Source organism: Bradysia coprophila, unplaced genomic scaffold, assembly GCF_014529535.1.
Source record: "Bradysia coprophila strain Holo2 unplaced genomic scaffold, BU_Bcop_v1 contig_350, whole genome shotgun sequence".
Lineage (NCBI taxonomy): Eukaryota > Metazoa > Arthropoda > Insecta > Diptera > Sciaridae > Bradysia > Bradysia coprophila.
Window position 1 is genome coordinate 10400674 of NW_023503608.1, and position 71339 is coordinate 10472012.

At 35.1% G+C, this 71339-nt stretch overlaps 7 protein-coding genes and 1 long non-coding RNA gene across 10 annotated transcripts; 5 read left to right on the forward strand and 3 right to left on the reverse strand.

Annotated features, from left to right (window-relative positions):
* Positions 1 to 424: 424 nt before the first annotated feature.
* Positions 425 to 7086, reverse strand: LOC119080927. Its single transcript, XR_005088403.1, has 3 exons — positions 6903 to 7086; positions 3731 to 3735; positions 425 to 435 (listed from the first exon to the last, which is right to left on the reverse strand). It is a non-coding gene; the product is annotated as an uncharacterized LOC119080927 (long non-coding RNA).
* A 1171-nt stretch (positions 7087 to 8257) lies between these two features.
* Positions 8258 to 38437, forward strand: LOC119080931. Of its 2 annotated transcripts, none has more exons than XM_037189549.1 (5): positions 8258 to 8835; positions 32641 to 32950; positions 33872 to 34003; positions 34835 to 35014; positions 37281 to 38437. In XM_037189549.1, exons 2-5 carry the CDS (start codon positions 32641 to 32643, stop codon positions 37301 to 37303), a joined length of 645 nt encoding a protein of 214 aa, XP_037045444.1. In that variant the 5' UTR covers positions 8258 to 8835; the 3' UTR covers positions 37304 to 38437. The 2 variants fall into 2 exon arrangements, with proteins under 2 accessions (XP_037045444.1, XP_037045445.1); XM_037189550.1 differs by having other exon boundaries at positions 8272 to 8835; positions 32641 to 32869.
* On the forward strand, positions 21971 to 23942 carry LOC119080928 (peptide transporter family 1-like). 2 transcript variants are annotated; one of them, XM_037189546.1, is made up of 6 exons: positions 21971 to 22096; positions 22131 to 22251; positions 22323 to 22551; positions 22611 to 22788; positions 22899 to 23078; positions 23146 to 23942. In XM_037189546.1, the coding sequence occupies exons 1-6, from the start codon at positions 22091 to 22093 to the stop codon at positions 23881 to 23883; spliced, it is 1452 nt and encodes a 483-aa protein (XP_037045441.1). In that variant the 5' UTR covers positions 21971 to 22090; the 3' UTR covers positions 23884 to 23942. The 2 variants fall into 2 exon arrangements, with proteins under 2 accessions (XP_037045441.1, XP_037045442.1); XM_037189547.1 differs by having other exon boundaries at positions 21972 to 22251.
* On the reverse strand, positions 35636 to 37045 carry LOC119080930 (transmembrane emp24 domain-containing protein 6-like). Its single transcript, XM_037189548.1, has 3 exons — positions 36789 to 37045; positions 35967 to 36224; positions 35636 to 35896 (listed from the first exon to the last, which is right to left on the reverse strand). The coding sequence occupies exons 1-3, from the start codon at positions 37005 to 37007 to the stop codon at positions 35669 to 35671; spliced, it is 705 nt and encodes a 234-aa protein (XP_037045443.1). The 5' UTR covers positions 37008 to 37045; the 3' UTR covers positions 35636 to 35668.
* Positions 38438 to 43248: 4811 nt separating the features above from the next.
* LOC119080932 lies at positions 43249 to 44801 on the forward strand. Its single transcript, XM_037189551.1, has 2 exons — positions 43249 to 43418; positions 43478 to 44801. The coding sequence occupies exons 1-2, from the start codon at positions 43377 to 43379 to the stop codon at positions 44432 to 44434; spliced, it is 999 nt and encodes a 332-aa protein (XP_037045446.1). The 5' UTR covers positions 43249 to 43376; the 3' UTR covers positions 44435 to 44801.
* A 5942-nt stretch (positions 44802 to 50743) lies between these two features.
* LOC119080933 lies at positions 50744 to 52411 on the reverse strand. The gene is made up of 5 exons (XM_037189553.1): positions 52273 to 52411; positions 52052 to 52096; positions 51716 to 51986; positions 51546 to 51645; positions 50744 to 50926 (listed from the first exon to the last, which is right to left on the reverse strand). The coding sequence occupies exons 1-5, from the start codon at positions 52274 to 52276 to the stop codon at positions 50813 to 50815; spliced, it is 534 nt and encodes a 177-aa protein (XP_037045448.1). The 5' UTR covers positions 52277 to 52411; the 3' UTR covers positions 50744 to 50812.
* Positions 52412 to 54635: 2224 nt separating this feature from the next.
* On the forward strand, positions 54636 to 66337 carry LOC119080934 (staphylococcal nuclease domain-containing protein 1). Its single transcript, XM_037189554.1, has 12 exons — positions 54636 to 54839; positions 57832 to 57953; positions 58136 to 58610; positions 58674 to 58920; positions 59395 to 59617; positions 59688 to 59891; positions 60419 to 60848; positions 61181 to 61625; positions 61690 to 61805; positions 62235 to 62416; positions 62481 to 62604; positions 65839 to 66337. Exons 1-12 carry the CDS (start codon positions 54789 to 54791, stop codon positions 65935 to 65937), a joined length of 2718 nt encoding a protein of 905 aa, XP_037045449.1. The 5' UTR covers positions 54636 to 54788; the 3' UTR covers positions 65938 to 66337.
* Positions 66338 to 68190: 1853 nt separating this feature from the next.
* Positions 68191 to 70174, forward strand: LOC119080935 (carboxypeptidase N subunit 2-like). Its single transcript, XM_037189555.1, has 3 exons — positions 68191 to 69535; positions 69596 to 69959; positions 70027 to 70174. Exons 1-3 carry the CDS (start codon positions 68218 to 68220, stop codon positions 70067 to 70069), a joined length of 1725 nt encoding a protein of 574 aa, XP_037045450.1. The 5' UTR covers positions 68191 to 68217; the 3' UTR covers positions 70070 to 70174.
* The last annotated feature ends 1165 nt before the right edge of the window (positions 70175 to 71339 follow it).

The following is a 71339-nucleotide window of genomic DNA, read 5'->3' on the forward strand; positions in this document are numbered from 1 at the left end:
ATTCAAGCCAATTTGTCATAAATTGTCCATAGACACAAAATTGAAATATGTTCAAAGCAATATATACAACCATATATGAACCTAATGGGACACATTTCGTATACATAATACATGTATACATCAGGTTACCGTGCATATATAGCTGGAAACTAGCATAGTTAAATCGACTCCAACAAATTCGATGTAAATGCTGAGTGAAACGCTTTACGATCTTTCAATTCTTGATGGAAAGATTTCCGGATTTATATATATCTATGCACCGAGTTATACGATGCATATGCTTCGCTTATACCACCAGTATGCAAGACTACACACACTGCATGTTACTTCACATATCGATGCACTCTACAAATCGTCCATTGCGCATTTGTTAGTTAAAATAACAGCCCAACTGTGTGTACCATTACACGAATATCTGGCAAAAATGACTCTTTCCTCACATTTACACCCTCGGCTCGAAAATGTTGTCTGTGTGTTACTAGTTGTATCCATTCCATAAATTCACTAAAAGACGTGGAGCTAAGCGAGCATGCACCTGGGTTGATTTAAATTAAATTTTGAATTTAGGGTTTTTGGCCGTATTCATATTTACACATGGAATATGTGTGGTCGGTGCACATTATTCCAAGTATATGCATTCATTCATTCATAACCACCGTGATATCTACGGATATAATATGAGCTTGGAACTATTATTTGAAATTTAGTAAAACGTAAGTTTTCACATATCGATATTATGTAGGGGATGGCGATGAATATATCTCCATTTAGCAATGATGAATACTCAATGTAATACATTTTTGAAATTGTAAAAGTTAATTTTGTAATGCTTCGTGTGTTGCATCTAATAGAAACCAATCGTATAGCCATATGGTTTGCTACTACATATCCATGAGACAGACGTAATTGACGTATAATTTGAGGTTCTCTCAGAACCGTTGTGTAACACAGCCAAGAGATAAATTTAGTTCCGAATGATCTCACCTCATGCCGGATAATTGGATTTGTAGAAGGTAAAGGTTAGACATTGCTGACAATTTTCTGGCAACGACACTGGAAAGGGATTTATTAAGTTTTATTTCGATATTACGTGATGAGCTTTTATATGAAACAGTTCTGTACAATTATGCTTGGTATGACCATAGCTACTCCTTCATTTCTTGATAGAGTTTTCTTTTTTGTGGTTTTCCTTGTTAGTAACTTAAAAATGGAAAGAAAAATCAACAAAAAAAACATCGCACTACGAAAGTTTACCGTATAAATAACATCGTAGACACGCTCACTGCTTGTCCACTATCCATATTACATTGTTGGAAACTCCTATGTCTGGTTTTCTTTTTTAGGCCCGTACAAAGTGCACTTATAAAGTGTCGCGACGTACTTCTCTGTTTTACCACTCCGTTGAGAAATTTAAACTAAAAATTTCGATAACCTCACAAGAAGTGGTTTTTTAACATTGGGAATCGGATATCTGCAACGCACTCCAAGAACAAGCACGAGAACAGAATTAAATAAGAGGCATTCACGACGCAGTGGTCTAAAATTCTTATATAAATTCAGTTTTTTTGGTATAGGCCACTGCGTTACAGACGTTCTCTACAAAAATGACCGGTAACAAAATTTGTTTCTTGTGCCTGTTATTGGAGTGCGTTGATATCTGGATATTCACAATATGGAAAATTTAATCAGGAAGCAGTGAAAAAGTGTGTTGAAAAACCGTTAGTGCTGTAGGTGCTATGGCTGTCGTCACTCTTCTTTTTTAGTTATGAGTTAATTGTGTTGGCTAAATTGTATTGTGTCAACGACGCGAAACTGCAAGGTAAGTCTATATCAGTGGTTAGTGTTTTACAGTCTACAGTACGTACGAGTCGCCATACGCCTGCAAAGCTCATTTTTTGTGTATAAATTTAAATTTATACATTAACTTTCCCAAACTATTACAATGCGAATCTGTACGAAATGTAAATTTCAATGGGGGTAACATTGCACATGATGTATTTAATGAATTCACTTAATAACCTCAATTTCGACCTTTGCATTCGGAAACCGAGGAAAATGGAGAATCGCGAACATATTTTTCTTTTCGAAATCCCCGAGGTACTTATGGAATGAAATATGTATTCGTTAAACGATGACTTGGAGAATATGAGATTTTTCCCGTCGTCTTTTATGTAATCGATGCATATGGATGTTGGATACATGTATGTAGCATAATATTATATCGTATGGCTGTGCATACGAAATAATGCTTATTTTCGGTGTTCTGTTCATGTTGTGGATGAATGGTGTAGCCTGATTTTTATGCTAAATAACTAAAAGACAATCTTTTCCTGGGAAAAGAATATTTGCATATTTTATTATGTTTAAAAGGAATTTATTGCATGTTTTGGGTGAACTTTTTGAGCTTCAATTTTATCTTAATACATTGAACGTAGTACATAGTATATAGTACATCAAGTTCTCTACTTATGCTTCTGGTGTATAAATAATGTGATAGAGCTTTCATGCAAGAATGGAGTCAGGACAGCGTTTTTTTCCTCAATAATTCATACCGTCTATGTTGTTCTTTCAATCTCTTCCTTTTTAACGGAATGAATTTTCATGCCTATACTATCAGTGATTGTTGAACTCTGGTCTGATAAGTTATTACCTTTATAAGATACATCGTGACCTATAAATTCTTGCTGTTTTTATATCTAGTAAGTTTGGTATAGTGTGGCGTGCATACTAAACAAACTTTCTTTTAATGTGGTTTTGTAGTTTATAGCTTTTGCCAGCCAAACGAAAAAGAAACTATGGTGTTCAATAAATATTTAAGAGGAAAAGAGTAGAAAACTATATAGCATTAAGGGTGGTATATGAGTTTTAGTGTCGCGTTGGTTACATGGTTACTTTTAATGAGAGAAAATGTAGTAAAAAGAAAACATTTTTTCTATTTTAAAATGTACCAATATTGGATGATAGTAACGTTTTTACTGGCTTCGAAATTGAAAATGTCGCCCGATTCAATTAATAGACTGAAAACAGTGCTAAAAAGACAGTAAAATTTTTAAATGAATCATCAGTACACAGGTAAATGATGAGCAATTGGATGGAATGGCGCTGGTCAGCACCAGATGCAATGCGTGTGTCGACGATATCTACGGAAGCAACGCACTTCAAGCATGAGAGGTAATCTAAATAAAGTACTGAAACCGGACAATGTGTTAAAGAAATTTTGGTAATGTAAAAAATTGTAAAAATTTTTCATACAAAATAGTACTCCATTTGGCAGCTGTCACTCAAAACACTTTTGCATGAAGTGCGTTGACGGAAGACGAAAAATGTGGTTTTGTCGTAGGAGTCGCTTAGACTTGGAAACAAACAAAAAATTATTAATTTTTTACTCGACGGATTTGAGTGAAACGAAAATGCCCGTGGGCTCATGATGACGAATTTACTTCGAAGTAATTAATTTTTCAATCGGTCCTATATACCCTTAATGCGCCGTTTTACATAGATGTGATGTAATAGCAGATATTGTTCCGATTGGAAAACTTATTACTTATGTTCTTGAATTTTGTTTTTTTTTTTTTATTTTAATAATTATTTTTCTCAACACAGGAACGAAAAGTAAAATTTTCGTTGGCTTTTTTGCGAAAAACGTTGTTGGTATGCATCTCGGTGATAAATGCTTTTTATGAACCAGATGTGTTTGCGACCTCGAATACAATTGTATTAATACACATACAGTGCCTCTAAAAATCATTTATCACCGAAGTGCATGCTCACAACAATTTCCTCGAAAAAGACAACAAAAGTTTCTCATTTCGTCACTGAGTTGAGAAATAGTATGTTGTGTTACAAGTATTGTAATGTTGATTTTTTCAGCACTAGACCCAAGTTTTCCTTACGAGCGGAGCGAGTAAGGAAAATTGGGTCGTGTGCTGAAAAAATCTCATTACAATACGTGTAACACATCATGCTTTGTGCCAACCGAGAATTGAAATAGACAAATGAACAAAAAATCATAATTTTCATGGTAAACAATCACTCTTCAAATTTGATCGATCACATTGCTTTGCATTTTCTAAAACGAATGTTGTAATAACTCATACAAATTCCATAACAACACTGCTTTGAGTGTTGAAACATCCCATCAAACGGGTGCTGAAATAAGTCACTTTACAACACTAAAATTAGTGCTGAAAAGAGTCGTATTTCAATTCTCGTGGCACAAAATCCATTTAAAATCAGGTCGACCAAAAACGTTATATTCTCTTATCAGATAGAGAGCCAAAACAGTTTCTCCCGTTTTTTTGTCCCAATTGTATCAATTTTTCTTCGGAATGATGATGATGATGATGCGCCGGAATATAAAGTAGCATGTATTACTCGGACCAGAAGGGTGTAATTTTTGATCACGGTGGTAAATACCTGGGTCAAACATACACCTTTTTGATCCTAGTGACATAATATACTATTTTATGCACGTCATGTGAATTGTCAACATCGGCCTGACAATCACATATAGTGTGTAAAAAGCACCTATTACTCTGGTACAGTTACATCATTTGTTAATGGAAACTGCGTCAAAAATTAATAATGAGCTTTACTTTACGTCATCTTTTGCAAAAAGATTTCAATTGTATAACAAATGAAGCGAAAGATTTTATTTCAATTTGTCGAAAATACTTAGACCAGTAATAGATTCGATAACTTATGATATTCTCACTGCATATGCATGCATACCCAGACCCAGGTGGTAGAGTCATCCAGATTAGTTCTCGGTTAAGTGAGAATTTTTTGCGTGTTACCAGAAGTAGACAATTTTTATGACTTCGCTATCCCACAGCACTTTGATTTTTATTTATATTTTAAATTTTAAATGTTCGAAATAAAGTTGTACAAGAAATCAAGAACAACGAATAATTTTAGTTTGTACATCTAAAGTATTTTGTTGTTGCGAATATCACACGATTTCGGTTCAGTATTATTTTATCATTTAAATTTCAAATATGTTGTGGTTTTGTTTTTGTTTCAAATAATTCTTTTTCTGCATCAAAAAACCATTTTTGGTTCGGTTGTAAAACAACAACCAAAAATGTTTAAATTTCAGCAAGATCTTTGTGGTTTCAATACAAAAAGCTCTGCCAACTGGAGTCTACTCTTATTGATAAATCGATTTGGAACACAAGGTTCCGAAGATCTCCGTATATATATACCAAAATCTTCATTGCTGTAGACACATCAAAAGTAAAAGAACCTACATGCTGGACGAGAGCGTGTGTGATATATTATAACATATAAGTTAGCTCATATATACCTAAATAGCTCGCCATAAATTGGTTATTTTAATATATGCTTCGCGTGCTGGATATACTTCTGATCACCATGGTTTATAATCGTAAAATGAATACCTTTGACGTGCAAAATTACGATAATTATATACTCTTTGCTTTTGCGTTCTTTGTAACATATAAAATAATTTCGCCCGCAGGTAACAACAAGATTCAAACGATGAACGTTTCATCCATTCATCCATTAATTTCACAAAATAAAAATCTGCAATAATAGACTATTGTACCACAAAGGCCTAAAAGATTCGATTTCTGTTTGAGATGCGGAATGAAAAATGTGCGATACGCTCAGCATTTTTCTTTTTCTTTTGCTTTTTTTTTTCTTCTTGCTAAGCATCACTATACAGTAAGTGGAAAACCCTCCTCCGTTCATTTCTTTATTTGGTGTTTACAGCCACAACATGGCATTCAATTTGAGATTTAATTGATGTAATCATCATAAAAATTAGTATAATTTAATGCTATATGCGAAATCGTGGGGTTGTTTGCAAATACATCGGAAATAAACTCTTTGTTGGATGGCTAAATAGTATCGGCATACTCATATATATTCGCATTTGTACATATAGTTGTTGTACGCATATATATGATGCCTGTATGCCGTATACGTATACATATATGTAATGATTGGGAGATGTGAAATTTCTCAAAATGTTCATTACGACTTTGGAGCGCATGTTCAGAAAGTGGCTCGCCCTTTTACATTTGCAGTTTTCAACCCCCGTCGAAAAATGGGAGTCTTAAAAGAATCTGAAAATTTTTAATTGCGTTTTTGAAATTCTAATATTCAATTGGAAGGCCAAACTCTGTTAGAAAGACGTAGGCTTAACTTTTTTTTATCGTTTTTCCTTCTATTTTGCTGAATACGTATTTCTTCTGTATTTCAACTTCCATTTCTTAGAACATCTCGAGAAAAAAAACATTATTGTTATGCACATACGAGACCTTTTTTTGTGAACAATTATGGTTTACCTACTATGAATTTGAAACCTGTTTTGAGAAATTTGTTTACAATTTTTTTTATTTTTATTTTATTTTATTTATTTCTTACGTGTGTACAACAATGAACTATCGAGTATGGTATAATACTAAGAAAAGCCATTGAATAACGCAGGTACTGCAACTGTATTATAGTAATGAATATGGGGACCTCTAAAAATCACGATCACCAGCATTTTCCAGTGCTGTATTGGCGTACGATAACAGAGTGTTGCGTTTTCACTTCTCTCACTTGTCTTTGTAGAAGCTTCTTATTTAATTGACAAGTTTGCGTTTACACAATGAAATTTGTTACAGTTTACTGATCTTAGTGGTGGCTCGCGGAAGCTTGGAGGTCGCTATTCTAGCTAGTAGAAACCAAACAATATGACATTTTAATTAAAGAGTAAGTTAGATGACATCATATGTCATCTGTTACTTACAGCGATGAGAAAAATGAGCGGTTAGCTCTGGCAAAACGTATCTTACATCTAATGAAGTACAAGATTCGTCAAAAACACATAGAGAAAGTAGCAGATTTGATTATTATATTTGCAGGTTCGGCAGCTGCGAGGTTTCATCTACACTGACAAAAAAGTTTCGAAAAACTCACCTGTAGCAGGTAACTTTTTCTCCAGGTAATCCACATTATCTGCCACAGCTGTATTGTTTGTATGGGGCACTACAGCTGTGGCAGCTATTGTAGATTACCTTGAGACAAAGTAACCTGCAACAGCTGAGTTTTTCTAAACTTTTTTGTCAGTGTAGAATTTATGGGTGAAGTGCGTTAGATTGTCAAGGTAAACTTGATGATCAATCTCAAGACCTGCTTCACTTAAGCGTTTTCTGAACTTGATTAGAACTCGAGGAAGTGACCAAAAGAAGGAAATACCCAATGGAAGTAGGTGGGGTAGGTAAATACAATTGACCTGTCACATACGGCTAAACATCTGTTATCGATAACCACGACAAAAATAATGACAACCTCTGGGTAACATGGTCCTTTATATAATAAAATGTATGTTAAAAAAATTGAAACTGAAAAAATTGCTTGGAACATTTCAGGTCAACCTGAAGCAGATCTAGTTATTTATGTTGAATATGAACCTGATCTGACTAATTTGATCTTATCATATTTGTTAATGTTTTTAGATCGCTCCCCAAAAGTCTCCACACTCCATGTACTTCCAACTAACAAGGCATTCCACATCGCATTGTTTTGTTTTCTATCAGACCTTTCTTCTTCTTCAGTAACTTCTCTTGTCTACATGTCTTGAATATAAATATTTATAAAAAAGAAACTTTTTTTGATGGTCAAATTAAGTTAATTGCACTCTCCTATTTTTACGCAGACGTTAATTTATCGAATAAAAACTGAAATAAATTACGTCTTTAACGAAAGAGACATAAAAAAAACGTTTGCCATTGATGCTGTTCAACAATTTTTCTTTCTTTAGGGGACGTCTCAATAATATTTTCTTAATCTTTCGACTTAATGTGGGATCCAATTTATTTACTTGTTTACTTTATAGTACATTTAAGACGCAACTGAATAATTTTGAAGGAAATAAAGAAATACTAAGCAAAAGTATACATACAGCTTTCATTTAATGCTCTGCATATTATTCCAAATTTAGTTTGAAAATATACAAACACCAAATTTTTAAAATAAACACATTTCTTGCTCCAACAAAAACAAATTGTAATGGCGATAAATATTATCAAATTTATATGGAACATTGCACATCATGAAATTTAAAATTCCAGATGTGATTTTCTCAAATAAGAAAAAATGAAACAAAAGATACGGAAAACGCAACCACTACAACCAAAGCATAACATACAAATAAACGAATTTGAACAGAAAAAAAATGTTCTTTCGATTTCTTTGAATATCCCCATGCTTGGTACATACATCTTTCGACTATCGTTTTTGTGTAGTTCCATCCATTCCACATTCGTACGGTGTGTACCCATTGTCGAATCCTCTGAGATTTCATCGTTCGTTTCAGTTCAGTTTACATTTGATATCATCTCCCGCAAGGCTCTCTACGTGTACGGTGCACAAATATTCGTTCATATACACAGCGTCGCAGTGTTGTTTAATAAAAAGAATATTTTTTTTGATGTAAATTCAAATATTATTGAGAAAAATCTGTTGTTTCTACGTTGCTTTTAAGGAAAGCTGGGAAAATTAATTGAATTTATTGTAGAAAAATTAAAAAAAGAAAGGGAAAAACAAACATAGACGAGTTTTCAACGGAGCAGTTGTGACAAAGTTGTGTTTAAATAGAATATTTGTTCCGTGTTTTCATTTGAATTTGGTCGATTTGTAAGAGAAAAACCATATAAATTGTGTGTTGAGCGAAAAATCCATACACATAACTCTGTGAAAATACACATATTGAACGTGTAGTACACTCGGTTTATGTTACCAGTTTTTTTGTTATAAAAAAAAAATCGTTCGACGCATTTTTACATAATATTTGGATTTTACCATAAAGATACATTTTGCAAGGTAATTCGTTTTTTCCTATTATTTATTTTACTATCCAAATGTACATTCAAATGATGGGTACTTATGTGCATAAGCAAACTAAACATTTGTTCATTTCAATAATAATTTTTGGATCCATGATTTACACAAACATTTCCACGAAAAATTTATCCAATTTATGATCATTTTTCTCGCGGAAAAAGATTTTTTTTTTAGCGAAATGCGATAAAAAGGCAAATTTCTTGAATATAATATGACAGACGGGGAGATGGTTTCACTTTACGCTTTTACTAAAATGAACAGAGATAAAAAGACTGGAGATATTTTCGCATATTTAAGCATTTATTTTCTTTTGCTTGATTTAAATGTGATAATGTGAATACATATACTCTCAGTCGTACATATCGTTGAACTCAGGAAAACAGCGAACATGCCGCGCGATAAGGAAACATGATGTTTTTGTTATTCGAATCTCTTTTTTTTCCCTTTTGCAAAATCATTTTTAAGAAAATTAAGATGGATAGGAAATTTACATACCAAGCCAGTCTGTAAATAAAAATGAGAATAAATGCCAGGAATAATCGCACTAACAATCTCAACATTAATATACAAGACAACTTTGTTGTTCAATTGAATGAATTCACAAATATTTTGGTTGATTTTTGGTCGATTCTATTCCCTGATATGTGTTGTCTATATATTGTATATGATGCGGACTCTAATGTTGACTTTTGTTGAATAAGACAAATTAATGAAATAAATCAATCTAAATTAAAATTAATAGATTGGCATCGTGCTATCGTTTCGTACGATTACACCAGTCATTCCGACCATATATCTGTTAATTTTTCATTAATATTAGTCGAATTAAATAGTCAGAGATTTATGTTCGAAAATGAATGTTGCCAGTTGCCATGTACTCGGATGATAATAAATTAATTGACATAGTTAAGCTGCGCCCGTTAGTTGTTATCAATGGCTAAACATGATATAAAGATGAGCGGATTTTCGGTATTTTTACAGACTGATAGTGTCCTGTGATGTTGTTATCGGCGAAAATCTATTACATCTAATGTTTCGTTATTTAAAACAAAACATTTGATGTAATAGATTTTCGCCGATAACAACATCGCAGTGCGATTTGACGACTAGCCGTATCTGACGCTCAATCGATTTGGTTCTGGTAAATACACAGACGATACAACTGTCTCACGGCAATACCGCTGCTCTTGTATGGGGTTAATATTGAAGAAATCCCGTAAAAGAAACCATATCAACAAAGTTCACTCTCTTTTTTCATTTTTTCACCCCCGGGGTATTAAACAGATCTATTGAATGTATTAACAAAAACCTCTGGTCTATTCCTTCATGAATAGTTATTTGGATCACAAGGGACGAAAGTAAAGAAATTCAGCCGTGTGCGAGAGTTGCTGCCCGCGCCGAAGGCAAGGGCCGCAATCGCATAGGTTGCATAGGTCGTAAAAACAACAACAATATCCTTTGAATTATTCGTCATCAACTTTGTATGTTAACATTAATCAGAGCACTGGCGCACGGTTTGTTCAATATTGATCAAAGTAAACAACTTGACAAGATTTGACTTTCGCATTATGTACATCGACTTTCGCATTATGTACATAGACTTTCGTATTATGTATTAACCGATTTCGATACATAACTTGCATTTTTTTACTTTCGCTTCCCGTTTGGGAACCGAAAATTACAATTTTCGTAGTTCGTGTGATGAAAAGAATATTTCATGCTTCGGGGCCGAAAATGAGGGCAATTTTTCGAATTTTCTCGGGTTTCCGGCCCTCTGCATGAAAACTCACATGTGCACCTGTTTGGGACGGTTGATTTAAGGCACTTTCGCTTGTAGACCTCACTTCGTTCGGCCTACAATCCGCGAAATTGCCTAAAATCAATCGTCCAAAACAGGTACACAAATGACTAACACCGTTATGGTTCAATTGAAATTATGTATTCACATTAATGCCAAACATCCTGTCAGCTTAGCAATTGAATAAATTTTCACGCACAAAACAGTTACATGAAATGACGTTGCCGAAAAGGATGTTAGAATAACCGGAGAAAGCTTTAAATCCCCAGAACGATTTCTCATAGTTATTAACACTGTTGTCGGTTGAAAACTTACGCAATTTAACTTACGGTAATATTGAATAAAGAGAAAAAAAAAGATTTCGAATTCGGTTGATCGCATTCACCAGATTTATTTTAACCATAAAATGGGTGTACTGTCTCAAGTGGATATCTTCTACGTTTTGCATTAAATTAATGGTTTTAATAATGGTTTGAGAACGTAAATTTTCCAAATGAAGTTTTTGGTGTAATAAATTGAGCATTTAATTTGATTTTTGAATTTATGTGGTCAAATATTCAAATTTTCTCGACTTTACGTATAAATTCTGAATTTTAAAAACCTTTCAGCAAGCATATCAGCCGTTTTACCATCTGATCTATTACCTCACTTTATCTAAATATTTTCAAGACTTTCATTTCAAATCTTTTACTTCGGCATTAGTTAGAGCTTGTCATACATTCCTGATAACAGATGATAACCGTCCATAACAGATTAATTCACGTTGTTCAAAAACGTATTTAACTTATACCTCCACCAAAACTACAAAATTCATAATGACTTTTTGATAATTCAAACTCAAACAGAATCAATCCAAGAAGTTTAATCCACACTAATTTCACTGATGTAATTTTAAACCTTGTTGAGGGCAAATCACCCATAACTAATGTATACATAAAGAACTATATACATAGCATAACAACGCTACTATATAACACTACACTCGATTATATAGGTGATTTACCCAGCAAGTTTTTAGGATATTTATTGCATTAACAGAATTTGTAGTTTCATTCTATTCAATCGGTCAAATTCTCTTACTATGTCTCTCTGCAGCGTGTGCGAATGCAGCGTTTGTAACGTAGTACACATCTGTTATCAGACCACAGATATAATATAGGAAATCAGCCGTGACTAGCCTTGCTTTTATAGCAAAATATGTATTAGAACTAAAGAAGTATAAGATTTCCATATCCAAACACTAACAAAAGAAGTGACAGATTTCATTTTATATTTTTACGCGCATGTCGTTTATGTATAAGGTTAATTTAAAGTTCAAACATAATTCGATTGCTCACCACTAACAATAAAATTTAAAGGCGAATTTTTGTGCAGAAAAATTGTACAAATTGAATCGACCGCTGGCAATAAAAATATAAAGAAAATATATCGCCCTGATGGCTCAATGCACATTCCAGCTGATTAAGCTCGAAGCAAACATTTTATTGGAAGTCTTTATATTTAATGTAGGTATATATGCGAGTAACATATGTTATTTTGGCTTCTCAATCGAACCGACAACCATACTTTTCTTCCGTATTAAATTTTTCGGATGAAATAAATTATTATTTTTGATATTTTTATTTGACTCCCGATTCAATTGCTGTCAAAGACAACTAGAACAAAGGTTTTTTTTCAATATTTCTCTTGGCTTTATTGGGAAAAGTAATTTATTAAAATGTCCAGATGTTTTTGAGTGTACTTGAATTCGGTTCGAATAATTATACAAATTTTTCGCTGATTTTTTTTTGTGTACACCGGTGGAGTTATAAGATCCGCCAATTTCAACCCAATTCAAATCATTCCACATGCGGTATCTGCGTGTCCAGTCCATACATACAAATATACGTACGTATCGTGATGTTGTATTCATAGGCATTGGTAACATGCATGTAGAATAAAAATAGAATTATTCCAATAGAAATTGTTGGAACTTATAATTCCCTCTCAGTAAACTGAATCAATTTTCCCTGAAGACTTTTAATAAAATGATTCGAACAATTTAATTCATTTAATCCATTCTTTCAATTCAATTAAAATTTATCACAACAAAATTCAGCTCAATAACAAGCAGTGAATGTTTTCAGTTTAGTAAAGTTTATGAATTGTTCTTTTTGCATTTAGTTATGAATGAAGCTATGTATAAAAATACACTGCAAGTTTATGATAGATTTGTATATTAAATGGCATTTATCTATTGAATATTGCATGAATGCAGAAACTTTTGTACCACTATTCCGAAGATAGATTATATAGTATTCCAAAGCAAGCTGCATTACACTGATAGAAATTGACCCAATTTGTTAATTTTACTTCATTACAAATGTTGAAAAGATAACGTCTATCAGCAACGTTTGCTTCGAATTCCAGAAGCTGAATCTGTACATGCTTGTGAATTATTCGAAGTGTTTACGTGTACATTAGAAAATGTAATTTAGCAAATGAATAGCCTTTCGACAAAATATTATCGGCATTGGTATTTGGTCAAGTGGAAAGGAGCTTTCACACAATAATAATGTTTATTAAGATGGAAATGCTGCTTTGAGTAATTCGCTTTTAAGTTTGATGAATAGCTCGACGAATTCAAAACTATTGATGGATTTCCAGTGAAGAAAATTGAAAGATTTTACCGAGAAGGGTATACAATTCACAAAATGGATGTGAATATTATGTGTGTTAGTGGTACAGAGCTTTCGAGAAATCAAGAGATAGAGATTTGAACAAATTTCACGTGGATGTGGATGTGATTATTCTATCAAGTTGTAAAATAAGTAAAGCAACTAAGTTGAACGAATAAGTAAATAAGATGCTTAGTTTACATAAATAACTAGAAACAGAAATTTTGCCAATGGCTGCTGGAAGCTTTTAGTGCTTACAGTTTTTAAAATATGCGTTTACACGTAATATTGAAATTAAATTTCGTAGTTTACATTGTTTTCTGCTGAGATGCCATCTTACGAGATACTAACAGGTTCTGCAAATACAGCGTAAACATTTAAGAAATTTCGGATGAAATTATTTCCTCACGTTGTCTTTCTTCTCTAAGAGCTGAATTTGTTCATTTCCTTCGATTTTGTGCGGAGGAGTGTATATACGAGAAAATTAAATTTTACCGTATTAGTTATTCCAAATAATTTAATTGCGTTATGCCAGGGTAATGCCATTAACTCTGGATTGTTTGTCGTGCATAACAAACAAAGTGAGCCTGAACAGCAAGTTCCGATGTAAACCGGAGATAATTTTTCTATTTACACGAAAGAAAATTGAAATTTGGATATTTATTCAGAATTTCGTTTTCTATTCTTTTCGTTTTGCGAAAAGGTGAGAAATGTTGTTCAATATATCAACTTGCGGACGTTACGAATGAATAATTTCATTTTCGTGCATAAAATAGCAAAAATAAAGAAGACTTGGAAGGATATCCGCAACGATTCTTAAGATTTGGGATGTTGTCTGTTTTCTGCTATTTATGGTCTATCAAAAATGTAAATCTAATTTTGCTGTTCTTAATGAACGTTACCTTGGTAACCATTACGTATTTCATTGATTATAATTCACAACAACTCAGATCAAATACAATCAAAGCACCAAGCATAGAAGAAAATGGAGTGGTAAGTCAGAACATTTTTATACTGTCGCAAGGTCACGCGATCGACAAAAAATAAGATCTGCAGGCTAGTGTAACTTTAACTCATGACTTTTAAATTTATCATGGCTTTCGGGAAGCGAGTTTATACCTTTGGAATCTTTTCAACATTCAAAAATTATGTGGAAATGTATAATGAATGTGTTACTACGACTTCATTTCTGGTGCCTCAAAAAAAATCTTTCATGAAATATCGGCTTGAAGCTATGACCTCGATAACAAGAAAATTTGCTCAACAAGATAAGTTATTTTCGAAGATATTCCACATTTTTTTATAAATGGCTTTTCCGGCCGTAAAAACTATTTTCCAGTTCCGGGAAAAAAATTGTTAGTGACGTTTTCATGCATGTTGTGAAAGTTAAAAATCATCTGTAAATTTTCCATTTACGTTTTACGTCAACTTATAAGTGAAAATTGCAATCTTCCTAGTAAAATCTTGTCCGCTTGGAGTCGTAGTTTAAAAAAAAACGCATCAGACAGAGTCATGGTGGAAAATTAGTTTTGTGGGTGGGAACATCCTCTTCGAAATGTAAAATGAAAATATTAAATCCAACACTGACCACCTGCTGACGACTGGAACTGACATTTATTACAAAGCTAAAATATATCTTTTGGGTAAAAGCTGAAACATTACTTTTAGAATTCCATTTCTTTTCATATTTTTTTTTGCCCCAACATGGCCCATAAGTCATTCAGTATATTAATTCTGAATTATTTCACGTATTGTTCCGACCAGAAGCTACAACAACAGAAAGTTTTCTATTACAGCCTTGGCGTAGATGCCACCGAAATGCCACTATAAACTTGTGACACACAAAAATATACCTCGTATACGTTTGAACTGAAGTAGGTATTTCTCGCGAAACGTAAAAAAAACAACAGAATATTGATTAATGGATCTGAGTCTGTACTACCATTTGTTATAATTCTTTTTCCTTTTGTTTTCCAACTTTTTTTTCTATCTGCAATCACAAAGTCTTCACAAACGAAAATTTTGCTGGAAAATAGAGCCATAACATACTTACACGAGGAATGTGTACGAAAAATGCGAAATGCTATTTGTCACTCTCGCATACACCGGGATTATTTGTTGTATGAGCGGATTTTCGCTATAAATTTCGTATTAAAGTTAAGCTTAAGAAACCATAAGCATTTTATACGGCGATATACGAAATCATGTTCCGATTCCCATTGTTGTCTTAAGGCACTGAAGAAAATAGCTAGTGATGGCATAACCGGAAAATGATAAATGGATTGTATTCCTATTGTCACGTCGAATATGTAGTGTATTTATCATGCTGTCGAGATATTTTAGCTCATTGCACTAGGATGGTAGGATTAAGTAATTGAGTATTTGAAGTATTATGGCCTTAGACTAGTTTAGGCGCGAGTCGAGACACTGTATTATACTATTGGTAATAGATTTACGAAAAAACAAGCATTGTCATCATAAGCATTATATCATTTAATCCTAAATGGTCTCTGTCTAGCGGGAAAATAATGTTTCGCAAATTTTTCATTGCGAATGTTTGTCTGTCCTCAAAAGTATACAGCACAAAGGATCAAATTTATCACGCCGTAAATTCGTTAAATTGAATCGGTCTGATGAATATTGTGAAATAAGTTAATGAAATGAAGATACAGAAAACGTTGTCGATAGAAATTGTTTACGAGACCTCATCAACTGATTTATTGCTACACGAAATTGCAGAGAATTTCCACCTCTATTTGAACGAATAAACTTTGGCGCCGATTAGGTGAATAAAAAACCGATTTCGTTTCTTTATGAACGCATATTGCGTGAGATGGATAGTCTACTAAAGTTCGTGCCACATTGGCCACAGAGGACGTCAGTGAAATTTAGACATGAGTTGGCTTCAGATGTTTTTCAGCTCGTCCACTGGTGTATAGTTATGGTGATAAAACTGTATAAAGACCTCGATAAAGACGTATAGGACGTTTGTATAGATAGACCAGCTGAAAAACAGCTGTAGCTAAGTCATGTCTAAATTTTACTGACGTCCCCTGCAGTGAGATTGAATATTGAATTAAATATTGAAGTAAAAGCTAGTCATCTATTATCGACAAGGACGTCAAAAATAAGCGCAGACGTTCGTAAACATTTATGTTATTTCAACGGAAGAAAACGATTTTCTATCAAGCACTAGCCAATGAAGCTGCAAATGCTATAAACTATACAGAAAAGGTCTTTCTATGCCATAATCATCACTGACCATTTCTTATACACTTAAAATTTGATGAAAATTTAATTACAAAATTACACCGAAAAGCAACAAGGGTTTTGCAATCCAAAATTATTGCTTTGCGAATCCTTTCGTGATTTGTAGAGGTCCGCAAAATAATCCCTCAATTTATCGTATTTACATTTTCCCAAACCTACGAGTCATTAATAATTTTCCGAAATTTTCAAATATCAATTAGACTAAAAGATCATATAATTATTGCTGCCACTTTCTTACACTCCTTTTTACCTTTACCGCGATTAAATCATCGAAATATTGTGTGAGAAGCAGCTCTGGATGAAACGATATTTTCTGAATTCAATTCGAAAGTGCTTCGTACCCGAACGGAAACCATTGTTCTATCCATTACCCCGAAAATAAAGGTGTTTGTATAAATGTGCCATCTATACATTTATCTTTCGTCACCATATATAAATGGCGCGCACATCATATCTTTTATCCCAAAAATAATAATTCATTTATCTCAAATATTCAAATTTTAATCCATTAAAACTTTCTGGGATTTCATTTAATGCATGTTAGGCTGTGCTTTATACGTATAGATACGACGCTCATATATAGCTGTATAAACCGAAACCCAGGTAATCTTTTAAAAATCTATGAATATTGAATGAGCATTAAGGCAATTCTATTCTGCGTATCGACTCGGTAGTTTAGATAAAGTGTATCCTGAATGGGTACATTTTCAGCAACATTATTATCTCTTTAAGGTGTGCGGATGGTGGAATATGTATGGAAAGCTCACATTTCAATTCCATGACAATGAGATAAAAAATGATCTAATATTATTTTGTGCAGCAGTTTTGAATTGCATCTTATACAGTTGTGTCGTTTTTTCCAGAACAGTCTAATGCCAGCTAAGTCATCTGTCATCTGTATAGACAACGACTATAAAAATAAATGTCAGCTCTGACTAAGGTGGTCTTTTATACAAAAAGTGCATGTCGAAACTAATGAAGTAAAAGATTTGGTTTCAATCTTGTCAAAAAGTAATAGATTCGAAAATATTACTGGTGTCCGCGAAAGGTCAAACAAAGTAGATTGGTTTAACGACAAAAACCGACCATCCGGTCTAATGAGGATAATGATAATTTTTTTTTGCACAACCGTTCAAAAAGCACATGAATGAAAGACTAAATGAAGCTGATTGGATAGAGAGCATTTCCAGCAAATTTATCTGCACAATTTACCACAAACAACGTAGTATCCGATATTAATCTATAATAACGATGGAAATAATGTTGCTGTACACACACAACATTAAATAGCTGAAGCTCAGTTGTACCATTACGGTATTGTTCGATATTCCACAACAGCATAACATACAAAATACCTTAACCTTTGAACCATTCTCATTATAACCCAGATAAACTGTTTAATTAAACATAAAGCATCCACTGTAAACCAAAAATATAAATTCAATTCGCTGTAAACAGCACAACCATGATATGAACCATATTAGAGTATATTTTGCCTGTGGTTGTTGAACAATTGTTTTAGAAATAGTAATTATAAAGGAATATAAACTGCTCGGATTAATCAGTCTGAAGATAGGCTTGCATGATATACTAGTTTTATGTGTATTTGGATATGGTTCATATTTTCAACCGCAAAACCATTTCAGAGACGATTTCAGAGAAGCAATGATCACAAATTAAAATCGAAACAGTTGACAGTGAGTAGACGGAATATGTTTGTGAGGCTGCGAGGTTAGACAAGTAAATCTTCTTCTATGACCAATACTTCTGTGAGAAAGAAAAAGTAGCTTCACAATTTAAGACTTACAGCTTTGGAGCTTAATATTTGAACATCAAACGACATTACTGTACAGTTCACACTAAGCGACTGTATACCAGATTGTAGATACGCTTCCATATCGCAGGTTGTTACATTGTCAGCTTTTTCAATTTTCGAATTATTACAGTCCATTTGTCAGCTGTGAATTTTACAAATTGAATAAAAAAATAACTGAAATTGCCAACTGAAGGTTTTATACGGTCGGATGACTTCTAACAGTTTTGTAAGATTCACGACTCACTGATCTATAAGCGATAAAGATGTTAAAATGAACCATTTTTCGTTCACCCTGGCAGGGTTGTTCATTAAAACCATCTAATACATAACTCAGTATCAACACAACCGAAAAACCATTTTTGGATGCCATTTTGCTGCAAATGAAATGGCTGCCTTTACCTTATCTTCGTAGAGAGAAAATGAGATTTTAATTAGTATTTAATATTTTAATAATTTTCCAAGCTATAGTTATGGGTTTGGGTGCTGTTGTTGGGGTGTATATACAGAATTTAAACATATATATCGATTCAACCGCAGTACCTTGCTTTAGGTATTGTGGTCTCGTTTTAATGTGTAAATAATGCGAAGAGTATTTTCCAAATAACACAGAGTTAACATTAATGATGAGTTATGAACTAATTTCGTATTTATCGTAATTGAATTTGTTGTTTCTCATTTTAGCAACATTTAGCAGCATTTATAACAGCGAAATCCATTTTATAGTTGACTTGTTTATCATGTATCTCATTATTTTGGTGATGACACAAATTGAATTCGATTGAGAGGAAAATCCGAGGTTTGATTGAAGTATTTTGGGAAATAAATACCAGTAACCAATGATTTGGCTGCAATCTATTTCTACCACTCGTCGACTTTTTTTTAAATAATCTTTTTGGAACTTGATGATTGTACAGGAGATCCACTAATGTGGACAACAGTTGATTCTAGAAGATTTTGATCTAGGACGTCTGGATCAGGAGCTAGACCTATTTTAACTTAATTGGGAATTCAACTGGTGTGAGCGAGACAAATAACCTAGAACCGGGTCTATCTCCTGATCCAGACGTCCTAGAAATTTGTTTTACTGGATTTGGAATAAGGAATCGAAGGGCCTACAATACTCCTATTGCGTCCGGTTACAATCTTTTATCACGTTTCTTCAAGCATACCATTGGGACCATTATTGATTGAATCTACTACTTCATTTGATTTAACTATTTTTGAGAGACTCAAATAAAATCTTTAACTTCATTCGTTTTATCAATACATTTTGCTATAAGACGACGATAGCTAGAGCTCTTTCTGTCGTTATTGACAACAGATATTTAGACGCCCGTTGAAGGTGTTTGAATGACGAAAAATTTTGAATCTAATCATAATTAATACTTATGGATTTCCCCTCGGACTAAGCCAAAAAATTTTATTATCCATCACAATATCAAATTAAACTTTTTTAATTTTAAATTTTCGGCTTATAATTTCTCGTAAATTCATTAAAATAACAATTTAGATTTTGATATATCCATAAAAAAAATGCAGCCAAGTGGTCGTCTGCTATATCTGGAACCGCATATATTTTACATTATAAATTGGTTAGGATGTGAAGCTTCATTAAAACTTTCCGAAAGTCCAATAAAGTTTTGGTGTAAAGTTTTCAGAGAGAAGACAGTCCCAAAAATTTGTTGTCAGTTAAATTTTGCCTTAAATTATTTTGGAAATTGCTCTGCAATAAAGTTGAATACAAAATAAACAACAGAAATGAACAATAAGACCAAATTTCTGTGATATCTATACATATATATGGGTTCTATGCTGGATATATGATTATTTAATGCAGAAGTCACGCCAATATGTAACAATGTCACAGTCAGACTTTCAAAAAGTTTTGCTTCTAAATAAATAAAAAAATGAAAGAGTTGGATTTTAAATGTAAAAATTTTCTTTTGATTACAAAATGATTAATCATTCAGCATTGTGGTGTTGGTAGCACATCCTCGGAAGTGAAAGAGAAAGAAACGACAGAATTTGTGTTTGTTCTTTCTGTTTAGCTTTTATAACGTACATTACTCCCAACCAGTAAATAATAGTCAGCACTTAATTTTAAAAGCTTCGCTTCTCTGTACGTAATAATGTGCAATCAAAGACACGTACATATTCAGTGCAACCAACGACTCTAGAAGCATCCACGTCAACAGAAAACCACTTTTCGGAACGAATGAAATACTCTTCCACGTACAACAAATATTGTACTAAATCCACGATACCCTTCACCGAATGTAGTCCATATATAGAAATCTAATATGTGTGTGGGGCGGAAAAAGGTTCTATGACAGCAATGATTGAACGTTCGACAGCACAGACGACACAGTTCGTTATTTCATAGTATAAAACATACTGTACAAACAGCACAGCATTCGGTATGGTTTTTATTTATAAAACTGGAGTATATTTGTCACGCAGTTTATTTAGACAAAAACATGACAATGACTTATCTTTGTTTGGGGTATGAGCTAAATGCGAAATCACTTTTGGAGACGTATTTTAATGCAATTAATTACGAGGGATGTGATCGCATTATGGTTATTCGGATTGAAATTGTTGTCTTACACCACGATGTACACACCCCAACATGGAAATTCGAGCGACACGACGATAACACATATATTTTTGATATACTTTCCGTTACGAACCATGAATTATTTCCACATCTAAATTATTTCTTTACATTATCTCTGATTTATAATTCTTCGCTGGTGTTAAAACGTATGAGCTTCTATAACTCATCAGCGATATAACGAGTATTTGGGTTATTAAAAAAATGTAAGTTCGGTAGCTGTGTTGTTGTAACTTTGTTGCATGAAGTAAAATGTTTTCGGGATCCTTAATGGCATTTTATACGGGGGGATGATAAATTCGAATAATTTAAAATTTCACTCTTTTTGTAATATTGAAGAAACAAGCAAAATGCAATTAATCATAGGAATAAGCTTGTGCTCTTCAACTGTGTGAAATGTGAGTGGAAAACACAATAGGTATAAGCAATCATTAACAACTTTAACAGCAATCATAACAAATCTCTCGTCTTATGATACACTAACGTTTTTCTAAGTCTCTCAATGTAAGAGTCACGCACGTGGTGTTAATTGTGATATTTTATTGCCTTACACATTCCTAAAACATTGTCGAAGAATTTTTTTTGCATTCTTCTCTCGCATCAATTCACAAAATCCCATTAAGGGGATCCCCTCGGTATAAATTAATGGCGTACGTATTGTATGTTATGTGATTGTTTTTTTTAAAAGAAAAGATAACTCATGTTGTTGAATGCGAAAACAACTTGTATCGTACAGTAGCGTCGGTAATCGGGTGATGGGGAATTTGTGTTGGGATAAATAGTTTTATCCAAAAGTTGCAACTTTTTTAAATAAAAAATTTTGTTTTTGCTAAATTTTACGAAAAAAATGACCTCTGGCACCCTTCCCTTTGAAAATCAAAACCGACTCCTCTGCTACCAGAATCTTACGATGTATATGCATGAGCATGATGCTAAAACAGCTTATTACTCAAATGTTGGTTTAGTTTTCAAATCGAAAACGAATGAAGACTTAAACAGACATCCAGTGTTTATTAGTGTGTCTGTGAAGTTTTTGTTTTTTGCAACAATTAATCGAATATATTGGAAATAAGCAATTCATGACAAGTGATAATTAGTGATTTAGTGAGTAAGTTCATCAGTCCTACAACATACAAAATGATATTTTCATTGGAAAAGTTTCGAGAAAAATTTCCGGGTGCAGTGCCATTCATATTAACCATTTGCTATCTCGAGAGATATGCAGCCGTTAGCATCATTGGTATACAATGAATTTTATGAACCGAACGTTTTATGTGCTGACTACAAATACTAATTATTTTGCTCTTACAGCGATACTAGTTCTGTATTTGAATAGAAAATTGAATATTGATCCGAGTGCATCCACTGCAATCTTGCACGTAAACGATTTTTTGGTATATTTTTTCACAATTGTGGGTGGAATCGTTGGCGACAGTTGGTGGGGAGCCTTCAAAACTATCTGTTGGATGCTGTTAGTTTATGCAGCTGGTATAGCAATTGTCGCTGTTGGTGCTATCGAATCATTAAATGTTTCTGCACTGTAAATACCGCGTCCAATTACCGTTGAATTTGAATAGAAATTTGATTATTATTTTCTAGAGCATTGACATGCATCGGATTGATAACAATTACTGTTGGCAGTGGAGGTGTCAGACCAAACATGAACGCTTTGAGCGGGATACAGTACAAATTACCAGACCAAGCAGAACAATTGAATTTCTTTTTCTCGATTCAGTATTTTATGATGAAATTTGGGGCGATGACTGCTTGTTTTGTGGTATGCTTGGTAAACAGAAATAAGCGAAACTGGTCCCTTCGGCCAGAAGAGCTTATTTCAGAGTAAACAGAAGAATTGTAGCAATACTAAAATGGTAAAACATTCCTCAGGCACCAATTTTACACGCCGATGTGAAATGCTTCGGAATGGATGACTGTTATCCACTAGCGTTCGGAGTTCCAGCAATAGTCATGCTGATTTCGTTTATTATATTTTTGTGCGGCTCATCATTGTACGTAACGAAGCCTGCCAGCGGTAACATGTTAGTGAAAGTAATCGGCTGTATTTTTGTACGTGCACAAATAACTCAGATTTTTCTGCGTTATATTTTCACGGAATTTTTTGCTTGAATTTCAGCACGCATTGGGTGAGAGACTAAGGCATGGTAGAAATGAATCCATTCATCATTGGTTGGATTACTCCATTGTAAAATACGGACAGATTCTCGTCAACGAAACGAAAGTCGTTCTAAATATTTTAATTCTGTTCATTCCTTTACCGATCTATTGGTCGGGCATATTACTGCAAAATTCAAGATGGGTCTTTCAAGCATCAAAAATGAACGGCGATATTGGCTGGTTCGTCATCAAACCGGATCAAATGTTAGCCTTCAATTCGGCATTGTCATTAATACTGTTTCCACTGTGCGAATACGTACTCTATCCCCTACTGGCGAAGATTGGTGTGAAATCCCTCTTACACCGCATAACCTTCGGTGGTATCATCTCGGCGATTGCTCTTGGCATATCAGCTGTAATCGAAACTCAAATTGAAAAGCATTTTTTGAATATTTTGTGGCTTATTCCACAGTATTTCTTTATGGTAATTTCGGAAAACTTTGTGTATATAGCAACGGTAAATTTTGCGTATAACGAAGCTCCGTCCAATATGAAATCCGTAATGACATCGTTTGTATTCGTTACGATTGCCGGTGGAAATCTATTAATTGCGCTAGTAACCGGAACAAAGGTTTTCAGTGCTCTGCTTTATGAATCACTATTTTTCACAATATTAGTTTTCGTAGACATGATTTGCTTTTGGTTCATTGCCAGACGGTATAATACCCAGACAAACAGGAATATGTCCGTGCTGTAAATGGATTTCTTATTTACGTACTTATTTTATACAATTAAATTAAAACCTTTTCGATAAAATGTTTTGCTGTTTTTACTCATCTAAATTAAAAACCTTTGTCAGACCGCATCCGTCAAATCTGACGCTCATCAAATCTGACCCTTGAATCAGGGTTACTTGGAAATTGCTATAGATAGGACAAAGGAAACGGAGAGTTATAGCTGATAACGAGTACATATTATATTGCAAAGACTATTTAGATCAAATAAAGTACTAGATTCAATAACTATGATTTATATACTTGCTGTCTGTGAAGTGTGAAACCCTATGAAAAAAGTGTAGCAGCATGAGCTCCTCGTACGAAACAACTTGGTATCACAAACTACAGCCGTCGTCATTCCATGACGTGGTAAATGTCTTCTAAACTCAACCAAAGAAAATACTTCATACAACCAAACACAGCTTGAATATTATTTCTTGAGAAAATTTTATCAATCACAAAATCACATTCAAACGTTGTTGATTTGACATACAAAGCAAAGCCTACATGTTTGTGTAAAAACTTTCGCCGAAAGTGACAAAACACCCTTTTATTCGAAAGTTTGCTAGCAAACACCAACCGTCTATAATAGGTTTGTACAACAATCAGAACTAGTATAAATTCCGTAAATCCTACAATACAAGAATTTAGAAAATGTCTTAGTTGTGTTATATCCACCTCAATTACCTTCATTCGTACGACATCATGGGTGTGTCTGCTTTACTTATGTTATTCGAAAATAATTTGCTCCTGCTGGAGATTGATGTAATAAATTGTTACGAAACAAATGACTTTTCACTTACACATTTCAGCGTTAAGGTGTAGAATTACCCTTTGAGAAAATTCGCCGGATATAAAATAATGTGAGAATGGGAACGAGTGTGAAAGGGTATATACACAGAGTATTTTTTATGTAATTTTAATCCCCTTTTTTAACTAATAATACGCAAAGTGTTTAGAATTTTTCTTTTTCAAAGGAACTCATTTATTAATGAAGGTTATTATGTTGCTCATAGAAAATTACCTCACATTTCTGTATTCTTTTTATGAGTAAATTCCATTCCATTATTTACTGTAGGAGCGCGTCAGATCTCCTTGAATACATATTTTTGACTAATTTTCATTAATTATTTCAAAATTAATATTTTCATCTCAAATATTCGTAATATTAGCGTAATTTACGTTAATCATCAATGAATCTGTACCGTACGTTTTAGAAGTGGTTATTCTGTTACAATATGTTTGTGTTGTCGACAGCAACAACAACAAAAAATTGGTTGAGCTCTCGTTTTTATTCGATGAGTTAGCAAAATGCTAGTTGAAACAATTGAAGTAAAAGATTTTGTTTCGAACGCTGATGACAGTTCAAACAAAAGAGAAACAAAATATTACATCGTAATATATGCTTACTGCTAGGGAAAGGTCAAACACGACACAGCGTTTCGGAGATGAAACTTCTTAGTTGTTGTGTGATTGAGTGGTTTCAAACCTGTGATGCACAAAATTTTACACCCGCCACACCATGAAATGCACAAACAACAAAAACAAATAATAAAGCATTTCTATCACATTTCGTTGAGAATAACGCATCCAAACACAGTGAATGTACAGTCCATTATTAAGCAAAACATCGTTGCCATCCCTAGACCTGTTTGTAAGGTCTCATAACTTTTAAAGTTATGTAAAATTACACACGTCTCTATCTTGATCTAAGGCACTTCGCAGCGAAAGTTTTGTTTGCACAACTAGGTAATTGCCTAAAGTCTACCGTCCAAGACACGTACGTAAATAACCATTTGAGAAATATCACCTGTAGACATTTTAACAGCACATTAGTTGGGAGAAATGATGAAAATGGTAGTTCTTGTGTACCGTTTACCGATGCGAGGCGAATCCGAGCACCGTAAACACACTAGAAGTTATTTCAATCATTTTTCCCATTTGCCTTAAAAACTTGAAGTAACGCTTCGTCGCCGTGAATAAAACCTCACGTTTTTTAGTAAATTACTTTCCAGCTTTCCTGTATTTGAATATACTTATATTTTGATTTCTTTTCTATATTTTCATCGTTTGTATTAAGTTGAAGTTAACTAACCGAATATGCAACAACAACTCACAATAATTCATTTTTCTGCATTTTATCACTGCAAAAAATCCCTTCTGTAGATAGATGATAATAAAGAATAGTTTTGAGTTAAATAAAAAGCATCGCCATTCCACACCACTCCACACCGTATAAAATGAAAGCAAAGCCATTCCATTGAAATATCTTTCTCGATTTTTGTTGTTGTGTTAATGAACTTTATATATTACGGGTTGTTGAAAATGATAACAAATGTTTATGCTATATGTATATGTATATGCTATAAAACTGAAATAAACTCACTCTGAAAACTTTCTTTGCAAATCCCTAGCACAACTGCGAATGTAGTGTATCACAATGCAAGGCCTTAGATTATTTATATGTTATAATGGAAGTACTTCCGCACAGAAATAAACTCTCAATGAATAGGGTTTCGCGAGTCATTTGTGGCGTATTGTTTTGCTTTGTTTTGTTGGAGAAAAAAAAAACTTTTTCTTCTTTTCGAATTATTAATTATTACGAATAATTAGATGCGTGTGTGGGTATAATATGTGATGTAATCACAGCTTAACGTAGAAATAGTTACAGAAGTTGGAATAGTATAGAATTCTTTTTAGAAATTATGTATGAGTCCAATTCTACCAGTTATGTGCACGATTGTGTGTGTTTGACGATCAAATAATGGGATCTTCAAATTTATCTTCAGCTTACTCAGTCATGAAAGTAATATAGGACAGTAGGACACAACCTTCAAATAACCTAATTTTTTTAAACAATAATCCCACAAGGATACCAATACCTAGAGACTACCCGGCTAATTATACTTCCCATTCAAGTGGAATTATTATCATAACTTCTAGACTTTAGTACTTTGACTACGTTACATCCGTGCTCAACTTCTGCAACTGAAATTTATCTTACTAAAACACTCAACCGAACTTATCGTTCTTCTGACTCTCTTGTGTTACGAAGCTCAACAAAAAAAAAGTATTTCCCAACAGTTTTTTTAAGTGTGCTTGAAAAGACCGTTTGATTCTCATACATAAAATAAAAAAAAAAGTTTTTGAAGTTGAATGTAAATATATATCTGGTTTTGATAAACCTGGTAGCTGTCGCAGGGTGTCGCATTTAATGTTCAAAGATTTTCTATTTCATTGTAAAGATGAATTTAGGAATTCAGTGAACTTCTTGGAACAGGTTCGACGAGAGCCTAGCTCACTTCACTAAATATCTAATTACTAGATGGGTTCAAAGAAAAAAGAACAATGCCGAAAGCTCTATTCAATTCCATGTAACTGTCCATCATGAGTATCGATACGAAAATTATTGATTTGATACGCATAACTATAAGTGAAACGATTGATAATAGTCTGATATGTACCATTCCCATGGTTTATTATTTTGGTATCCCTGTAGCAAAATCCATCCATGTGAATGTGAAGAACAATATGGGTATGGAACGAATGAATGAAGTTTTAAAATATATAAATCATTGAATGGGATTAAGGCTTATAATATGAAGTTTTAATAGCAATATAACGGCTACTCATGTTGAACAAGTAATCATTCAAAAGTTTTCGACTAGCTCGAAACTTCTAGAGCTCTCATTTGTTTATATAATAAAGATTAATGTTGATAGATATTTAGCTGGAGGTTATTTACGTAATTAAGTTTGCAAGAAAAAGTAGAAAAAAACGAAACATCTTTTTCTATAGCAGGCTCCAATTATCGTTACCAAAGTTAATTAAAAATGTTTTTAAAAAAAATGTTAGGGGAGATTGCACAACGTACTGCCTCTTAGTTACCAGAGAACCAGGTCAACAGAATATTTCATTTTCACAGCAAACACGCATATCTAAACTTTTCAACTGCATTTTTCCTATTTACATATTTAAAAAGAAAAAAAGAAGAAAATCTGCAAATAAATTCTTTGCCCAGTCTAGCAAAAACATTTGCTCGCTTTAGCGTGCATTATTAGGATTTTTCTAGTAGGTACACACATTCCTTTTCTGTTTTTTAAACCTTAAGAGATTTAGCGTCGAAACTTTTAATATAATTCAGTGAAATTAATTTTCCATGCGATTTAATTTTTATTGTTAAACGTTATTCATCTTTCCGTGAAGTTAGTGCTTTCCATTAAAGAGATGAAACGATTTCGGTGAAATTATAATGGAGAGAAAATTACAACTTTAGTGCAGGATCATGAGCAATGAATTTTTAAGAGGGGCCTTCTAAAAGAGCAAACTGACAAATTAAAATGAAAAATCATATATTTAAATGTGTGTGTGACAGCTTCGTGTACAAACAGTAAAATTAGACTCTGGACTAGTCTACCTCTATGTTTTTAAGTGGAGAGAACGAACTTTTCGGACTAGTCATCTGTTATCGACGAAGTTGAAAAAAATAAGCGATGAGCATTTCGATATCAGATGCTAAGCAATATTTGAAACAATAGAAGTAACAGGTTTAATAGTTACATGGAATGGGAATGGGCATAAAGTAAATTGTTAATGGAAGGTTGATTGTTGATTTTTTAAGAATGAATTTGCGAAATCTTCATCTAGCTTACATGAAAATCAAATTCAAGCCACATCCGATCCGAATGATCGATGGCTCTATAGAATCGTTAGTCTCCCCTGACAATTTTGTGGAACAACTTTTTTCTTGTTGAGGTCTTGTTGAGGTCTGATATGTTTTTCGCTTTTTGGCGGGTTTGTGGCGGCAAGGGAGCCAATGGAAGTTTTCCGCAGTAGTAAAATTTTCTCAATTTCTTGTCACACCCTTGGACAGCGACGGCCAACGGCTTCCGTAGTATCGTTGGACTCCTGGTGGACTGCTCTCTACTATCCACAGTCAAACTTTTTTGGTCGCTGATGTCCAAGAGATTCCGAAGCTGATAATCGCACATTTCGAAGTCTAGCGCTTCCACACACGGACCTTTCGACCCTTTTTGGGTTTGTATCGCACCGTCTTTCTAAGCACAACAAACCTGCACACTTCCAAATAAATCGTCTGTTTATTGGCCAGATAATTCAACTTTAAGTTCACAAATAATTTTTTTTTTCATCATACGACACAGCAAACTTTTTCAACTCTGCTGCCAAAAATGAAAAGACAACAAGAAAAAAGTTGTTCCACAAAATTGTCAGGGGAGACTAACGATTCTATAGAGCCATCGATCGTTCGGATCGGATGTGGCTTGAATATCAGTTGTTCGATACCTTGGCAAATTCATTCTGAATCTTTCATCAAAAAGTGATTTTCTACATACATGTTTCAAAGTCAACGATGCACAACAGAAAATGTTTTCCACTTGCACACAATCAGAAAATTTTCGTTTTAATTATTTTAATTATTCAAATTTTAATATTCAGGCTAAGGATATGTAAATCGACTCAGTAGTTCGTATAATTCGATTTTTTTTCCGTAAAAAATTGATTGGTTTCCACGAGACGGTATTGCTATTGTGATTTCTTTCTGCGTACCAAACCACCATTCAATGACACTCCCGAATGTAAATCATCATACCATGACTCTATATTATCTTTAGAATAAATTTGCTAGCACACACCGTACTACACATACCAATAATATTGAAAAGCTATTAATTTGGAGTTGAATTGCCCAGAATATCATTAGAATTGATACGGAATAAATTTGAGGAAAATTTTCTGGAGGGGTTCGGGTCACGTATAAGTCTCCAACAGACAGATGTGAATTTATACACAAGATATCATAAATTAGATGTTTTCCTTGACAGGAAAAGGAAATATTATTTTGTGGTTGGTGCGTTTCTATACCACAAAACATCAAATGTTGGGTTTATTGCACGAAATCTCGTCTGGGTATATTATGTACGTATGGACGAATCTATATTATATACACGCATTATACACAGAGAATTGAGCAAAACACTTTTGAATTTTCTTACATGATCTCCGGGCATATATCATACGGAGCTTATTTTGTCTCACTACCCGGATTTATTTTTGTCAATATCATTTTTATATTTCCATTTTGGGGATAGTTTCCATTTCAACTATAAATTGTATTCCAACGCAAACACTGAAAAAGGTATACAGAATTTAGCACATGCTCCACAAAATGTATTTTCGGTACCATTTTGGGTGAAGGGACAATCATCCACCAAATTGAATTAGATCTTCGTTACAAAGTTTAACTTATATTATGGTTTCCGCCACCGAAAAATGTACCAGCGATGATGGTGTTATTACTTTTTGCTAGCGACAATTTTTAAATTTCGTTTAACATTTAACCCCTTGCACGGTCTAGTCTGGCGCAAACAAGATTATTTTGTCGTAAAATCTTCTTCTTTTTTTTTAATTTATAATTTTATTACTTTATTGGCGCCATTAACGCAAATGACGACAATTTTTTAATCAAATTATAACAAACTGCTTTCTCAGTAGCTTTCTGATTGCTAAAATTAGCTCATTTATCAAAAAATGTTTACCGAGAAAATTGAGCTTCCAAATTTAATATAACCTTTGGATCATATACTATGTGTAGTAGTGTTAGACCATGTAGATGAATTTTCCGTTATACGGTAATCAGTTATATATTGGTACAGACGACGCAGATGGTGGTACGGAGTGTTGAAAGGTGATGAATTTGTCTAGGTAGTTAAACGTAACGCATCTTGAATTGAAAATATGGCTCTCGAAATTATGGATGGTGGGAAGATTTTTACTGTTTCATCATCATCATTTATCCTTACGAAGTAGTGTTCACATAACTTTATCGTGGTGTTTAATGAATCCTTATCTAGGGAAGTCCGTGAGATTCTGATTAGTTTAGAAAAACATTAGGACGAAATAGAAAATGATTGGAAGGTAGTGACCATCAATTGTACAAATTTTAACTGAATTGTAACAATTATTGCTAGCTGATTAGATGTTTGTGCAGCTCTTTCATGGTGAGTTTAAATTAAATAAACAGCACATCACACCATCAGAACGCATCTGAACCGGATGATCAACATCATTCAACAGAAGAATAAGCGACGCCAGGGCCGTAGCCAGACTTCAAAATTTGAGTGCGCTAAGGGGGGCGCAAGGTCCAAAAAAATTATTTTGTATGGGAAAAATTTAAAAAAAATTGAAAAAATGACTTCGCTAGGAGGGGCGCCGCCCCCTGCGCCCCATCTAGATACGGCTCTGAGCGACGCTTATTAAGCGTTGATGTGGTCTGATATAGTAAAATGGATTGTAAAATGTATGAAGTAATAGATTTTGTATCAATTAGTCGATAATTCACCCAAAAGAAGTAACAGATTACGTACAAGCTAACATTGCGACACGCTTGTCGTTTCCAAAATGTTATAATTTTCATGATTGAGTGTAACACATTCATTATGCAAACTAAATCGATCTTCATCAATTAAGAAAAACTTATTGTAATCCCATTTGGCAATCATCTTCTGTTCCAAAGTTTTATCGTTAAAAAGACTCATTAAAATAAGTTTCATAATCGAGTTTTTCTGCACAGAACTTCAGAAACTTGCTATTGAATAAATCCGTATAAATTCGCCTTCATAAGTGTTGATAAATGACATCCAATGAAACATTACTAAATGCGAATATTTTCCTAAATTTAAATTTCTTTTTAGCGCGAGCGGTGTGGTTTATCCTCCCCTAAAATGTTCTTACGAAAAATTATTTTCATAAAAGCTATCACGGAAATCTTGTTAAAAATATTAATGAGAAAGGATGTGCACTTGACTCGCACGTCTTCAACGTGAAGTTTTTTTTTTCTTCTCTTCCTTGGAATATTATAATTCACATTCTGTAGCAGCATCGTCTGCGTATACTACACACCAGTATGTATAGTTGCTCGTTTGCTTTATGTAAGTTTTTGAACGTTCCGTTGGTTCAATGCACAATAAATAAATTATTTTTGCCGCACAAGAAACTGATTATCAAGGAATAATCTTATACGACAAACCGTTTGTTAAAAGAATTTATTGATTTTTCATATCGTCGGTGGATTCGTTTCATGAATTTTAACAAGCAACGAGACTTTCATAGAAGTTTGAAATGCTTTTTTTTTCTTCACTCCACTTAAGCTTTGCTGTTTCAGTTTTTTTTTCTTCTGCACAATTTCTCAAAATGGTTTTTCTATGCAATTTAAAAGCTTTGTTCGTGCTAAAAGTCCCTCTGATGTGATTAAAATATTGAAAAGATGTTGTGCCTTTACCGTTCCGAGCAAACGATTTTCGAATTTAGTTCGTCTTTCATTTTAGATTTATTTTTTGTTCAGTTTAAGCTTAATGGCCGTTGTAACTATAAATGCTATATGCCAGTCTAGTTATTAAGCTGAATGATGATAAACCTTTTGTATTTGTGAAGAACAATTTTACGGATTAGGGGTCATTCACAAATTGCACACTCACCGAATTCGAAATTTTATACCTACCTTACCTCCCCCCGCATTATTCAAAATGTATGAAGAAATTTTCAAAAATATATGAAGCGTCCGCTTTTGTGAATGGCCCCTTATTCCCTTTCATCTTCTAAAAGGTCAAACTCTCAGTAACTCCTTTTTCATTTCATCATATCGTGTCCAGTCGTATTTTATCTACTCAACGTTTATTTCCGAAGAAACACTACGATAATCGACTCTCATTGTTTTACAGATGAATATCCTGTTGATATCGATTTTCGCTGTTGCATCACTATCCATTTTCCCAACGAAAACAATGGGCACAACAGACGTGCAGCCAGAAGAACCACATGCCTTGCCACTAGCATCGGCAGCTGGTGTGATTGCAACACAAAGTAATGCTGGCGAAATATGGCAAGAGGACGATCGAGAGGTGTTGATACGAAACGAACGCGGGACCAAAAATAATAGTAACGGATCCGGTAAGAAGGAGAAAGTTAAAAAAGTTAAAAATGCAAATGAAAATACAAGCGAAAACACAAAAGTTGCCGAATCGAAGCCGAGTGAGTTTTCTTTTCTTTATTTTGGTTTTATCTTTTTATTTAAATTTGTGAGTTTATTGCTTTTACTAACAGCACGGGTGTGAATAAAGGTGGATGTGAGGCAAGGTATATTTATCTGTAATTCTTTAGGGAGCAATTGTATTTAAGGAGGCTAAAATTGTTGCTTCTTAGAGGGGTTTAATGTGAACGGTTCTTATGTATTTGTTTTTCGTTTGAATCAAAATTTCAAGTGAAACGCGTTTAGCTGAAAGATATTAAACGGAATGTGGAAGCTCTTATCACCAATTTAAATATTTCTCTGCTCTACATTGTAACAATTTCGACGCAGTGTAGATAATGTCCAACTCGTTGGAACAGTATGCCATTCGCGACCTAAACGATACAAAATAATCAACATGTTGTACCATTACACGTTCAAATTTGATATGGCATATCGCTGAGCACAGAGGCTACATTAATATAACGATTTCGTTATTTCGTACATAAAAGGCACATGGATCGTTTTGAACGCTTCATTTTCTTTATCGAAGACAATATTCACATCATCTGAACGTCTGTAATTCTGATTTTTGGTTCAATTTGTCTCTATGTTGATGTCACTTTCACATAATACATTGATTTGAAACCTATTTACTAAATATTTATGTTCTCTTCAACATAAATACATTCAGTAAAACCGTTTTATGCCTCTCGCTAACATTTTGATTCTTTAGAAAGATTTCGTTTAAAATTTGGAGATAATTCTGTTGATTTTGTTGTTTATTTATAAAGTTTCCGCTAACATGTAAACACAACAATATTTTATACTAACCAACATCAACACAAATTGGATTGTTTATGTAAATTGTAAATTCATACACATTTTCGTAACACAAATGATTTGTTGCTACTTTCAACATTCACTAATCTATTTATGAACAGCTTGCAGATACCTAAAGTCTCCATGGAGCGAATGTGATCAAAAGACTAACACCCGCTCGAGAACACTGAATTTGAAAAAGGGCGAAGAAGGCTGTGTTCAAACAAGAACCATTCAGAAGAAATGTAAAAAAGGTAACCGAATTTATTTCTAATGTCTCGTTTTACGAATTGCATCTTTTATCGACAATGACGACAAAAATAAATAATTAAGCCAAGATAACGTCGTCCTATATACCATCCAAATACCTGGTTAAACAAATGAAGTAAAAGAATTTGTTTGTTTCAATCTTAGCAAGTGAGATTCTCGAAAGCAATTCTAATGATACCACGACTATTTAATTGGATGTAAAATTCTGTTGGCTTGCCTTTTATTCCAAATAATTTACAATTCGACTTCAATTTATTTGATTGTTTTCAAGTACGAACACTTTAAGTTAAATAAATTTTCGTCTCAAACGGTTGAATAATAAGTGGAAGTAAATAGAACTGAAGAACGATGAAATTTTGATAGGACGCTCAGCTATTAACGCAATAAAAAAGAAAGTTATTGGGAAGTTGCAGTCTGAACTGAATGAAGAGATATTTTCCACCCAGTTTCGTGTATGTCTTTTCGTTTCATGTCAATGTTGTCAAATTACTTTATCCCACTTTTAGAAGTGCAAAATAGTAGTTTTAGTTTCACTACCCAGCGAAAATGAGAGGAGTTACGAACTTTAAAACTTCCACGTATGTACCGCAAACAACTTTTCTCCGTTCATAGGATTTTGTTTCACATTGGTCAAAATGTCAGGATTTCGCCCATTTCAAGGGAATGCGATAAGAAAATCTTGTCTCTAAGTCTGAAGGTCGTTCTGAATATCGGAATTTTGGCCTTTCTCAATTTCGGATATTTGGTCATAATACTGCCTAACAAACCTAAAGATTCGCATACCAAATTAACATTATATATTCTATCCATAACAGCCTGCCGATACGAAAAGGGCACATGGAGCGAATGTGCAAACGGACAAACCTCACGATCAGACAAACTTAAATCAACCAGTGATCCTACGTGCCAGGCTACCCGAGAAGTCAACAAAAACTGTAATCCAGCGAAAGGAAAGGGCGAGAAAAAGGAACGCAAAAACGGCAAAACAGACAAAGGTTCGTATTATAAATAATGACTTTTTTCGTTATCATATATCGACAAAATTAACGGAATCAGATGATTGAACCTTTGAAATATATTGAGACCTTAGACAAATCATACCTAGGCTGGTATTTTGTACGATAAAATGTGGTCCAGTTTGTATAAGATTCACATTTCGTATAATTTGACGTAGATATTACGCAGTGAAAGGTTCTCAAATTTATTGCAATCACGGCATGCCGCAAAAGTGCTTGATTTAACTAGGGACCTGAATTATCTACTAGCATTTGTGTTTTGCGAATAAAAATTCGTCAGTGATTTATTTGAGTTCATTTTCATACAGTGTATTAGGTTCCTTATTTGACGTTTTAAAAATGAACCGCTATTGCCTGGTTTATTTTACTTTGCCGTGATTGCAATACAAAACGAGCAATCAGAACAGTCGGAGCGTTTTCTGCGACTGAGCTACGTATAAACCCGTATATCTATTGCGTACGTGACCCTAGTGCGTCTGTCATCCTACTTTGACTGTAAGCCAATTGCGCCCGTTGATGTAGTTAAAGTAAAATTATTATGTAATGTGTACTACTCAACTTTAATATTTTAAATGATCGAAAAACAAAAAGATTTTACGTGCTGCGCGACAAGTATCTCTTTAATGGTTCTCTTTATATTTGCATCTTCAAATTTCCAGTTTTAACGTCAAACAATCTTCTCACAAAAAACACCTGAAATGTGCAGGTCAATACAATTGCGATAATCTGAGCTATTGACCAGTTTTGAACGTATGCATAATTATCATTCAACAGAGCAATGTCTCGCGATTCTAAGCTCCGTATCTGCCATTGAAATTGTTGCATATTATTCGTGTTTCTCTCCACAGTATCTATGATTCTCTTCAAATGAAATTTAAGAATTTTAATTTCGAAAATGAAAGTTTAAAATTTAATTGTGCGCGGCGCATACCGTAAAATTTGCCACGTTCAGATGAAGTTCTTCAAGCTCTTTTTCATACTTCTGCCAGCCATCAATTTTGAACGACGATACATACAATTCAACTAATATGCTAGTAAAGGAATGATTGTCGATACAGAAATTGTAGTAGCCACCGATGGATTTGTCGTCTGCATAAAACGATGAATCTTTCACTGCGTACGGATGAACTAATCTGTTATCAGGATGTTGAACAGCAAATCCGGCCATACCGTCACCACCACGAAGAACCTACATCAAAATATTGATTTTCCATATACTAGTTCCACGAGCACTTCATAGTCCAGGAGCTTTGAAACTTTTTTCCGGAAAATGTGAAATGGCTTCTATGCGGGGATTGGCTGAAGTTATATATTTCGACAAAAGTCTGAAGAACATGAGTTTAGCTTTCTAATTACACCTCATTTATTGAATTGGAATCAGCCAGGGAGAATTTTTCGGGACACTTTTCGGAAAACTCTGATCCGATTTCTATTCCAAAAAGCCGTTTTTGACAACATAAGCTCCTGGACTATTACTATATCAATGCGACAAAACATCTACTTGACTTGCTTTCTTATCAGCGCAAATCTGTTTAATTTGATAAATTGAATTCGAATGTGAGATTTTATGTAAACAGAGGCTAATATTGGAAACGTGTAATTTATGAGTGTAACTCCGAAATTCAAGCTAGTCTAACTCAACCTTCCGGGATAATTTCAAGAAATTTTTACACAAAACACTTTTACAAGGTTTTGTCGGTCCCATCAGTTCATACCCCACAGTCGCGTCGTATAGAAAAAAAATGAAGTTTACCCGATAGCTAACAAAGAATGCTCCGTCCGGTTGTACAAAATGAGTAAAACAATCCTGATTTCCTCCATCAATATTAATATTGAAGTCCATGGTAACATGTGGACGATTCTCGAAAAAAGGACGCTTAACCTCTTCCGTATTTACATATTTAGTGGAAACGGAACATAAATAGAAATACACGAAAATCGAACCGTATACATGCCACGTACTAGGAGCCATGTTCGAACCTTTACTGTAGTATTTTCCCAAATTTACTACTAATCTAAACTGTGGAATATATATCTCTTCGCAAGACCTGATACCACCATACTATCGGCTATACGTAGTAATCTATCTGCTGATTGTGATACTTAGGTGACAGATAAATTGTAGGATGACGTTTTTAAATAAAAGATTTTAATGTGTTGAACTGAGCAATTTCAAACGAAATAACAGACTCGATAATTGTGCACCAAATTGTATTTGTTAAGCTAATGAATATCTATGATTTAGGTCAGCGAAAGAGCCGTGCATAAGCTGTTCATCGAGGAACGAATAGTCATGGTCATGTGTCTACTCATGTACTTTCCTCTCCCTCAACATAATGATTTTAAAGCATTTTCTTTGTAATAGAATGTAAGTTTCGTTTTTAAAATTATTTATTAAAATGAAAGAAAATGAAGAAATGAAATTAATTTGAAAAAAATTCTTTACCAGTTTAAAATAAAAATTTAAGGAAAAAATATATTAGTACGAGTTCGTGCAAACTTGATGTAGTTTTTATTTCTGTTTTCTAATTGTTTCTTTCTCTGTTTTCCTTCAACATTTATTTCTGTCAACATCACCCACATAAACTAAAAGGAAATCAATAAAAATGCCATCTTAAATCAAAAATTGTTTACGAAATTGGAGAGCATTAAACAAACAAAAAAAAATAATTTTTAAGAATTTTTATTTTTAAATTTTAATCATTTTTTTTAAACGTGTAGGTATTATAATAAAATGAATAGTAAATATTTGGTGTTAGACTTAATAGATATTATGATACCTTTAAAACCTTTAAAAAATGTAATGAAACTATTTACTTACTCTCATCAAGAAAAAAATTCAAAAACGAAAAGGGTTACTTCTTCTTCCTTACAGCCAATATTTCCACAAAAAAAACATTTTTTATAAAATTGTCAATCATTGTTTTGGGTTGTTTCCTTTAAATGTAGCAAAATAATCACAACATTAACATTCAAATCTACAACGAGTTTTTTCGACGGTAAATGTTTTACAAAAAAGGGTGAAGATGAAGAATTAATTCAAAAAAAAAATGGATAAACAGAAATATAGAATGAATGAAATAGTAGCTTACGTTGTTAAATTAGGCTCCATAATTACCTACATATATTGAACATAAAGTAGAGTTTGTTGGAAAATGGTTTTCAGGAATATTTTAATGTTTTTTAACAATTTAATGATAAAATGAATAAAAATTTAAACAAAACGCAAAATTTTTTGTTGTCAAAATTTTAAAAATTAAATTTAAAAAAATTGATTTGCAGTAGAATTATGCGGTTAATTTTAAACTGATATTCATACCAGTTTACTAGCGTCTTTGCACAAAAAAAAACACAATATTTCAACTTATATACATTTAGTGAATGAAAATTTAAAAAAATAAAAGAAACGAAAACTTAATTTCATACCAAAACATTAATAAATTATCATATAGACAGACTAGATCTATTCCCCATCCGGAGAAACAAGAATTTAACGTTTCCATAGCATTTATTTAACAACATAAGAATTAAACCATACAAAATGCGTATAAAATAAAAATAAAAAAAATTGAATTTACTTTTAAGAAAGAACTAACGTTTAAACCTAAAAAAAATAATAAACACACAAAAAAATGGAAACAAAATTTGGTAGTTTCATCATTAAAAAAAAGTTGTTCAAACAAGAAAATCTAATTTACGAAAAAAATCTTTTGTGATATGTTGTCTTTAAATGTAAAATTAAACGTTTATTCTGTCTCAAAACAAATAAAAAATACCTAAAAACTCAACAACGCAACGTCGTATACATTATTTATTACCTAGCAGTCAATTGCAACACATAAAAATCATATCAGTCACTTGCAACGAATACCGGCGAAAATAATAATCTTCATTTATGGACTTTCGGATAAAGCGAAGAAAATGAATTTTATAGCTAGACGAAGTACGTACTTTCTTTCAAAACATGACTTTAACAACCAGTTAAGTGAGTTTTCCATTGACGTCACCACCGAGAATTCTTTTGTGCACGTGCACAAAAATGTTTCCCATTCGATTCCGATTTTAGAGGAAATTGCAGCAAAATCGATTTTCGTTCAATTTGGATTGACGGGCATAAAAGAAGCATTCGCAACATTTTTCCTTATTTTTCCGTTTCAATTTTCATTCAGCACTCACAAAATACTCACCTTTAGACAGTACAGAGAGTTCATGACCCGTCGCTCAGGGCCGAACTTTCACACGGCGGAATCGGGCTAGACTAATTGCGCCTTTTACGTTTTGATTAAAATTCATATTGTGCACGTGCACAAAAATGTTTCCCATTCGATTCCGATTTTAGAGGAAATTGCAGCAAAATCATTTAAGATTTTCGTTCAATTTGGATTGACGGGCATAAAAGAAGCATTCGCAACATTTTTCCTTATTTTTCCGTTTCAATTTTCATTCAGCACTCACAAAATACTCACCTTTAGACAGTACAGAGAGTTCATGACCCGTCGCTCAGGGCCGAACTTTCACATGGCGGAATCGGGCTAGACTAATTGCGCCTTTTACGTTTTGATTAAAATTCATATTCTGGCGAATTTTTCGACTAAATCTTGACTCGCCTTAACTTATGGCCCATAAACGGATTCTGATAGCCAGTCCGACCCTGTCATTGCGAGTCAGGTGACGGTTTGAATTGAAGTCTATTGTAATACTTTAGTGTTAAAAGAGCGAAAAAAGAAAATTAAACAGTTGGTTTTGATGGGTGATATGTCAAAATTTGTATGTTAATTTAACTGAGTTCGATGGGTTACACTCTTTTTGACATTCTCTTTAAACACTCTACATATATAATACGAATTTTTTCGTCTTTAACCTGTTACAGACAAGGGGGTAATCACTAGTAAATCAGTAAATCAAGTAAATCACGGTAAATCACAAAAAATTTTGAAAAATTTTTGAAAATTTTTTAATTGTCACTGGATTACATTTCGAAGTATCGTGGCCCACGGTGGGCTTCAACGATGGCTAATTAAAAATGTAATGTAACTCAAATTTTATTGTAGATAAATGTTAGTCGATGTCCACTGATCATAAATCAGGGCAAGTGGTCGGAAAGTGGACGGCAACTTTTTGAAATATTTTTGAAAAACTATTTTTTAACGGGTACAGCGTCTCTCCTGCACAACAGTGTCAACATTAAGGTCCTACCATACAGTTTAAATTAAAGGCTATTCAATTACCTTTCGAACGATACCACACTTTCTATATTTGTGTTTAAAAGCGTGAAGTTTGAAGAATATTTTCATATGAGTAGGTACTTTAGTGCATTTATTCAATATTGAGAGCTAAGATGGATATAAGCCGAGACTCTTTGATGTTAATTTCGTATTCTAGGAACTATTTTTGACTAAAACTGACCAAATATCTCGAATATAATTTAGTTTGTTCGATTGATTCAATGTTTTTCAATAAATTGCATACCGCCGCGAATACTTTTGAGCATCTAGGCAACCACATGGCGCTTAGAATGGTCTTATTTTGTATCAGTTGAATTGTCCTGGATCCCAGCTTCACGACGATACCAGATTTGCTATATGTAGTGTGTCACAGCTGTGCTGTACAACTCATTTTATAGGCGAAAGTCAGTCTACTCGAAAGTACAGAGATCGTAAGATTTTGGACTGAACTCAAAACTCTTTTCATTGCCAATGTTTAGTTTCATTTTGGTTTCTATTTACGATTATAAGATAAAACGTTCAATAATTTTGCCATGTAGACTGATTAAAAAATCTTCGAAATCTTACGATCTCTGTACTTTCGAGTAGACTGACTTTCGCCTATAAAATGACTTGTACAGCACAGCTGTGACACACTACATATAGCAAATCTGGTATCGTCGTGAAGCTGGGATCCAGGACAATTCAACTGATACAAAATAAGACCATTCTAAGCGCCATGTGGTTGCCTAGATGCTCAAAAGTATTCGCGGCGGTATGCAATTTATTGAAAAACATTGAATCAATCGAACAAACTAAATTATATTCGAGATATTTGGTCAGTTTTAGTCAAGAATAGTTCCTAGAATACGAAATTAACATCAAAGAGTCTCGGCTTATATCCATCTTAGCTCTCAACATTGAATAAATGCACTAAAGTACCTACTCATATGAAAATATTCTTCAAACTTCACGCTTTTAAACACAAATATAGAAAGTGTGGTATCGTTCGAAAAGTAATTGAATAGCCTTTAATTTAAACTGTATGGTAGGACCCTAATGTTGACACTGTTGTGCAGGAGAGACGCTGTACCCGTTAAAAAATAGTTTTTCAAAAATATTTCAAAAAGTTGCCGTCCACTTTCCGACCACTTGCCCTGATTTATGATCAGTGGACATCGACTAACATTTATCTACAATAAAATTTGAGTTACATTACATTTTTAATTAGCCATCGTTGAAGCCCACCGTGGGCCGTAAACATATAGGATAAATTTCATGAACTAATACAAATTGAAGTAAATAGATTCAAATTTAGTAGAAACTTCATTTTTGATTTACTTGATTTACTGTGATTTACTGTGATTTACCGTGATTTACCATGATTTACTGAGCTAGTAAATCAGTGATTACCCCTCGGTTACAGACGGCAAGCATATGACCAGTATTATTATCGGGTCTAGTACTTCTATAGATTAAAGTATTTTTAATCTGTTGATTTCAAATCTTGTACTTCAACATGTATTTTTCTTTATAAGACCATGTTACCCGGAGCTTGCCATTATTTTTGTCGTCGTTATCGATAACAGATGAATAGCCATATGTTTCACATTTCACGACTTAGAGTTAGATTTTAAGAACAAGAGAAGTTTTACTGTAGGAAACAGAATTGGTGTCAAAATGAAGGTAGATTTAGATTTATCAGGGTGGGACGATCACCTAGGTGATCTTGAAACACAGATCTTGTGATCCTTTGTTTCCTTCCCGGTCATCATTTAAATCAAGACAACCTTCCGGTCGCCGCCAGGAATCTGTCCAAAGTGGCAGGACCCAGGGCGACAACTTCGGAGGGTTGAAGAAATTTAGGACATTCAAAAATGGCGTGTATGCCCGTTTCTTCTTCTAATCCGCAGGAGCACCAAGGAGTCGCCGAGAGCCTTAGCTTATTGAGGTGCCGATTCAGCCCACAGTGTCCAGTAATTGAATGAAGGTAAAACTGGAATTTAAAAACTGGAAAAATCGGTTTTTCAATCAAATCTACAACGGTAGATGTTCATGTACTAAAGTCAGATCATTGAACTTTATTTATTTAGGATACTTGAAGTCATCCCAATTTCTGTTTTTTGATTTGTACAATGCTAGATAGTGGTCTCTAACTTTAAACCAAGTAAATATTATAAAAATTTCGCATGCATGGTGAATTATATATATATTGAGGTAAAGTGACTAGAGGCAGAGAATTATAATAAAAATGTATCGATGCATTACCAAACATGCAATCAATAGGATGGCGAAGCTCATTTTACTGGTGATAATAATGCCTTATTCAGCAGTGACTTCAATTGAATCATTTAAATTTACGTTTCTCTACTGAAAGTAAAGTAAATTGCGCTCAAGTTCATAGGCCGATTACGATTTTAGCTTTACATGTATTGGTAAAAAATCTCCAAATAGTAAGCTGTAGAACTATTTCGACAATTAGCTGTAGGGGATGTCGCCTACAAAGTTACAGAATTTCGCTTGCAGATTTTTGCAAAGAAAATGATTTATCGACTTAGATTTTTTGTGGTAGGGACCCTTCCTTTTCGTTTGAAGAGCTATGGGCGACAAGGTTTGACACCTTAGATATTTTTGCCAACATATATCAAGGTTTAAAAAAATAGTTGCTATGAATCTGACATATAGTATACAAATTTCATAGCAAATTCTGGACCTTCGATGTACATTCATTAACCTTTAACAGATGGTAAGTATGTCACCATAGGTATTTTTGAGTTTCTTACTTACTTTATTGATTAATTTTCTCAAATATTTTTAATAAACATTTCAAACCTTAAACAGAGCTCTTTTTTTATTGTCGCTGTCTGCAAAAGGTTGATGACTCAAATGCTCTTAAGTAAACGAAACATTGAATAAATGCATTACCCTTTATAATGTATACATTCGATGAACTTTATTGTAGATAAAACAAGTGCTAATCTACAAAGAAAAAATGAAACTTTTGCGCATTGAATTTACTCATTTCTATTCATTTGGTATTAAACCGTCAGTCAGAGCAGACACCTGCAGAAAAAATATTTATACAGGTTGTGTATTACCATTCTTATATCGTATTGTATTTCTGCGATTAGGAAGAGATGAATCTTAGAACATTAATGGCAGTCGGCCTTTTGCTAACGGTAAAATAACGAAAAAAAAATATTTAACGTTTACTAAAATTTAAACTTTAATAAATCAGGCACATCGATGTAAATCGTGGGACACAGTGATGTCTAATGATATGTACATTTCAACGAGAAATAGTAGCAATGCTTGGCGAAAAGGCGTCATGGATTATTACCACGGATGTCAAGATGTGTTAGAGTTTTTTCCTGAAGCAACATTTGAATATGGTAGAACTCTAAAGACATCGGTGAAAACGCATGTAGACTATTTGGGTGTTCTAACAACATACAACTCAACAATCATCTCAGAAGGATCGAAAAATTCATTGAAAGCGATAAGCATGCTGGCAAAATTTGGCAAATCGAGAGAGCATTTACTGATGGAATTTCGTTTGGTTGCGCCAAGACTGTCATCAGCTTATCGAGATATTATTTGGACACTATCACCGTTCATCGGTGAACTGGTTGGACCTATTAACGAAGCCATATCACAATTGGAAGACTCGATTATTCAAGTTTTGTTTGAATATGAAAATCGGTTTGAAGAGCGAAAACAGGAACGTTGTGAAAAAATTGCTATTGAAGAAATGATGAAAAAGGTTCAGATATTGCTAAACAGAATAACTCTCGTTGCTGAGACTGCTTTAGACGATTTAGACATCTGTGATGATGTCCTTGACTCATTAAAAATCGCAGTTCTCATTTCAAATCATTACTTAATAGCAGTGCAAGGGACTGGCAGCAGTATTGCATCTGAGCTAATATCTGAGTCTGAAAACATTCCGCCATCGCATGCCACATGTTTTCAAGCAATGGATCCTTTGCTGAAGGTTGTCGCCAGTTCTATTTCTTCCATGACAAGCGACAATAAGCAGTTCACAAGAGAATGGTTGGCAATACTCGTTGAAGAGACGAAAAAATTTAATGAGGCTGTTGATAGGGTATTAGGACCATTTAAAGATCGTGGATTCACAGTTGCACAAATCAAGCAGAATTTTGCAAATTCACTACGAAAAAGATGGGAATTTTGACGAATTTACGATAAGCGGTTCAAAGATATTAAAATATACGATTTGTTTATAAAATTTTCTGACAAACCATTTTCATCCGAAACCGTCACGAAGGTATTGAGGAATTTCGCGCCCGCGTCATTCACAATGACAAACAAAGTGAGATTTCCCTTATACAAAATATGTCATTGTGAATCATGCCGGCGCGAGATTCCTAGCAAAAGTCACGCACGACTAGATTTATTAGTATTTTATATGACTAGGGATGAAAAGATGAAAAGTAGAGTTTTCGTGTGAATTTTGTTGATTCGAGGCGTAGCCAAAGTCAATAAACACACTGAAACGAGACTTTTCATTTTCATCCCGAGTTATGTAATGTATTTTACATGCTACATGCGTCGAAAACCGTACTTTTCATGTTTGAAGCACGTCTTTCGACGCCCTTAGCATGTAAAATCCATTACATACCTCGGGATAAAAGTGAAAAGTCCCGTTTTCGTGTGTTTATTGACCTCGGCTTCGTCTCGGATCAACAAAATTCACATGAAAACTCTACTTTTCATCTTGTTATCCCTAGTCATGTAATAGTTATTTGTGTATCTGTTTTGGACGATTGTTTTTAGGCAATTTCGCGAGTTGTAGCCCGAACGAAGTGAGGGCTACATGCGAAAGTGCCTAAAATCAATCGTCCAAAACAGATACTCAAAAAAAAATTTCATGTAAGGGGTCGAAAACCAGAGAAAAATCTCAAAACTCCCTCATTTTCGGCCCCGACACATGAAAAATACTATTTCATGTATCGGGGCCGAAATTTTAAGATTTTTCTCTGGTTTTCGTCCCCTTACATTTTTTTTATTATCTGTTTTGTACAATTGATTTTAGGAAATTTCGCGAGCTGTAGCCCGAACGAAGTGAGATATACAAATAACTATTACATGCTGAGAGTGTCGAAAGTAGCGCTTGAAACATGAAAAGTACGAAATAATTTTTTCTAATAAGGCTGCCGACAAAGTACAGCAACGGTTTATTGCGTAAGAAATAAGAGCAGAAATGTACAAAATTAGCACAAAAGTGTGTTAATTGTGCACGTTTCTGCTTTTATTTCGTAAACAATTGGTTTTCGTGAAAAAGTTCCTGAGGGACAAAGTTTGCTGAACTCATGGCCAATGTAACAGAAGTTTTACTTGTGTGAAATAACGAGGAAATGGACCAAAAACAGCAGATATATATTTCCGAAAAACGGAACTAGTGCAGACTACTCCAATTACTGACTCTATTCTTCGTTCACGAAACGGACAACAGGTTCTTCTTTTTTCGATTAAGTAAATTTGTGGTGCGATTCACTGATGCACATTGAACCAATGTTACCACCAACACAATTTCGTTTTAACGCTTGTTAGACAAATCAGTTCATGAAGGCCGTTAACCCCTCTCAAATCATTTACTCAATCATTGGCCGCATTTGCGTCCTTTTTCCGATGACCGAAAATTTTCGTGTATCGGTTCAAAACACCACAAAAGAGATTGACGAAATACTGCGGAATGCCGACCCTCGATATTTGAATTTATCGGAACTATTGATATTGAATTCGTGTCGATGTTTCCTTTTATTTTGGTTAACTCCTTACTATATGGCGAGTTGAGTTAACCAAAATACAGGAAAATAAGGCAAGGTAAACTATAAAAAACCAATATCTGTTTTGTTCTATGGTAATGCCTCTAAAATGCAAAGATTTTTTTAATAAAATTATTTTTTTACAAAAATCAACCAAAGATGAACCCATTTCCCGAACGGAGGTGCTCCGGGCCGAAAATGAGGGTAATCTTTGATTTTTTTCTCGAGTTTTCGGCCCTTTGCATGCGTGCATAGAAATAATGCGGTATCCTGGTATCCTAGATACCGGGAAGTCGTCGGGGCGATAAATTGGATACCGGGAAATTTAGCCTTCGCCGAACGCGATTTTCTTTTTTTTACTGTAAAAATTAGACCTCATCGGGAAATGTCTATCAGCGGGAAGTACTCATCTGGAGGTTTTTATTAGCGGGAATTTGTATTTTGTTAGAGGACAGTGTTAAGTCTCTATCAGCGGGAAGTACTTCTCGGGAAATTTTTATCAGCAGGAAGAGCTTATCAAGAGGTTTTCGTCACTATCCCGATCCCGATGAATTATTCTCTTTAACGAACTAAACTTCTGATGAAACAGTTCCTAATAGGGTACATAGACCTAAGAATTTAAAATTTTCGCCTGCGCCGCCTTTGCTCGAAATAACGTTTCATTTAGAATTTTGAGTTTGTACAGTTTCAAAGAATGGTACTATTTTCGCATCATCAAATGTCAATCTTCAAAAAATTTCACTTGCTCCGCTCGCGAATTTCTTTTTTCTTAATTTAAGGAACTGGGCTCAAACGGTCGGCCGTAGATACGCCAACAATCCTACAAAGTTTCAACTTTTTGTGATACTCCTTCCTCAAGTTATTGTTAAAAAAGTGTTCCGACCACCCTCTGACATCAGATCACATGTGGACACATTACACCTAAACTGGATTTTTTTGAGAAAAAAAGGCAGACACCCCCTCGCTAGAATTGAACGACGAATCGAATGAGCTAAAACTCAATAATATCGGCGCGAGCTTGTTTTCCAAGTGGCTGAGAAATTGGCGAATTGACTCTTTAAACAGCGCCCTGCGTTGAATTAAAACAAAATTGTAGGATAATGTTAATGGTGAAAATTTACTAAATGTTGGAGTGTACACTTGGACATTGTACCATTCATTTCACCGGTTTAAATGTTTTGGGTCATTTGATGCGGAGTTGAGATAAAGATTTCTTCAACTTCCCGCATGAAATGAAATACGATGTATATGAAAATAATTCGAGGTAATATGATGAAATCGGTTAACTTTGGCAAACACGCGTTCTCATTGGGAACTTGTAAATAGAATATAAATTAATTTATGTATTTACTCATCATCAAGGTCATTGAAATGCTTTCAATTATGAAGTAAGAAAATATAAATGAACCATACGCAAAATTGCTAAACTTACATGCCAATAAATAAAATGAAGTTAAAATTCAAACAAAATTAAAAATAAAATTCGCTTTGATTGCGACACAAAAAAAAGTTTTGTTTGTAACACGCTAATGTTATTCACTTGACTAACAAACACAGAATGACGATTGTCCAGTCGAATTTGTACGATCTCGTTTTACTTCAGTTTAAACAAAGCTTTGGTTTAAACATCTATATCATCTACATACACGTATACAAATTAAGAAAGGCATAGAGGCGCCTAACTTAGAATTTAGGTTGCAAACAAAAAGTGACTACAAATTACTTTTTTTGTCTTACTTTCTGTCTGTTTGTCTGGGGAGATTTAAAAATTCCTAGGCTGAGTGTGACATTACACAGCGCGTGCCTAAAAAATCATTTATCTGCCTAGAATCATAATCTTGGTGTTATCTAGGACAAAATGGTTTATCTCGTTATATATGTTCTCGGCTGATCGTATGCACCTCTGTCCGAAATAAATGATGGAATTTGTTTATGTACTGTCCGTTTGACAAGAGGATCGCCACGGTTCAGCAGGGGGTTTTGAACATTTGTTTTTTACACGTTGGCACACGTGCTCTTGTCAGATTCAAGATTCTTTTTACGAAGGTTACGCTGATTATACTTTGTGAAAAAGGCCAATACCTTGCAAATATGTCACATCTTGGACAGAATTTGACACTGCAATATCTGCAACATGAAAAAACTAAATGTTCGAAACCCCCTGAAACCCCGTGCTTCCACCTACGTAATATACACAAACTAGGTGAGCCAATCTTAATTTATCTCGGTACATAACTTTAAAATCGTCAAAATAAACGTTTTAGACAGAAGTGCATAATCTACTATTATCACCGAGTTGCTTACACTGTTTTTTTTTTACAGCTGAGTCGACAATATACGAACTTTTTCTGATAACATTTTCACACAAGCTCTCGAATGTCGAAAAATAGGATTTCGTAGTTCGGATATAATTTTCGTAAGGTAAAGGTTACGAGGACACGAGCATGCAAGGGTTCGTTGGAAGGCTGAGGTCGAGTACTCCGAAGGCAAAAATATGACCTTCATAAAATTTTTCAAAATCGATGGAACCTCGGTGAACTTTGACGATGGATGTGACCTCACTAACGATTTTTTTTAAATAGATTACTTTTTATTATTAATGCGGATACTTTTCGGCGATACCCATATAGTATAAATGGCTATTGGCACCAGGGCTTAACGCTTATCTTTCATTCTAGAACTTCAAAAGTAACAGGAAAAGGTTGTTATGGCAGTAAACAGAATACACTCCACTCGGGAAATCATTTGATATTTTGTATCCAGATGAGTAAACGTACCTCGGGCTGAAGCCCTCGGTCACTTTTACTCATCTGGACACGAAGTATCAAATTACGTCCCTGGAATAGTGGGCGTAATGCTACAGTGCTTTTCTCGAAAATGTCAGACATAGTTTTACTAATCGTCAGTTTTTGTAAGTTGATTGCAATTTATTGTATACAAAATTGTCGCTCAGGGTTTGTTCAAAGTTCAGGAACGTTTCGAACTTTTCCTTCACATCTTTAATGGATTAAAGTTGATGACTATCTTAAGGTGTAGCTAAGGACATCTTCTATTAATACCAGCAAGACCATAACTCCTACATGTTCTAATTTTCTTTTGACAAGGTAAATCTTACCTAACAAAAATGATTTTACCTCCTATGGGCTGTGAAACTTCATTTTTCGCAGGGGGCCCACAGAAGAAAAATCCCCTTTCGCCGCACTTAAGAGGTAAAACAACTTACATAATTGTGCGGATCGCCTCCGACTCAGCATACAAACTCCACACTCTTCAAAACAACGATTTTCCGCACAAGTTTGTAATCTACTATTATCGTTGAGGCAGCGTTACTCTCGGCGAGAGTCTGATAACGACATGTGTGTTTATCGTGTTTAGTGCATACATCGAGCACTCGTGCATAGAATCTTTGTATTATAATAATCTTTTTTATCTGTCTAGAACGATAATCTCGAGCTTATCCCTCTAGGGAGTTTTTGTTTATCTCGATATATCTGTTCTCGACAGATAAAATATGATATGCACCTATTGCCAGACTGTTATTTTGACGTGTAGGCATTATGACCCACGCCTTCGGCTAGGGCAATAATGTCCTACACGTCAAAGTACCAATCTTGGCAACAGGTGCATAATATATATTATCACATACGCGTGGTGTTCGGATGTCAAAATTACTTAACTCAAAGCACCTAGCAGGGTAATAGAGGTTTTTACACGTCAAATAGAGTAGTATTTTGATACCAATAATACCATTAGCAGCCTTAATGGTAATTTTGCAATGACATTGTGAAAAAAAAGGTATGGAAATATTCGCATACTTCGATTAAAGTACTACTTTATTTTTTTCTATTACCCTGCTAGGTGCTCTGCTTAACTAGAAGTTTAATTCAAAAATTACACTTCAGTTCTATGTTGTTGTCTCGTTTTCGCTTATGTGATAATAGTATATTACTTCCGAGGTTCCAAGTTGTGTATTTGATAAGTGGGGTGTTACAGCCCGACCCGAAGGGGAGGGTTGTATTCCCCACTTGTTTTTTTTTTTTTTTTTTTTTAAGTTCGTTTATTTGTAGCTAAAGAACAAATATAAATCTTAAACATGTAATGAGCTATTTTATGTTGGGTTGTTACCATTTCAAAATAACAACGCTGGGCGCCGCGTTGACTCCTATTGAAAATCAAGAGTTGGTTGTTGTTGTTCAAAAGAGATCCATCATTACGCCACTTGTTCCAAAACGATACTGGTAAATATTTGGGGTTGGAAAGATGACGGAAATTCGCAATGCTACTGATGGTTCCATCTTCCCCACTTGTCAAATAACAACTTGGAACCCTGTAAGTACAATGCTTTACGTGATTAGGCAATGTAAATGAAAATGAAACATGCCGTAACACGTAAAATACGTAAGTGTCCAGTTAGCTCAATCGGTAGAGCGATGGACTCATGGCCTATGGGTCCCGGGTTCGACTCCCGGTGTGAACATGCTCATATGGTTTTTCCTAATATGGATGATTAGTGTCTGCTATTAGTTTCAACTAATTGGCTTTATCGACTGTAAAATATTCTAACAAAAATTATTTGATTTGATTTGATCTAATTTCAACTTTTTGAATCCTGGGCTAATATCACTAAATGCATTAGTCTACAACACTGACATTTTTATTGAGGTGCACCATTTTACCACGACTATTTCCTTCCTTTACGATTTAGAAGAAGACAATTTTTTTATGAAAATCATTTAACAATTTTATTCTATTCAGATGCATAGGTATAATGTAAGATGAAGCATTCAATGCTTTTTAACAATCTTTTTACTTTTCAATTTTCGTTCGGCATTCACGGCGTTGACACTATTTATAAGTTGATCACAGTCTAGCTGCACGGAAGGTAATGGTGTTTCCGTCTGCAATTAAAAGAAAAAAAAAACGGCTAAGGTGTTTGATAAAACTACTACGAGGATGAAGCAGGTGTCAAATAGTGGCTCTACTCTAAACAAAGGTAGTTGTAGATTTAAAGTATATATATGACGAATCGCTTGCTAAATTAAAGAATTGGTTAGAGGGGACAATGCTGGAAAAATTTATTTGTAAGTTGACTCATGAGTCATTGATGTATTGATCGCATTTACTTGAAATGGGCGAAATCCTGACATTTTTCTAAACTAAACTTCAAATGTCAGCCCCTTCAAGTGAGGGCGTTATGAGAATCTATTCAATTGAGCAAATTCACTGACCATTTGAAAGAAATGTCTCGTTATTTTGAGTGGCAATAGACACGAATCACGATAATACGACTTGTATCCTTCACCGAATGGTATTAATAGATCGATTTAATCTTGATATTTTGTAAGCAACGAGAATTACTCTCTGCTGAACGGAGGACATTGATTTTTTCTATTTCTTTCTTCTTTTTTATGGGTTTTTTAATTAAAATTCTTAGAATATTTTCGAAATACTCTTTTAGTATATCAATTTCCTATTCATCTGTTTCCTATATAACATCGAAACGGAAATTATACATACGATCGCCTTTTCAGCTTGTTCAATGACCGACCCGATTTCGCGAACTCTGTCCTCATATTCGCCATCGGAAATGCTATCCTTTTTAAAATCAGCGATCGCCCTGTAAATGGAATTATCCCAAGGTCAAACGACAATGTTAGTTACATGCAATGTGCACAATAAGGTCTTACTTCTCCAAAGAATTAATTTTCTTGTTCACCATATACACTTCTTCGTTTGCTTTTTTCACTTTTCGCTGCAATGGCTTCAGAACACCTTGTTCCAAATCAATCATTTCCTCCTTTTGGTGCAAGTGCCACAGCTCTAAATTATTCAAATCCAATTCATGAAGACCTGTCATTTGCTGCGTTTCGACGAACTCCTTGATGATGGTAGTGATGTTGTTGGGCAAGGTGGACATATCGATGCCCAATTTTCGCAAATTTTGCTCGTTCTGATCATCTGTAAAAACATGACCAGTTTAAGTTGGTTGCATAAAATTTTGGTTTAAAATCATTTCCGCTTACTGATACGTTTTAATCTAGCAAGTTTTTCCAGTGAATCACAAGTATCTGAAAAAGGAAGGAGGTCGCAATTGTAGTAAAATTTCAGTATCAATTAAAATGTGAATTGGTTTAATGAAAAGACAAATTTCGAGAATTGTGGACGTTATTTGCAAGTGTAATCAAATTTTTAACAAGAATTATAGCTGGTTTAAGATCCGAGGTTCAATTAGGACATAACCTACCCATTTCTCGATTTTCCGCAAATAAAAATATTTCTATTAAATCTCCAAACTACGAATAAAAGCAATTACAATAAAGAATTCGAATCATTCAAATTCTCGAGATTATTCGTTTGTTTCGTTTGTAAAATTTAACCTGACAGTTCAACCTATTTTGTAAAGTACGCATTCAATGTACGAATCACATTTTATGTTTTTGAGCGAAGATTTAAAAAAAGCATAGTGAAGAGTAACATTTGATGGGTCACTTTACAAATTATCTGAGACCCGTGCACAGGGACTATTTTTGAGCAATCTGATTTCTCAAAATTCTCAAATTTCTTAAGAATTTTTAAATTTTTTTCAAGCTCTAAAGCATGTTTTAACAATTTAATTTTATGTGCAGAGAGACATAAAAGTAACCAGAGAACTCGTACAGTCGAAAAAGAGCAAAAAGAAGTTATTAAAGCATTTGATATTCAGTTTTCAAGTATATATCAAAACTAGCTCTCTAAATCAGTTCCAAAAACGTATAATGTATTATCAATATCATTAGACACTTACCAAAGTTAATTTTCCTAAATTTTATTCAGAAAAACATAAAAAATATTTTGTACAATTTTCAGAAATTTTAAGAAATATTTCTCAAAATTCTCAAAAAATTCTTAAAATTCTAAAAAACTTTCCCAAAAATAGTCCCTGCCCGTGCCACATACCATGAGTTACACGATATTGCCCATAAGATTTGACAGATAAAATGTAAAATAAATATTGGCAAATGACGATCGGCACCTCCATTCAACTATCGATTAGAACTTTAGCTACGTTCAGAGCAAAATGCGTCCAAATGTGTGGAGGCTCCAAAATCGTATGGGAAAATAAAAGTGCCGATGAAGTTGGCGGACCCCACGGAAAACAAACCTTTATGGCCCCCTGATAAAAAAGTATGTGGAAAAACACGAAAATTGATGAAAATATGGGTTTAAGAAATAATGAACGTAACTAACAGATGTTGAGGTGACTTGTTAAGGTGAGTTGGTTTATTTAACTTCAGAGTTGTCCGAAGAGACCGATTTAATGATTTGTAAGTGCATCCGCATCTCTCAAGTCAGTCAAAGTAGCCCAATCTGTTCACTCAGTCTTTGGGTTCTTCCAAAACATTTATGAAATATACATCGGATACACCTTACGGCAAAAGCGTTCATTGTAAAAAGAAATTTTTTCGAAAACAATTTTTTTAAGCTAAATAGAAATCGATTTTACTCCAAAAATACCAGGTTCGTGAACTCAGGGAAATTTCAAATGACGAGAAGACGCCAACTTATTGTGAGTGGGCTCGTTAGAAAGCCACTGTCATTACCTTTACAACGATATCTAACACTAAACTGAAAGAGTAACTTAGCATGACTTTGTATCACTTGGAAATTGTATGTGGATTTTTGTCTATTCCAATATTGTTAAGTGTGCTCGGTGTGCTCAGACGATGTAAAAATTTCAAAAAATGGAAGCAAAGCGTTTTTGTTGCTCTAGCATCTAATCTACGTTGTCAGGACCAAAAAAGTATGGAAAGTGTCCAAAAATAATTAAATGTAATTTAATAATTTTAATTAGTGATCCACTCATCCACTCATGGCTTCAAGGCTAAAAATCGATTTTAAGAATGTGTAGGCCAAAAATTGACATTTAAGTCGTAGGGTTCTTTTATTATTGTGTCTATGATGTTAGTTTTAAATTAATTAATTATGTCAAAAAATTGAATATAATTTTTTTATTTGAAATTTTTGTATTACAAACTTTGTAAGGCTCCGATCTGGTTCCGAGCATTAAATATTTATTTATCTATTTGAGTATGTTTTCAGTAAAGTACACAGGTCGTTGAAAAATGTCCGAAAATGTCTTATTGCTAGCATCAGAGTGTTATGATCGGAGCGAGACGACCGAATAACAGTTAATTCTAACTTGCCTTGGGGTACTTGTCAAAGTATTTGCTCTCTTTCAACATCTTACGATGCGAGCGAGAGAACCGAAGATTAGTTTATTTTTACTTGCCTTTAGGTACTTGTCAAAATATTTCTTTCTCTTTCATCATAACACTCTACAAGGTATCGGGTAATCTGGCACACGAAGCAAAAATATAACATTCTTAAAGTCCATTTTTCGCAATCCCGCACACGCAAATTTAATGCTATAAATGTTTGTTAGCTCTGCCATCAACTTAATTATCCCTTTTACGAAATTATAACACTAGCCGTTTCTAAAATTTCCCATTTCTTTGCAGTTTCACAAAAGTTTGCTGCAGTAGTACTGAATCGAAAAGAATGCTACCATTTGATAAACATATGTCAAAATATCCCGCCCGCATCGGCCATTTCCCTCCATCTCACACTTTTTTGATTCAAATTGAGTTCAGTGTCGTATGTGACGTGACGTTGACAAAGACGATTTTCTTTTTCACCAAGCATCGCTAGGTTAATGTTAATTCAATTTCTTTTTTAATTCCTGTTTTTTTCATATCTAAAATCATCAAGCAAAGTTGAACAATGAGTGGGCCTCAAGAAAATTTAACAAATCGTCGAGGGGTGGTAAAGCAAGTAAGTCAAAATTTCTTCTAATAAAAACATTTTCTTTTCATCGTAAAAAAGAGAAACCATGCCATGCAACCGCATATAATGTTCAGTATGTCAAAATTTTCTATTGGATTTGGTCTGAATTGTTCGAAGGTGCCAACTTGGCACTTGAGTTTTGATTTTTTTTTTAATTTACTGGCTCAATCATTTTTTCTACGATGAATCTGGATCCATCAAGAATTATTTGAAACATTCAATGCCCCAATATTTATAATTCGTTTGGGAATGTTCGTGTTTTCTGTTATAATTTCAATAATTCCGATTTTGTGGTCCAATTAATCGGTGTGTTATAACAAAGCTCCTAAGTTTTACTTTCACTTGATTCCTTTCACTATTTGGCCTTTGGCTATGTCCTATTTCTTTCAAGTAAAATATTTTAGAGCCTCGACTTTAATTAGTGGACAACGAACTAAAATTAAGGTGTAATGTCCATTTCAGGTTTTCGGCGATTAAAAAACCCAAATTTCGTCCCCAGTTCAGTGAAACAAATTTTACGTAAACTGAACCACGTAACATTCATAGGAAAATTTGCAAGCTGTCTGTTGAGTGTCGAGAATGTCGAAAACAGACGTTTCCAACAGATGTATCGTAGACTTAACAATCTAAATTGATTACGCGTATCTACTCAGAGGTGATGGACCATTTTATTTCTGTTTGTTCAAATATATTAGGCCGATATTCACTCGACTGAATTATGTATAACAATTTCATGTCTTGGGACAAAATTACACAATTTTTCTCGTAATTTGGTCACTCGGCATGAAAAGTTGTGTACGCATCTGTTGTGGACGGTAAATCCTAGGTATTTTCGCTTATCGTCCTCACTTCGTTCAAGCTACAACTCGCGAAATTGCCTAAAATCTACCGTCCACAACAGGTAAGTAACTATTATATACCCTCTACTTAAGAAATTGCCGATGACAAATAATTTAATGGTCTGAACGAAGTACCATAACAAAAAAAAAAAAAAAACGTTTTCAAGTGTAAAAATGTCAATAACGAAATCGTTTCAAGAAATACTGCGTTACTTTATGTGTCGCCTGTTGAACTTTTGGACGAAGTATACGACCAACCAAAGGTGTGTAAGATTTATCATGACAGGTATAACATTACAGCATGAAAAATGTTTTAAGGTCGTAAATGAAACAAACGATTTTAGGCAATTGCCTACGCGTCAATAGAAACACTTTATAACGAGTCGTTGCCTAAATTTGTATTTCTTGAAAAAATTTTAACGAGTCGTTTAGTTTGAACGACATTTGAATATATGGAAAAAGTCACAAATGTATCGGCAACACTAAAATTATGTTAAAAGTTGACCTGTTTATCATCGACGTCAACGTTAAAGCAATTATTTTTTTTATAGATTGCCCACCTAACGTAGCGATGGATTTAACGTAATTTTTTCATTTTTTTTTTTTTTTTTTTTTTTTTTTTATAAAGTTTTTATTCAAGGTAAAATTTGATTCGTACATTAAAACCGAAAGTTAAACGACCAGGGGTCGTTTTGATAGAATATAAAAAATTTCGTCTAGAGGAGACGTCGCCGGGATCGTTTCCATAACACAAGACGCGTTGTAGCGTTGAATTGCAAGCGATATTCTCTGATGCAGGTAGTAGCAAGACGTTTTCGAACCGGTCAAATTGTTGAGCTTGGAACCGATTGTGTTAATAAAATCTTTTGCCTCCGTTGCCCAAGGGCCAAACGACTCCAATGCAACAGGCACGAAAATATAATTTGCAGCTTTCAGTTCTGCATAATTTTTGTGTTTGAGTTTGCTGCCTAATTCAGCTGCCGCACCGATGCGTAATGAAGTTTTAGGCACGTACGAATTGGCCAATGTGTCTAGTACCGTGGCGTCCCATATAAGTGCTTTACCGTTTGCCCAAGGAATTAATGTCAGGCCGTCGGGGCGTTTGCCGTCTTTCCTAGACAAACCCGGTGGTTCCAGCGTGGATGGTACGTTGATTGATGATAAAGCACGATGCAGGATGTTGTTGATCTCGAAATGGCGGGAATATTTTGATTTGTTCTTCGTGCAACTTAGGCCGTGTGTACCGTCTTCCGAAACCGATGAACCGCACCGACAAGAATGTGGATGGCAGATTCTTGCACCTAGTCGCAGACCGGTGAAGCGGGCAATATCCTTAGCCGTGTCGAAATGTAACTCTTTGTCGACAATCCTTTTAACATTTAATAAATCCCAGTTTCTTTGAAAATTTGGGTTCTGAGGAATATCGGGAGCGTTTAACGTTTGCCACAAATGCAGAGCCTCATCCAAATGGTGAATAGAAATATCGTTGCCCGTATTGTTGAGTATGTTAGCGACGAGAGGTCTAGCACCAAAGGCTGAGGCGAGGAATGCCGGCAAGCTTATGTCAGAAGCGCGTCTGACACCGATTCCACCTTGACTGATTGGCAATGTTGCCTGAATCCAATTTTTATCATCTAATTGTATGTTCAAAATGCTTTTTATTGTACTGGGACGATACAAGAGTAGACTGATTTAGAATTTCTTTATTGAATACAGGCAATTAGTGATCGTCAGTTTCTTGGACGTACATAAAAATAAATTGTCGTCGTGTGCTTCTCGATACCCAATAGATCGATTGGATGAGTTCTCATCAAATATCAATTTAACGTCTTGTATATGATTACAGTTGATAAACTATGTCTGTTCGCCCACTCTTGTTTACGTCGGCATTTGATTTTTTTACAAATTTGAAATACCAACAAAATGCGCTCAGTTTGACATAAAGTACGCATTCGTATTGAAAAATTTCCCTTCATATCCGACAGACGTCGGCGAATACATAACCTCCAAATGTCATTTTAAAAAACGTGGTGCACGGTATTTGCCGGCTGCAGTTGGTGTTCGAATCTTGAACCCATCACTTTAATATTCGCCAAAATGTAATAGTGAATTAAGAAGTAAATTACAAATTTTTCCGAAAGGTTTTATCTGGTGATTCGGTAATCATTCGCGGTCAACCGAAAGGCGGACCCCCACCGGAGAAGCAGATCAATTTTACCAATGTGATTGCACCGAAATTGGCAAGACGACCGAATAATGCCAAGTGAGTACAGTTAACGGCTTTATTAGTTTTTATTTGCATTGATATGTTGTCTTACACCCAGAATCAGCAATTTTTAACCGTGAAATATTCCATTTCAACCGGTTCCGGTTTTGATCCTAACCTCAATGTTGATCAATTGAACTTTTCTCACTTCTATAATTTTCCCTGTTCATTACTTTCAGTGATGATTCGAGAGACGAGCCATGGGCGTGGGAGGCTCGCGAATTCCTTCGTGCAAAATTGATCGGTGAGGAGGTGTACTTTTCATGCGAACGTCCGCCGAATTCCACCCGTGACTATGGAACGTTGTACATCGGAAGCGATCCGAACACGTCCGTCAATGTAACCGAACTCATGGTATCTGAAGGTTTATTGTCCGTCCGACGGGAAGGCGTTCGCATCACGGAGGAATTGCAGAAACTTATCACCCTCGAAGATGCGGCTCGTGCTGCTGGCAAAGGTAAATGGGGAACGTCACCTACCTACGAACATGTGCGCAACATCAAATGGACGCAAGAAAATCCGAGAAATTTCGTCGATCAAGCGAATGGAAAACCAATTCGTGCTATCATCGAGCATGTCCGCGATGGATCGACTGTGCGAGCCTTTTTGTTGCCTGACTTCCAATACATAACCCTAATGATTTCGGGTATTCGGGTGAGTGAATTGACTTGTGGCGAACGAGAAACAATTTTCTCTAAACTTTGGTCATCGATGTAGTGTCCTGGTTTCAAATTGGACGCTGACGGCAAACCTGATCCCAAAGTGCAGGTCAAGTATGCAGAAGAAGCTCGGTATTTCGTCGAATCCAGGTTATTGCAGCGTGAAGTTGAAATTGTGTTGGAATCGGTGAACAATGCCAGTTTTGTCGGTACAATTTTATTCCCGAAAGGAAATATCGCCGAAGCTTTACTACGTGAAGGATTCGCCAAATGCGTTGACTGGAGTATGGCTTTCATGAAAACCGGTAAGAGAAAAATTAATTTGTTCATTAATACAAACCGTTGTTGGTTTGATACGCATTTCGAAATGCAATGAGGTTATTCGAATTCTTAGAATCAGCTCATAACAAACGTGAAATGCTAAATTAAATCTGTGGATCTAACATGTCCTTGCTGATCACTACGAAGACATGATTTCACCCCTCGGACATTTTCATTTGTTTAAGTCAAAAATTTTGAAATAGTTTTGGTTGTGTCTGGTGTCAATTTTCCATCAACTGAAATGTACCGCCGAATAAACCGACCTTCCAAGGTCGGTTTATTCGGCGCTATTTCACATTGAATGGAAAATGGATTTTTCATCATATTTCAAGCAATTATTGGTTATGATACATCTAATAGGCCAGTCCGGTTTTAATTTCGCTCATAAAATTTTCAATTCGAAAACAGAGCCTTGAGCTGTGCAACTGTGTCCTAATTGTATACGTTATCTGTTACAGGCGCTGACAAGCTTCGTTTGGCCGAACGGCAAGCAAAGGAAAAGAAAGTTCGTGTCTGGGAAGACTACCAGTCGAACGCACAAATCTTTACCGGCAAAGAAAAGGACTTTACTGGAACCGTCATTGAGGTTTTCAATGGTGACGCTATCAATGTGAAAACAACAGCTGGTTCCATTAAAAAAGTTTTCATTGCCAGCATTCGACCACCAAGAGAAGCAGCCAGGTAAATGTTGACCGGTCGTCATCGAGCATGACAGAATTTAATTCAAACATTTTCTGTTCGTTTTGCATAGCGTTCCCGATGAAGAGGGCAAAATTGCACCTCGTCCGGCAAAAAAGACCCGTCCATTGTACGATGTGCCGTGGATGTTCGAAGCGAGAGAATTTCTGCGAAAGAAATTGATTGGCAAAAAGGTACAATGCAATTTAGATTATATTTCACCTGCGCGAGACAACTTCCCAGAAAAATGTTGTTACACGGTTACAGTCGGAGGAGTGTAAGTGTTTTTAATGCACCACATTTTTTGTTGTTCGTTGTTTTTTTGTTGTTGTTAGCGAATGGTGTGTGAGTTGTGGATTGTTTGATATAAATTTGAAATGGCATTTTAGTTGTTAAGAAATTTAGCTTCAATGATGCTCTGTTGGTTGTGGTGCAACGTAAATTTATTAGAAAATCGCTTAAAGCATATGGTTTTGGCCTTTAGATTTTGCTCATTTTTGAAATTTATTTTTCACTTTTGATGGGTTCTGTACATCTAAAATGTCTTTTATGCGACAAATTTTGTTTTACTGACTTGCTCCACCGTGGCTTCGTAAACGTTCAATTGATATGCAGATTGATCGTTGTATTAGTCTGTGGTGGTAGATTACACAGTCGTTATAATTTGGTGTCAAAATTTGAATAAATGTTTTGATTATCAGTGTACTAACGAGACAAGCGAACCTTTTGTAAATGTTTTCTTTTTAAACTGTAAATTGAAACCCGCATTCCGTGGCCATATTACAATTACGATTCACTTTACAGAAATGTTGCCGAAGCAATGGTTGGCAAGGGCTTAGCCACAGTAGTTAGGTATCGCCAAGACGATGATCAACGATCATCACGCTACGACGAACTGCTAACAGCCGAAGCGCAGGCCGTCAAAGGGTCCAAGGGTGTTCATTCGAAAAAAGAAGGTCAATCGCATCGCATCAATGACCTTACTGTTGACCATTCCCGCATCAAACAACAATACCTGCCATCGTGGCAACGAGCGCTCCGTACCGAAGCCATCGTTGAATTTATTGCAAGCGGTTCACGGTTTCGAGTCTACATACCGAAGGATTCGTGCTTGGTAACATTCCTGCTTGGTGGTATTACATGTCCACGATCTTCGAGACCGTCGGTAAATGGAGCACCCGCCCAGGAAGCGCAACCGTACGGTGATGAAGCACTGGCCTATGTCAGAGATAAAGTAAGTTGCTTTCAGATTATTCCCGTTTTCGAATTGTGAATTTAACTGTGGTAGTGCCACATGGAGTCAGCAAATTACTTTCCCATCAATGGAATAATCAGCGTTACACCTGTGGTAGAGCAACTTAAACGCTCGACAATTCCCATGAGACTGTTCTAGTCAGTGGATCGATTGTTCTGTTTAAGCTCAGCATTTTCCGAGAGTTGATCATTTTACTTCAATGTAATTATCGGTCTTAGTTGAAATGCAGACATTCCCTTCAACAATTTACTAAGCAGTCAGTTGTTTCCGGCGATAATATTCATTTAACATTTTCCTCGTCTAATTTCCAGATTCTACAACGAGATGTTAGCATTCACATCGAATCGACGGACAGAAATGGTCAAGCTGTTATCGGCTGGCTGTGGACTGACAGCAATGTAAATCTGTCCGTTGCATTGGTCGAAGAAGGTCTCGCCTCCGTTCACTTTAGTGCAGAAAAATCCGATTATGCCCGCCAATTGAAAACAGCTGAGGATTCGGCAAAGGCTCAACGGAAAAATATTTGGAGCACGTATGTGGAAGAGGAAAAAACCGAAGAGCAACACGACGAAAAAGAAGACAAAGTGACTGAACGAAAGGTTAACCATGAAAAGGTGCTGGTCACCGAAATTGTTTCCGACTTGAAATTCTTCGCTCAACACACTGAACAAGGGGCGAAATTGGAATCATTAATGGCAAAGTTGAGGCAAGACTTCCAAGTATCCCCGCCAATCACCGGTGCATACACACCGAAACGTAAGTATTTTAATTTGTTCGATTTGGTTCAGCAGTGGATGATTCATATCATTCGTTTTTTTAGGAGGCGACTTATGTGCGGCTCAATTCTCTGAAGACAACGAATGGTACCGTGCCAAAATCGAAAAAGTTCAAGGAACCAACATTTCTGTTTTCTACGTCGATTATGGTAACAAGGAGGTGAGTCAAATTTTGAACTTCTTTCTTTACACGTTCGAAGCAAGTTCCTTAGATCCATTTCTGGCTTAAATGAAATGACTGAGTCATAAACTTGCTAGAGAAAATCTTACGTTAGACGTTGTCACGTTCCAATCATGTTCATTCACTCATTCAATTGAAAAATTGTCTGTAAAACCAGATCTACAACATATTCTTTGCACTGAGACCCTCTGTTTCGCGAGTGGGTGTGAAAGTTTTGCAATATTTTTTTGCATTCTGAGTAACATTTGCCAACGGAATGGAAAGGTTGATGGCTATGGAATCGTAGTTTTGGGAATGGCATCTCGATTGAAACGAAGTAATTAACTACGGACATTTCACTATCATATTGTAACTCCTTAAAGTGGCTTAGACATCCCCGTATTTTAATCTAAAAATAATAATTTTCAGACTGTTCCATCAACCCGCCTTGCCACTCTACCACCTGCCTTCTCATCCGACAAATTTTATGCCTCCGAATACTCGTTGGCATTTTGTAAGCTGCCTACAGACGAGGATGATATAACTGAAGCAGGCAGAGCTTTCGCCCAGGATGCTCTCAACCGTAAACTGTTACTGAATGTTGAGTACAGGTAAAACACAATCAATTGCAATGCAATTTATGGTCGTAAGCAACTCTGTTCGTTGAATTCTTAGGGTAAACGGCGCTCCATTTGTTTCGCTAACCGATCCTGACACAAATGCTGACGTCTTCAAGGGACTTGTTACCGATGGTTTGTTGCTGGTTGAAAAACGTCGCGAGAAGAGACTGTCGAAGCTGGTGAGTTGGTGTTGTTGTTTTATTGTTAATTCACATTTTCATGCTGGGGTAAATGCAGCGAGGTTAGAGTCGCTGGTATGGGTGGATTCAGATGCTTTGCCAGTGTTTTTTAAAGTTTTGTTGAGAAAAGATGAATTCTCTTTGTTAGTAATGGCTTTCTCTGACTGATTTCACATTAGCTTTTAGTAATTTAACAGAAACAGTTCCCCCATTTAAACCAGTCTGCCTTCTTCTTCTTCTTTTTCAGCCTGTTTCTATCCACTGCTGGATGTAGGCCTCTCCAACTTCTTTCCATTTCGTACGATCCATTGCCATTTGCTGCCAGTTTGTACCTGCAATATTCTTAATTCCGTTTGTCCATCTCTCTGGTGGTCTACCTATAGCTCGTCTTTTATATGGTCGCCAGTTCATGATCTTTTTGGTCCAACGTTCGTCTGTCCTTCTTGCAATATGTCCCGCCCAGCTCCATTTCAGAGATGCTATTCTTTCCATGACATCAACGACCCTGGTTTGTTGTCGAATCCATTGATTCGTCATTCTGTCTCTGAGTGTTATTCCAAGCATACTCCGTTCCATGGCTCTTTGTGTCACTCTCAATTTTTCTTCGGATGCTTTCGTTAAAGTTAACGTTTCCGCTCCATAAGTGAGCACTGGAAGGACACAAGTGTCGAAAACTTTGCGTTTCAGACTATTATTAATTTTGCTTTTGAAAATTAGTCTGAGTTTTCCGAACGCTGCCCATGCAAGACCAATCCTACGTCTTATTTCTGCAGTTTGGTTGTCCAGACCTAACTTCAGCTTATGTCCTAGATATACGTAGCTGTCGACTCGTTCAATGACAGTGTCACCAATTTTGATTTCTCTATCGTCCCCGATGTTGGTCATGACTTTTGTTTTCGATAAGTTCATCTTGAGGCCAACTTTGTTTGCCTCTTCACTTAACTGTTGTAGCATAAGCTGAGCCTGACCTAGATTCGCTGCTATCGGTACAATGTCATCAGCGAAGCGGAGATTGCTCAGGTACTCTCCATTTATCTTTATTCCCATTTTACTCCAGTTTAACTTCCTAAAAACACTCTGCAGAATCGCCGTGAATAATTTCGGTGAAATGGTGTCACCCTGCCTGAGTCTGCCTGAGTTGGTGATAATTTCGGGCTTACCTCTGTGCGGTTAAATTATTCGTAATTTTTTGGTCATTTTCTGTTAATCCACGTCTTGGAAAATGAAATTTACTAGTCTTATGAAGGGGTGTGATAGAGGATGTGAATGACATGGGGTTTTCACGGTCTCAAATTTATTGTCTTTTGCGTTGCGTTTATCTCTCGTAACGAAGGACCACATGTTCGCCTAAGATTCATACCATCAAAGGCTCAAACAGACATCTCTATACTATTAGCCTGGTTTATAGACAGTCTTCACTGTACAAGACATGTGCAACGACCTGTCCTGAGGTGCATATTTCGTGGCCAGATATTTGAAAATGAACTCGCTAAATTGAATTATCTTCAAATTGCTTGCAATGCGAATTTCGACCTGAAAAAACAATTTATCGAAGTTAGAGTCGCTGATTCGAGTAAAAATCTGCTTGGTCAGTGCTTTTGAAAACTTCGTAGAATAAAATTAACATTTTAATTGGCTTAAGTCAGTTTCTACTATGAAATTGAGTTAGTAAGTTAGAATGTACATTCGCCACTACTGCCATTTCAATTAGATTGATAGAATTGTCCAGGGGTCGTACTACTCCTTATTTTCCTGATTTTCCTTATTTTTGAAAAAACCACCTTATTCCTCCTTATTTTTGAAAAAGTTCCTTTTTTTTCCTTATTTTTCAATAATTTTGACGAGAAAACTACATTTTTGGATAACAGATAATAAAAAAAAATCGCTGCGCGGCAGAATACTGAGCAATAGGGTCATCGTAAATCTTCACCCGATCTCCTACTGCTAGTAAACAAACCATAGAAATGTAGTTTCTTGTTGTCGATTTTACTGAAGAAAAATATCCACGTGGATTACAGTAATTTTGCTACCTTCCCACTCAATGGGAAGAGCGGTGTTGAAGAAGGGGAGGGAGGGTAGAATTGAAGGTAACGGACGAATGTTTGGAAAGAATTGCCTCTGTCTCACGCTAAAAAGCGCGGTCATACTAAGTCAGTTAAAGCATCGACTTTACAAAAAGTCAGTCTAAGAAACAATCTAACGACAATAGAGCACAGTGGGGGAGGGGGTCCCAAAGTTTCAAAATTTTGATGGACGCCACTTGTGTGCGACCTGTTGGAGGCTTGAAAAGGTCAATGGAATCTACCTGTTCCAAGTCATCTATGGGAAGAATCATTATTTTATTATTTCACTGATGTACTAAGAGGGAAACTTTCCCAACAAACTATTTGGTGGTAGATCAAACAAAAAAAAAACCTACATAAACTTAAATTCATTTGATCAAATTATTGTGTTGTTTACAAATTTGATATAATTCTGACCTCAAATCTCTACTTCACCTAAAAGAAAATTAAGGAATGTAGCATATTGAGAAATGTACAGTTTTATCCTGAGGTTCAAAACACGACCTACAACCAATGGAATGTTGTAAAGAGCCATAGTCTTATTTTGTGGGTTGTGTGGATTATTTGTATTAATATTTACACGTAAATATTAACAGTCCACAAAATAAACAATTGACATGGTTTAAGAAAGTAGCGGTAAGCTAAGGTTAATAATTTCAAATTAACTTTTACTATTAAACCATGGTAATTCATAGGCCGCGTTCAGGAACGAAAAATTCTTCACTGAGTGAACATTCGTTTCGTTGAGTTAACGCTGTCAAGTTTAACTTTGAGGTTAGATTTCTCACGATGTACTTTGGTCGTGAAAGTTTACCCAGATGTCATGAACGTTTCGTTTCTGAACGTGGCCCATTGCGTTTAAGTGGATTTAAGTGGATTAAATTAGTGTAAAATCGTTGAATATGGGTATGGGAATTTTTGAAAAACTTCGTAATTTTTGATTATGAGCCTAAAAAAGCGTGCAGGGGGTGTGCGTATAAAAAATCATCAAGATTTTTACCCAAAAATTTACTTCCAAGCTCCTTATTTTCTCCTTAATTTCAACCGAAAAATTCCTTATTTTCTCCTTATTTTTTTAAAAAACCTCCTTATTTCCTTAATAAGGCACGCCATTTTTGAGTGCGAGGTCTGATTGTCGGATGGTTAAAAACTTTATCTTTCAATTTTTCAGATTGACGAATATAAAGCAGCTGAAGATTTGGCTAAGAAGCAACATTTGGGTATCTGGGAATACGGAGATATTACTGAGGATGACCATGACGGTCGTTAAATATCGAATTGGCACAGCATTTTGTTGCAAGATACACCCATCTTTTAAATGGATTTTTTTTTCATCCATTGCAGCAACAGCTGACACAAAATTTAAAACAGAAAATTTTAAAGTTGTTTTTAAAAAAAGAAAATGTCACGTTGTCCTTTTGATTTGATTTTAATTTTTTTTTGCATGTAAATTATTTTGTAGCCTTCGTTCTTTATCTTGCATTAAATTTGAAACGATATATTCATTCATCCAACGAATTGTGTATCTCTGCTAAACATGTCTGGGAAACGTTATAACGGATCGCGGGGCTGATTGGTGGAATTTAATCTAAAAATTAATTATATGAGAAAAAAACAGTTTATTAAAAGAAAAAAGAAAATTCAAAATAAAAGACAGAAATGATTTGTAAGCACTGCTTTTTCCTTTGATCGGACCTGTAAAAACCTGTAATTCCATTCCCGTTTAAGAAGAGGACCTATTTCTCGTAGATTCGCTTACCGAATTAACTGAAATTTACCAAAGATTACCGAAATTTACTAGTTTACCGAAAATTTAACGAATTTAATTTTTTGGTAAATTTTGGTATGAGCTTTGGTAAATTCGTCTAACGAAATATTGGTCCTGTTGAAGAAACTAAAATTGTTCACAGCAACAGCTTACATGTTGGATAATTCAAACTACTTTCACTTAATCTCACAGCACTGGCGTTTTAATAGACGTGAAAATTAACATTCTCGCTAAAGCAGTAGAATATGATTATGGGATCAACAACTTGTGTTTCCGAAGTCGGTTGTCCATGGTTTGGCGACCTAGTTTTACAAGTTTTCCAGTAAGCTCTTTCGATTCATGAATATCGGTAACGTGATTGCCAGCTTGGAAAATAGGGACGCTGTTCTATAGCAAAGGTCAACGTTGATTATACAAAATCTTTTACGCCAACGTTTCAAAACTGCGTTTAACGGTGATGTGCTTTAGGTATGATGATGTTGTTTGTTCGACATAACACTTGGTTTATCTCCATCATGATTGTTGTTTGAAACAGTGTGCTTCAAATTAAAACAGTGCCTAAACATAGTTTCAGATTGAATTTGCTGAATTTTACCCACAATTGGAGAATCATACCCATCTGCGTGACATGAAATATACTAAGTTCCGAGTTAAGTGTGACATCGGAGAGGTCTGACAATTATACATTGGTATTTCGTAGTTAGAAGTATAAAGTAAGTCTAAGGTACGAAATGGTCTGTAAGTTTGAAAATTTTACCCAAATAGCTTCTCCCATCCATCAGCAGACATCATCTAAGCTTAGCTGTTATGTTTGCTTTAATGGGAACATTACTCTTTTCACTCCACATCTTGCCACAGCCAGTACATAAATCGGTTTGTTTTGCTAGGCATATGAATTTTGGATGTCTAAGCGTTAACGTCAGCAATGCTGAGCATACCAGAAATGTATCTAATCAAAATTGCTTCGACATCTTTAATTGTCTCTAGTCGAAAGTGCAAACAAGAGTTAATAAGACTAGATTAGAAACTCCACAGTTTTCTCCTACATTCACTGCCACGTTGAATACGTAATGTGGACATTATTTGTGGATTGAAGAAATGATTCAGATCTTATGTTTCCCACCGTTAGATTGCTGGGTTATTGATCAATCCTCAAACAACCTGGGTAGGAAATTCAGATTTTTAAGTGTTTCAAAATCAAATCATCTTCAAAAGGCAATCTCTATTGTTTTCACGCGATATCGATGGTCACCAACAAATTCTTCACGTGTTCCTATCGTGCTCTGTAGGCACGATGTTTATATGATAAAATTATGTTTATTAAAAAGTGTTTACACTTGAGACTGTAATAGAAGATTATAATAATCGAATAGAAGGCATTGTGCCGACTGTAGTTTGAGACGTCGGAGCAAACTATAAAAATACTTTTGGAACATTTATGATTTTTTTATACACTTGACCGCTGTAATTTCAAATCGACTCGTCGTATTGAACTAATTTGCATTAGCAGGTTCAGGCTAGTGTTTTAGTTGTAAACTTATCACTCATTATACATTCAGTATATAGCCACATCTCTTGTTATTCCCTTATCAAATTAATACAAAACGTAATATTTCTGATTTTTCAAAGTTACATAACCGCTCCTTCAAGCAATTCAACCAGACCTAATCTAATCGTTCAATTACGCTCCTCCAGATTTCAAAAGTAAGATAACCGCCAGCTAATTTATTGTCTTTTCCATGATCTTCTTCTCAGTTAGGTGGTGACTTTCACGTTGTTAAGATGAATATTCTCTTGATAATATCCTCGCTGTTAACCGTTGCTGTTGTTGCACAGGAACCGTCTATATCCTGCACATTCTTCGACGGTTTCGAAGCGTACGGCTGTAATCTAAACATCAACAATCCCAATGGCTTCAATGATTTTACCGAAATCGGCGGTATCCATTTGGAGGGATTTTCAAGTGATGACGTTGAACTATTGTACATAAACAGTGGAGTGAGTTCTAATGTACCGAGCATTCTATGCGAAACTTTCCCAAATCTGATTTCGGTCAGTCTTTACGCTATGGGTGCGACTGGAATTGACGACAGTTCGTTCCGTGGCTGTTCGCGGATGACTTCACTAAATTTAGCATCGAATCAGATAAGCACGGTGTCTGCTAACGCTTTTGCTGACTTGACCGCCCTTCGGTCTCTATACCTAGACAGCAATGCACTAACAGCATTACCTGAAAATGTGTTCGAAAATCAAGACGAATTGACGAATTTAGATTTGAGCTTCAATTCATTCAGCACTATTCCAGCTGGTCTTTTCCGACCACTTGAGAATCTTCAAAGCCTTTTCTTGGCCTACGCAAACATTGATGTAATTAACAGCCAATGGTTTGAAAGCAACGGTCAACTAGATTTCTTGTACCTGGTAGGTAACAGACTATCTATTTCGGTTGATAGCTTCACTGGCTTGAATGGGGTACAAACTCTCATTATGGGATATAATGGTATTTCCGAAATTCCCGTTGGAGCACTATCGCGAATGCCAAATCTTCGATATTTATACATCAATGGAAACAATTTTGTCGAACTACCAGAAAACATATTCACTGGCCTGGACGAATTAATCACTCTCGATATTAGCGACAATCCACTAACCATTATTCATGATGGAGCTTTTCGAGGACTTGAAAATCTCGATGAGCTAGGCTTGTCTAACTGTCGTTTACGCAATTTACGTGCAACTTCTTTCGAGAATTTGACAAATGTGACTTTCCTTTCGTTAAACTTTAACGACATTGAGGAACTTCCCGAGGGTCTTTTTGAACCTACTCCAAATCTGCGATACCTCGGTCTGTGGTATAATCGTTTGAAGGTACTGCGCAGAAACGCATTCGGAACAATAACAGACTTGGAATCGCTGGGATTGGATGGGAACATAATCAATGCAATCGACAGAGCGATCATTGACGATGCTGAGAATCTAATTTCACTTTTCTTCAGCGGAAATTTATGTGCGAGCGAATATTTTGCAAACTTCCAGCTGAGCAGAGCTCAGTACTTGCCCATGCTAGAGAGATGTTTTAGAAATATGAGATACATCATCGGTAAAAAGCATTAGGCTTTTTATAGCAATCCATGATCTCATTCAGACTTTTATTCCTTAGATACAACAACTGAAGGTGAACAATACGCTTTCTTTGATGGGCCGCAACCCGGAATAGCCTTACGCGTCAATGCGGACAGTGAAATACAGATCGCCCTCACACCATTCCCGTTCGTATGGAACCCAGTGGTCGAAATATTTATCGGTAGAGCAAACAACACGTTGTCCGCGATGCGTTTCAATCAAGAGACTGATGTTGCTGTCGTACCAACACCGAATATTATCAGACAGGAACAGTGGAACGATTTTCGAGTTACTTGGGCGAATCAAGTAATCATGGTTTTCGGGGGTAATGACAGTTTTCCATTCATGAGTTACACAATGGAAAGCTTTGTACCAGTCAATTTTTATGGTCTGAGAGCTGTGTACGTATTAATGAATTTGAATTGAAAGTTGATGAATTAGTTTAACGGAATCTTTACATTTATACAGTGATTCAATAGCAAACTGGAGCGTTCAACCTCTTGACTTTTAGCGGCTATGGCGATAATCCTGGACATTGAGATGAATATTAGGAATTTGTAAAATGTTAGTTTTTAGACAATTGGTCAAAATAAAAGTCGTGTTGTACTGCCACATACTTGAAACTTTTATCAGCAACTGGTCTGTACGTAAACATAGCCGTTGATTTACCAAATCAAAGCATAAAATAATCTTGGGCTATATTCGTGACATCTGGATAAAGATAATCTTATCTTCAAGTGGTCCGGCTACGACAACAATGTGTGACTTGACAAAGCCTTTCAGTTTTCCGGCACATTTCAAAGCATTAACATGAAACATTTTCTAATAATATCTTCAATTTTGACTGTGGCTTTATCTCAACAGCCTATTCTAAGCTGTTCATATTTCCTCGTTGGTGATTCGTATGCGTGTGACCTAACTATCAACAATCCGAATGGGTTAAATAACTTTACTGGGATCGACGGTACTCACTTCGAGGGCTTTACAAATGTAGACACCGAACTTCTCTACAGTCGTAGTGGTAGTGCAAGTCCAAATGTGCCAAGCGTTCTTTGTCAAACGTTTCCAAATCTCATTCGAATTCAATTGTACAATATTGGATTAATTGAAATTAGTGACACCGCTTTTACGGGATGTTCAAGTCTCACCGAGCTTGTATTGTCGTCGAATAGGATCAGCTTGATTACTGCAAATGCTTTCGTCGATCTTGTTGCCATTACATCTATTAATTTGAACGACAATGCGCTTACAACTTTGCCTGAGAATGTGTTTGCGGATCAGAAAAATTTATCAACATTGGACCTTAGTCTGAATCAGTTTGAATCAATTCCTGCAAGTCTGTTCCAACCTCTGGAAAATCTTCAAACCCTCTACCTGAGGTATGCCAATCTCAGCGTAATCAACAATCAATGGTTCACATCTAATGTACGGCTGAACTCCTTGAACTTGGCAAGTAACAGACTTTCTGTATCAGACGACAATTTTATTGGTTTAGAAGGGTTACGCATACTTAATTTGGATTACAACGCAATCAGTGAAATTCCATCGCAAGCATTTGAACCACTACAGCATCTTCAACATTTGTTCCTCATTGGTAACACCGTTAGTGAACTGCAAGAAAATTCGTTTTCAAAACTAGTGAGCCTAGAAATTCTTGATATTGGCCAAAATCCGATTGCTGTAATTGCAGATGGAGCCTTCCGAGGACTAGATAATCTCAATGTACTATCAATGTCAAATTGCCTCTTACAACAACTGAACTCAACTACCTTTGAGCATTT

Coding starts and splice junctions, on each gene's coding strand:
- LOC119080933 (XM_037189553.1), bottom strand. Junction 51,987..52,051: donor TGCTAGATTAAAACGTATCA/GTAAGCGGAAAT, acceptor ATGTTTTTACAG/ATGATCAGAACGAGCAAAAT. Junction 51,646..51,715: donor AAAATTAATTCTTTGGAGAA/GTAAGACCTTAT, acceptor TTCCATTTACAG/GGCGATCGCTGATTTTAAAA.
- LOC119080934 (XM_037189554.1), top strand. CDS start 54,789: ATGAGTGGGCCTCAAGAAAATTTAACAAATCGTCGAGGGGTGGTAAAG. Junction 59,618..59,687: donor CCACCAAGAGAAGCAGCCAG/GTAAATGTTGAC, acceptor CGTTTTGCATAG/CGTTCCCGATGAAGAGGGCA. Junction 62,605..65,838: donor AGAAGAGACTGTCGAAGCTG/GTGAGTTGGTGT, acceptor TCAATTTTTCAG/ATTGACGAATATAAAGCAGC.
- LOC119080935 (XM_037189555.1), top strand. CDS start 68,218: ATGAATATTCTCTTGATAATATCCTCGCTGTTAACCGTTGCTGTTGTT. Junction 69,536..69,595: donor AAATATGAGATACATCATCG/GTAAAAAGCATT, acceptor TTTATTCCTTAG/ATACAACAACTGAAGGTGAA. Junction 69,960..70,026: donor TTTTATGGTCTGAGAGCTGT/GTACGTATTAAT, acceptor ACATTTATACAG/TGATTCAATAGCAAACTGGA.
- LOC119080928 (XM_037189546.1), top strand. Junction 22,552..22,610: donor TCATTAAATGTTTCTGCACT/GTAAATACCGCG, acceptor ATTATTTTCTAG/AGCATTGACATGCATCGGAT. Junction 22,789..22,898: donor CGATGACTGCTTGTTTTGTG/GTATGCTTGGTA, acceptor AACATTCCTCAG/GCACCAATTTTACACGCCGA.
- LOC119080930 (XM_037189548.1), bottom strand. CDS start 37,007: ATGGCTCCTAGTACGTGGCATGTATACGGTTCGATTTTCGTGTATTTC. Junction 36,225..36,788: donor CATTCTTTGTTAGCTATCGG/GTAAACTTCATT, acceptor ATTTTGATGTAG/GTTCTTCGTGGTGGTGACGG. Junction 35,897..35,966: donor TGAACGTGGCAAATTTTACG/GTATGCGCCGCG, acceptor TTTCATTTGAAG/AGAATCATAGATACTGTGGA.
- LOC119080931 (XM_037189549.1), top strand. CDS start 32,641: ATGAATATCCTGTTGATATCGATTTTCGCTGTTGCATCACTATCCATT. Junction 32,951..33,871: donor AGTTGCCGAATCGAAGCCGA/GTGAGTTTTCTT, acceptor ATTTATGAACAG/CTTGCAGATACCTAAAGTCT. Junction 35,015..37,280: donor AAACGGCAAAACAGACAAAG/GTTCGTATTATA, acceptor TCTATGATTTAG/GTCAGCGAAAGAGCCGTGCA.
- LOC119080932 (XM_037189551.1), top strand. CDS start 43,377: ATGAATCTTAGAACATTAATGGCAGTCGGCCTTTTGCTAACG. Junction 43,419..43,477: donor CAGTCGGCCTTTTGCTAACG/GTAAAATAACGA, acceptor TTAATAAATCAG/GCACATCGATGTAAATCGTG.